The sequence below is a fragment of the Strix aluco genome, chromosome 26, assembly GCF_031877795.1.
Source record: "Strix aluco isolate bStrAlu1 chromosome 26, bStrAlu1.hap1, whole genome shotgun sequence".
In the NCBI taxonomy this organism is placed as follows: domain Eukaryota; kingdom Metazoa; phylum Chordata; class Aves; order Strigiformes; family Strigidae; genus Strix; species Strix aluco.
In genome coordinates, this window is record NC_133956.1 from 700,809 (window position 1) to 761,756 (window position 60,948).

General features: G+C 53.2%; 6 protein-coding genes and 2 long non-coding RNA genes across 14 annotated transcripts; 4 read left to right on the forward strand and 4 right to left on the reverse strand.

Moving 5' to 3' along the window:
* The first annotated feature begins 5,662 nt into the window (after nucleotides 1-5,662).
* On the forward strand, nucleotides 5,663-11,442 carry RSPO1 (R-spondin 1). The gene is made up of 5 exons (XM_074850806.1): nucleotides 5,663-5,826; nucleotides 7,795-7,986; nucleotides 9,093-9,242; nucleotides 9,669-9,857; nucleotides 10,664-11,442. The coding sequence occupies exons 1-5, from the start codon at nucleotides 5,733-5,735 to the stop codon at nucleotides 10,819-10,821; spliced, it is 783 nt and encodes a 260-aa protein (XP_074706907.1). The 5' UTR covers nucleotides 5,663-5,732; the 3' UTR covers nucleotides 10,822-11,442.
* LOC141934960 (uncharacterized) lies at nucleotides 10,860-12,849 on the reverse strand. Its single transcript, XR_012626443.1, has 3 exons — nucleotides 12,704-12,849; nucleotides 11,703-11,855; nucleotides 10,860-11,097 (listed from the first exon to the last, which is right to left on the reverse strand). It is a non-coding gene; the product is annotated as an uncharacterized LOC141934960 (long non-coding RNA).
* A 1,567-nt stretch (nucleotides 12,850-14,416) lies between these two features.
* Nucleotides 14,417-17,469, reverse strand: LOC141934912 (uncharacterized). The gene is made up of 2 exons (XR_012626440.1): nucleotides 16,014-17,469; nucleotides 14,417-15,411 (listed from the first exon to the last, which is right to left on the reverse strand). It is a non-coding gene; the product is annotated as an uncharacterized LOC141934912 (long non-coding RNA).
* Nucleotides 17,470-17,800: 331 nt separating this feature from the next.
* GNL2 (G protein nucleolar 2) lies at nucleotides 17,801-29,369 on the forward strand. The gene is made up of 16 exons (XM_074807423.1): nucleotides 17,801-17,974; nucleotides 18,059-18,143; nucleotides 19,298-19,392; nucleotides 19,884-20,023; nucleotides 20,998-21,182; nucleotides 21,652-21,718; nucleotides 23,035-23,193; nucleotides 23,762-23,875; nucleotides 24,669-24,797; nucleotides 25,505-25,609; nucleotides 25,720-25,878; nucleotides 26,003-26,110; nucleotides 26,459-26,889; nucleotides 27,475-27,554; nucleotides 28,249-28,343; nucleotides 29,189-29,369. The coding sequence occupies exons 1-16, from the start codon at nucleotides 17,911-17,913 to the stop codon at nucleotides 29,336-29,338; spliced, it is 2,166 nt and encodes a 721-aa protein (XP_074663524.1). The 5' UTR covers nucleotides 17,801-17,910; the 3' UTR covers nucleotides 29,339-29,369.
* A 668-nt stretch (nucleotides 29,370-30,037) lies between these two features.
* Nucleotides 30,038-33,794, reverse strand: DNALI1 (dynein axonemal light intermediate chain 1). The gene is made up of 6 exons (XM_074807426.1): nucleotides 33,696-33,794; nucleotides 33,490-33,617; nucleotides 33,221-33,390; nucleotides 32,268-32,446; nucleotides 31,823-31,987; nucleotides 30,038-30,358 (listed from the first exon to the last, which is right to left on the reverse strand). The coding sequence occupies exons 1-6, from the start codon at nucleotides 33,792-33,794 to the stop codon at nucleotides 30,323-30,325; spliced, it is 777 nt and encodes a 258-aa protein (XP_074663527.1). The 3' UTR covers nucleotides 30,038-30,322.
* SNIP1 (Smad nuclear interacting protein 1) lies at nucleotides 30,122-37,583 on the forward strand. Of its 2 annotated transcripts, XM_074807424.1 has the most exons (5): nucleotides 30,122-30,239; nucleotides 32,726-32,827; nucleotides 34,224-34,320; nucleotides 34,855-35,444; nucleotides 36,067-37,583. In XM_074807424.1, the coding sequence occupies exons 1-5, from the start codon at nucleotides 30,142-30,144 to the stop codon at nucleotides 36,329-36,331; spliced, it is 1,152 nt and encodes a 383-aa protein (XP_074663525.1). In that variant the 5' UTR covers nucleotides 30,122-30,141; the 3' UTR covers nucleotides 36,332-37,583. The 2 variants fall into 2 exon arrangements, with proteins under 2 accessions (XP_074663525.1, XP_074663526.1); XM_074807425.1 differs by lacking the exons at nucleotides 30,122-30,239; nucleotides 32,726-32,827 and adding an exon at nucleotides 33,926-34,139.
* A 748-nt stretch (nucleotides 37,584-38,331) lies between these two features.
* MEAF6 (MYST/Esa1 associated factor 6) lies at nucleotides 38,332-45,445 on the forward strand. Of its 6 annotated transcripts, XR_012620983.1 has the most exons (9): nucleotides 38,332-38,482; nucleotides 38,599-38,714; nucleotides 38,792-38,879; nucleotides 39,378-39,423; nucleotides 40,039-40,231; nucleotides 43,329-43,358; nucleotides 43,462-43,519; nucleotides 44,152-44,185; nucleotides 44,669-45,445. XR_012620983.1 is itself a non-coding variant. In XM_074807214.1 (8 exons), the coding sequence occupies exons 1-8, from the start codon at nucleotides 38,387-38,389 to the stop codon at nucleotides 44,675-44,677; spliced, it is 612 nt and encodes a 203-aa protein (XP_074663315.1). In that variant the 5' UTR covers nucleotides 38,332-38,386; the 3' UTR covers nucleotides 44,678-45,445. The 6 variants fall into 6 exon arrangements, 4 of the variants coding, with proteins under 4 accessions (XP_074663315.1, XP_074663317.1, XP_074663318.1 ...); XR_012620984.1 differs by lacking the exon at nucleotides 43,329-43,358; XM_074807214.1 differs by lacking the exon at nucleotides 43,462-43,519.
* A 5,808-nt stretch (nucleotides 45,446-51,253) lies between these two features.
* Nucleotides 51,254-59,962, reverse strand: ZC3H12A (zinc finger CCCH-type containing 12A). The gene is made up of 6 exons (XM_074807213.1): nucleotides 59,906-59,962; nucleotides 59,264-59,749; nucleotides 56,007-56,146; nucleotides 55,001-55,235; nucleotides 54,334-54,440; nucleotides 51,254-54,217 (listed from the first exon to the last, which is right to left on the reverse strand). The coding sequence occupies exons 2-6, from the start codon at nucleotides 59,617-59,619 to the stop codon at nucleotides 53,196-53,198; spliced, it is 1,860 nt and encodes a 619-aa protein (XP_074663314.1). The 5' UTR covers nucleotides 59,620-59,749; nucleotides 59,906-59,962; the 3' UTR covers nucleotides 51,254-53,195.
* Nucleotides 59,963-60,948: the final 986 nt, after the last annotated feature.

A 60,948-nucleotide genomic window follows, 5' to 3' on the forward strand; every position in this document is an offset into this window, starting at 1 on the left:
TTCCTTCTCCTCCAGACCATGCCGCCTCTCTGTGCGAGCAAGAGGATAATGGAAATCCCCCAGTAAAAAATTTCCTGATGTTTTACAATGCTGAAGCACAAGCGCTCCTGGAGAGAGGCCTGTGGCACTGTTAGTCGCAGCATTACTTGGAGCAGCTACTGTGCCGGGCACTGCACGGGCGGGCGAGGAGCAGGCGCGAGCGGAGCCGGGGGCTGGAGCTGGCGGGGAGGTTGGGGGGCTGCTGCGGCCAAGCCCCGGAGCAACCCCTCCGCCCGGCCGGGGCGAGGGGCGGCCGCGGGCAGGAGCCTCTCCTCGGCGTATTCCCCATTAGCGGGTCACAGCACGGCTCCGCAGATCCGGGGAATGCAGTGCAGAAGCTGGTGGAAGGAGTCAGACCTCAACAATGCTGTGGAGAACTCTGCTGCCAGATTGGTTTTTATTATTTTATTTTTTCAGTGAAGTTTATGGGTTAGGGATTTTACAGAACTTGGCACTCGGATATAATATCAAATGAAGACCTTCTGGTTCGGAAATTTGACTTAATGCAGCCTTCTTTTATTGCTTCAAGGATTAAGCAGAACAAAGTGGCTCTGCATGTGCATGTGCAGGGATGTTTGCTGGCTGGAGGCGCGTGAGACACCCTGTGGCAGTGGCGATGGCCAAGCCTGCGTGCGTGGGACCTTCCTCCATGGAGGGTTTCACCATGCTGCCCACGCGGCGTTAGCACGGCTCTGCCTTGCTGGCAGGAAAACACCCCTCGGGAGGACGGAGAGAGACTTTCCCAAAGAGAACAGGGGTCCCCAACCCCGCTGCCTGCAGCACCGCGCTGCCTCTCTTCTGCTGCGGGGCTGGCAGAGCAGGCAGGGAGCTCCGGCCGTGGGGGTCACCCAGCGCAGGCAGGACGGTGTGGGCAGAGCAGAGACATCGGGTTTGGGGAGCCCCAGCACCGTGGACACATCTCTGTGTGCCTGGAAAAATGCTGCCGCAGGGCCAAACGAGCTGCCTGGAGTGCCCGGGCAGACGGGGTGTCTGGTCTTGCTGGTCCTGCAGCACCCCAGCTTGTGGGTGCTCTGCGGGTGCTCCTTGCAGCCCTCACCCACTGCCTCCTGCCCAGAGGGTGCCTGTGCAGAGGCAGCTGGCACGGGGCAGGCGGCCGGCACCGAGCCGCTCTCCAGTGCTCCCCTCTTGGCCCCTTTCCTTGCTGCTGCCCGCCAAGGCCGGTGCTGGTGCTGGTCTGTGACCGTGTCTGGATGAGGCACTCGCCTCCCCGGGGCTGGTTCCTGCCACCCGCGTCTCTTGGCAGGCGCTGGGGCAGCGAGGGAAGATTTGCACCTCAGAGCCCGCTGGCTCGGCCGCCTCGCCAGGCCGGGGAACTGCACAGCCACAGTGGGGACCCAGGGAAGGAGCCTTTGGCCAAGGGAGGATCAACGCGCCCGTGCGCTTCTTGTTTGAACGATGCCTCCTCCCCAGCTGGCGACACCCACCAGCCGTGCCCAGGAGCAGTTCGGCCGCTCTCCAGGGCAGGGCTGGACCGGGGAGGGGGTGGCGGGCTCATGGTGGTGTCAGTGTCTCTGGGTGCAGGGTGCTGCGCCAGCATCGCCCCATCCTACCGCTGCTTGACGCTGGCCCCGGGGCTTGGGTGGGTGCCAGGGAGCGGTGCCACCCCCGGACGGGACGGCTGGTCCTGCTGCTGGTCTGCAGGAGCATGTCCCCTCACCCCGGCGTAGCCTCCTCTGTCTCCCCTCCGGTACCCGCGGGGGTTTGTCACCCTGCAGCCTGGCTCTGGCTGGCTCCGATGCCAGGCAGCAGCTCATCGTGCCAGGAGCGACCACCGCACGCCCCACAGGCCCCACCTCGCGTGTGGCCCTGCTCTCCTTAGCAGCCCGCTCTCATCTCCTCCTCCTCTTCCTCCTCCCGCTCCCCTCCTGGTGCCTCCAATATCCGGGTGCCATTATCATTATTTGATGGGCTTGTTGAACCTTTACACAAAGGCAGGTTGGGGAATCTGCCAGCACTGTGGGGCTGGCTGCTGCCATAAACATCCCCCGCCCCGAGCTGACCTTTGCCTGCCCGGGGGCTGGGGAGAGCTCGGGGCGATTCACCCCCTGCACCTGAGCCTGCTGGGTGCGGGGCCGGGAGAGAAACCCAGGTGAAACCCTGCAAAACCGAGACTCTTCTTCCAGGCAAAGACATTCTGAAACCCAGTCTCCTTGTGTTATCGCCCCCCAGAACAGACTACCGAGGTGAAACGCAAATTCTCTGTCCAGCTGCAGCACCTGGACACCCACGTTCCCCGCGCTCGTAGCTGGTGTCCAGCTGGCGGTTCCCGGGGGTTCGTTACTGTTGCCGCTGGAATCGCGTTTTGTCCTGCCTCCAGCCCTCGCACAAGCATCTGGTCCTTCTCTCCCAGGCTCAGTAAACCTTCGGAGAGCCCGTTTACATTACGGATAGCCTGATTCCTTCAGCAAGAGGCAATATATCAGCAATTTAGTTATTGTGGATTAGGTCTCGAATATCCCAGGGATATAACGTTGGTCTTTCTCACCTTGTGTGTAGGAGGACTAATGGTAAATTATCTGGATGGTTTACATTTTCTGGCTTGTATTGGAGCTCCCAAGGACCAATTTATCCTGACGGAATTGCAAACAAGGCTTACTGTCATCTCAGATGCAGGGGCCAGGTCTCTCCATAAATGAATTCAGAGCAATTCAGGTTACCCCAAATTCTTCCTGTCAATGGGATAATGGCATAAATCCTGCTAATGTTTAGACTGGAAATTGTTTGCAGCAACCTGAGCTTGACTGATGGCTGCAATAGCAGAAAGAATCATAATTTGTGTCCTGAGGTGAGGGTGGGCAGAGCTGGAAGCCCGGCGCTGCCGCTGCAGCCGCTGTGCCTGCGGGGAGGTTTGGAAACACGGGGATCATGCCTGCGACCCACCTCGGCACCGGCCTTTCAGCACCCGGGATCCTGGTGGGTTTTCTGCACCAAGCGGGCAGCTCTAGCTGGAGGCCCAGGCTCTCTTTGGGCTAAAAAGCAAGGAAACAAGGAGGAAAAAGTGTCTGCTAGTCTGGTTTGTGTTGTGGCCTCACGGTTTCCCATGGCACTTCCCTGCCCTTGCACGGAACGAGCCCTGAGAGAAGGGGAGTGTGGCGGCGGCATGAGCTTCACGCTGGCTCTTGGCACGCCGGGGCTGTGTCTGCTCCCTCCCAACATCCCTGCTGCCGTCCCCGCACCGAGGGGACTTTGCCTAAATTGTGAGTGTTGTGTAAACACGGCGGGACGCGGAGCTGGTTCAGCGTGTACTTCCTGCGAACGCGCTTCACCTGCAAAGCCGCCGTAATTAAAAACAAGGGGCAGCCAGGCCGGGGCGGTGGCACTGTGCCCCCTCCGGCGCAGCTGGTGCTCAGCACTAATTTGGGGAGAGTTTGGGCCACGCTGTACCACCACTCACACCAGCTGCCATCCCCAGGGTGCTCCGGCGCGCCGGGCTGGGCCATGCCGACTGTCCGGAGGGTCCCCCCTTGCCCAGCAGCCCGCGCTGCCTCACCCCGCGCAGGGCAGCCCCGTGCCGTGCCCAGGTCCCTGCCCACGAGCGCGGTGTGGAGGGGGGCTGCGGGGCCGGGGTGGGACCCCCGCTCTGCACAGCTCTCTGCTCTGGTAAACACTCCCAACAGCCCAGCTTAAGCACTTGACAGTGTTTATAAAGCAGCTTGCAGCAAACAGACTTGGAAGTGCAGAACAAGTTGGTGTTTACACAAGCGACTAATTATTTATTTGAAAATCCTGTGGATGAGCTGTGGGCTGTAACGACAAGCACATGGGGAGCGCTGTGCTCCTGCCCCAGCAGTGCTCGGCAGAGTTGCAGCAGGGACACGGTGAAAAGTTCAAAGCCATCGGGGTGGGAGGACGACGGCAGCGCTCAGCAGTGCCTGACGGCCCCCAGGCACGCGTGAGCCAAAGCTGCCCACGCCGGGGCACGTCTTGGTGTCGAGGCACGTGCTGCCGCGAGGCCCAGCAGTACCCGGCTCGTGGCCGCTGGCTCAAGATGCTGCCAGGCTGCTGCCGCTGCTGTGGGCAGCCCTCTCCGCTCAGGTATTTTGCTGCCGTAGCCGTAACCACCCTACAGCTGGGCTGGAGTTGGGGGGCTGCTCTGGCTGGGGGCCCCTCGGCAGGTCCCCCACTCCACGGTGGGCATGGGGCCCCCCGGGGCCGTGTCCGTCCCACAGGCAGCGCGTGGGCTGCGGCCGGGCTTCGTTCCAGCACTGTTGCCACTGGCCATTTGGGGCATCGGCGATTGCGCAGTTATTATAAAGGGATTAAAACCATTTTCTGTTTCATTTGACTTCACAGGGTGAATGTTGTCGCCTTTATTCCCACACAATGGCAGCCGTTGGCGGGGCTTCGCTCTGCCAGCTGCGGAGAGAAGAGCGTGGCCCTGGCAGTGCCAGAGCTCTTGGTGCAGCCCGGAGGCCGCCCTTCCTGCACGCAGAAAACCACCTCCTGGGTCCCTTTGCTCTGCACAGCCCTGCCCGCGCCGCCTCTCCCCCAGAGCTGGGCCGGAGCAAGATGCTCCAGGGAGAGGATGGGGCATGTGGCAGCTCCCAGGCTGGTTGTGCCCGGGGCCCTGCACTGGGCTGCCATCCGGCAATTCCCTGCTGCACTGGGCTTCCCTTTGCTCTCCAAGTTCACGTAGAGCAATTGGTTTTGAGCCCAGTCCTGCCGGCATCGCTGTCTCATCGCCCTGTCCTGCCACACACGCTGGGCTTGGGGAGGGCAGCGCGGCCTTTACTGCCGCGCCCGCTGCCCAACGCCGGGCTTCCTCCAGTGATGGGGCCGTGCGGGGACCCATGAGCCCTTCTCGGCACTGCCTCTGCCTGCGCAGGCAGCGCTGACCCTTCCCTGCCACTCTGGGCGAACTGGAGCTGGGAGGTTTGGAAATTCCCTCCGAGCAGAAACGCGGCGTTTTGGGCAGCTCGCGGGATGATCCCGCCCCGTCCCCAGACAGCCCCATCTCCAGCTTGGGACTGCAGGCTCGCTTTCTGCTTGGCTCGACTACCAGCCCCAGAGGTGCCCACTTGATGGGAAACATCTTGTGCGCCTGGCAGACCACAGAGCCCATCTGCTACTCGAGGAGGGGCGGCCGAGGGGGACTGGCACTATTTTAAACAAGTTAGAGCTATAACCGTACGCAGCATCGGCAGATGGCAAAGCTGCATTAGGCGTTTCTCTGTGCTAACTGTTATTAAGCAACGCAGTGACTGGTGGATGAGGTTGGAGGTTGCCCCATGCCACCCCGGCTGCCGCTGGCTGCCTGCACCCCTGCTCAATTCGCCCCACGGCTTCCGCGCTCGCCCGCCGCGGTGCCGAGCCCAGCTGTTACGGGAGCCATGTCAACTGTCGAGTTAATCTGCTCTCCTCTTCCTTTGCAGTTCCTGCGAGTGCACTTGGAAGCTGCAAGCAGCTAACGCTCGCTGCCAGAGCCCCCAGATGGGACTAGAGCCAAGCTCCTGCGCTCCTCACGGGGATGAAGGTAGAGCCATGTTACCTGCTACCTAAGCTCGCTGTGGCTGATGTAGTTTGTGGATATGGTCCCGTACCAGGCTCCGCACACAGACTCTCAGCTCTGATCCCGCCCGAGACGTTTTAGCGGCAGCAGAGAGACCCCCGGCTGTGGAGCGGGCTCCTCCGACCACCCTGCGACAGAGGGGCTGCAGCGCTGGAGAGTTACTATGCAGCTTGGACTGTTTGTGGTGGTGGTTTTTCTAAGCTCGATGGATCTAACAGGCAGCAGCAAAGTGGTGAAGGGCAAGAGGCAAAGACGAAGTATGTATGAAACGCTTTTCTTCTCTACTTCTTCTCGTGATGCTGTACGGTTCGTGCAGATGGTGAATGTGTTTGCCAGCACAGAGAGCGGGGCAGAGCCAGGGGTGCCCTGTGACGAGCACTGCCCTGTCCCTCTGGACCTGCCACAGCCCTGAGCCGCAGGCAGCTGCCCCCAGTAACCCTGCAGACAGCGCCGGGCAGGGACGGGGAGAGGCTGGGTGGGGGAAGATGGGCAGGGACCGGCCAGCCAGGGCTGCAGCCCTCGGGTAACCGGTGCCCACGGCAGCACACGCGGCCGGAGGATTCCGCTGTGCGGAGCAGGACAGGGTCGGCCTCCCCCTGTCCCACAGCGCCTCGATGGCCAAGGCCCCTGCCCGCCTTCCCCCGCAGGCACCCAGCTGGTGTCCTGCCCTGCGCCCCGCAGCCCCCCACCAGCCCCTCCCGGGACAAGGGAGCGGGCGAAGGAGGGGATGGGAGCATGCGGCTCCCGCCCCACCGTCCTTCCCCCCGCAGCCGCCCCATCCCACAGGACCCCTGGCAGGCTCTGCCCCGGGCAGCTGCTGCAGGGGTGCTGGGCCACGGGGCGACCCGAGGTGTGCGGGATTTTAATTATCCCCCCGGCCCCGATGGTCCCCGGCCGCTCCCAGCTCGGGGCACATGCAGGGCAACCGGGCTGAGCTCACACAAGAGCAGCCACATGGGTTTGCCCTCATTTATATAAGCTAGTTTTAGAACTGTTTTACATTAAAACTGTTTTAAATTAAATTATATAAAAATTATTTTGTATTAAAATTGGCACTGCTGAGCTCTGTGAGAACAAGGAAAACTTGATGTCATGGCTAATGCTACAAAGTGCAATTTCCAGCCAGGGCCCAGGTTACACCTTTGCCGTAGAGGCAGAGCTTGGCACCGCGGCCCAGCGCTGCCGGAGAGATGTGGCCGGATCCCCCCAGGCATCCCCAAAATGCCGAGGGGAGGTCCCAGTCCAGACCCAGCAAACCCTCCTGGCAGCTGGGCACTGAGGGTCCGCGGGGCTGGGGACCCCTCTGCTTCTGTTTCATTTTCCATGGCAGCGCCCATGGACCCAGCGATGGGGCTGGGACAGGCAGCCGGGGAGCTGCCGGGGTCTCGGGTCACTGTGGAGGGAGAGGAAAGTTTTCTTACCTCTGGGTCTGGCATGTGAACACTGTGGTGCTCTGTGCTTGCTTTTGAAGTGTAGTAAACACAGTATTTAAAAGAATACATTTTTTAAATACACAGCTTTTCTATAAACAAGGACACTGCTTGCATAATAAACTAATAAAAATAACCTGCATTCTAGCCTGCAAAGAATGCTATTGGTTTCAAAACAAGCAGCATTTTATATGATAATTAAAAGCAGAAAACTCTCAAGACATGGGATTGAGTATTTTTCTTGGACTGAATTTAGGAGCTGAGAACACATCTCTATTTTGGGGGCAGTGAAATCTCCTGCACTGCCAGATATCGTTAACATAAGCGGGGTCAGAGCAAGATCTAGCTTGGGACGCAGCCTGGCTCAAGGCACAGCGCAGAATCAGTCAGGTTTTGCTCCAGCACCACACAGCTCCGGTCCCCGCTTGCCCCGCAGCGTGGCTGTAGCTCGGCGGGGCGGCACCACCAGTGCCAGGAGGGGACACGGAGGGGCTGCCCCGGCCCACCCAGGCCTGTGTCTCTGGTGGGTGTCTGCCCAGTGCCGACGGACGGGGCAGGGGTGCTGGGGGCTGCTGGGGAGACGGGGCTGGGACTGGGTGCAGGGTTGGTGGGGGCTGCGACATCGGGTACGGGGCCACAACGCCTGGCCGGAGCGGTGCTGGGAGCCGCCGCCAGCGCGTCGGCTGGTCCCTGCCCTTCCTGCCGGTGCTGCCGGGGTCTGGGGCCGAAGCTGGTGCAGGCAGAGCCCGGCCATGCACACCAGCACTGACCGCTGCCTCTCTCCTGCTCTTCCAGTTAGCACCGAGCTGAGTCAGGGCTGTGCCAGAGGCTGTGACCTGTGCTCCGAGTTCAACGGGTGCCTGAGATGTTCCCCCAAACTCTTCATCCTTCTGGAGAGGAATGATATCCGGCAAATCGGGATCTGCCTACCATCTTGTCCGCTGGGATACTTCGGCCTTCGCAATACAGACATGAACAAGTGCATCAGTGAGTCCATGGGGAGGGAGCGGGTGACGCGTGGGAGGGCGGCGGCGCTTGGCGGTGCTTGGCAGGCGATGGTGCCGCCTCCAGCCAGGTGAGAGGAGATGCTGTGGTTGCATCGAGGGGAGACGGCAGAGCTGAGCAGAGCAGCGACCTACCCAGGGAATAACCCTGTAATTTATGATGCTGATGGCTAACACACCTCGAGCACCCAGGCCAAGATGCTCCTTCCCTTGGAACAGCCACTAGATACTGCCCCAACAGCACCCTGAGAGGGTGGGTAAGCATCCAGTGCCCCCACACCAGCCCTTCCAGGCTGGTTTTGACTTGAGTTTTGGCCTTCCTGGTCTTTGAGAGCCTCTGCGGGTCTCTCGGTGCTGCGGGCAGGTGGTGATAATGGACCAGTGGTCCCCTGAGGGCTGGGTTACCCCGTCACTGCATGCTCAGTGCCGCGTAACTTTGCTGTGGATGTGGCATCTTGTGGGATGTTTGGGAAGCTGTTACCTGGGCTGCCAGGCTGGGAGGAAGGAGGGGAAGGGAGATCCTTTTGGCTTTTAGGCACTGCTCACACGAGTGCCTTTTCTTCTCTCCTCTGCCGCTCACTGTAGCCAAGCAGGTCTCTGAACGAGATCCTTGGTCTGGGGCTGCCTCTTTCAGCCAGAGCACCAGAAAGAAGCTGGACATGGAAAAATGTGATCACTTCCCTGGCGGTTTCATGCAAACCACCCCCATGGCCAGATTTCTGTCTAACCCCGTTTCTTTGCAGCCCGTGCTGTAGCTGCAGCTGGAGCGGTTGATACGGGACTTTATTCCTTGCACTGTCCCACTTTGGCTGCCTGACACTCAAGCTGAGCACCAGCCCAAACCTTTCGCACCCTGCGTGTGAGAGCTGCAGCACAGCGGCTCTGTCCTGTACCAGGGAACAGTGCAAAGACATCTGACTTCTGTCTAGCTGAGTAGCAGCTCCAGGCCGGGCAGAACATTCAGAGACTTGCCCTGGCTGTTGGCAGAGCCCTTGGAGCCAGGTGTGAACTTCAGTTAGCAGTGAAGCGCTTCCTGAGCCTTCTGCTCACGTCAGACTACATGACGGCTTTGTGGTTTTTTTTCCCCAGAATGCAAAATTGAGAACTGTGAGTCCTGTTTCAGTCGAAACTTTTGCACAAAATGTAAGGAAGGTTTGTATTTGCACAAAGGGAGATGTTACGTCACATGCCCCGAAGGCTACTCTGCTGCCAACGGCACCATGGAGTGCAGCAGTCCTGGTAAGCCACGCGCGGGCACCTTTCACTGAGCTGTTTGTGTGTCTGTCGGGTCCGGGCGCCTGTATTGCTGCAGTTTGGTTTAGAGGATAAAACAAACCCCTCAGATATGATGCCTCATCGTACCCGTGTCGAGTGGGTGACGGTGCAGGCCAGACCCAGCCCTTCAGAGGGCAGAGCCCTCTGGAAACCAGCCCAGACGGGGAGCAGCACCCCAGCGCTGCTGCTGCACGTTTGTGAAGTGTGAGTCAGTGCGCGGCACGGCCAGGAAGGGGGTGCCCTGAAAACTCAGGGAGCTGCTGGGGAAACGCAGGTACCCTTCAAGCCTAAAGTGGGGGAAAGGTGCGATGGGATGCAAGGGCTCCGTGAAGTCCTGAGGCAGCAACAGAGAAACGAGAATTACTGCTGGCCTCTCTCGTTATCTGGCAGCACAATGTGAAATGAGTGAGTGGGGGCCCTGGGGGCCCTGCTCCAAGAAGAGGAAGCTCTGTGGTTTCAAGAAGGGCAACGAAGACCGAACGCGGCGGATTCTGCAGGCTCCCTCCGGAGACGTGTCCCTGTGTCCTGCCACCACAGAGGTGCGGCGATGCACTGTGCAGAAGAGCCAGTGCCCTGAAGGTGAGCAGACCCGCAATGCCTCGCCCCCCAGCACCCTTTATTTGCCAGGCACAAGCATTCAGCCAAGTGTCCGGTACCACAAACACGCCGCACATCTCACCACCCCTCTGCGGTGCAGGGGGCATGACGTGATGGCAGCTACCCTGGGGGGAAGCGGCACAGCCCCCCGGGGGGGTGGTGCTCCCCACAGCTCGCCGAGTGTCCCACGAGTTTCAGGCTTTTTAGCTTCTCTGGCCAGAGAGCAGCCGGGCAGCTGACGGTGCACACCCGTGCGTTGTGGCGGTGGGAGTCACCACCACCTCTACCAGAATGCTTAGGTCTGTGATTTTCCCAGGAATTCGAGTGTGTTCAGGATGAATGGTGGTTTGGTCATCCTCTGATGGGATGGACGAGGATTGCAGCTGGGTTGAGTGTTTTGAGGGAAACCGGTTCTGAGTGGTGACTAAGAGCGCAGGGATTAATCGGCCGGGCAGGGGGAGGCAGACAGGGCTGATCTGTTCCTCTGATGCACACAGCAGCCTGCGTTAGCTAAGGGGCTTGGTATGCAGCCGCCGAGAAATGCAAGTGTTAACACTTCTGCTGGAGACCGACAGCGACAAAGCTAAATCCAGATTTGAGCCTTCTTCTCTGTTTATATTTAGGCAACAGCTCTCAGCGCGAAGCCCGTCCTGGCAGAGAGGGCAGCTCTCGGGCACCCCTGTGCGTGGGGAGGGGCACAGGCCCTTCGGGCCACCCCGGGGAGCAGCGGGCCGCGGGCCAGCTCGCTCTGCCGGAGAGCCTCACGGTGCCCCTTTGCTTTACTGCAGGGAAAAAGAAGAAAAAGGAAGAGCAAGGAAAGCAAGACAATGCGAATGGGAACAGAAATCAGAAAGACACCAAAGACGCTAAGTCTGGCACCAAGAAGAGGAAGAGCAAACAGAGAGGGGCCGCGGTCCCTGCGACGTCTGCTAGCCCTGCCCAGTAGCTGCCCCTTTACGTCACCTGAAGGCAAGACTTCATTGCTGCTATGTATATGAAAGCTTTATTGAACCAGAGCACTGCTACTCAACACGTACACATGTCCAAAAAGACAGACATATACTCCCAGACTGACCCACAGACCCGACAGAAACCACATACACAATATTTAAGGAGGCTGCACACACACGCACCGCCCAGGATCGCAGAAGGACGCTGCCGAGAAGAGGAGCAGGAGCGCACACGGAGGGGAGCCCACCTCCCCAGGGCTCCGCGGGGGACCCTGCGGGGAGGAGAGGGGGAGTACGAGTCAGCAAAGGACCCAGACACGAGACTTCATGACCAAAGGCCTCAACCCGAGACCGGGCGCGTGGCCCCAGCGCAGCACAGCTGCGGCCAGAGGGACGAGACCGGACCCGCACAGCCGCTTGCCCCGACCTGGGACCCGGACTCACACAAAGGCAGTGGCCTCTTTCTCTTCCCCCCACCCTTTATTTTGTGTTTTAAGCTGTATGACTTTATCATTGCGAATACATGTTAAACGTTTGTGGTAAGAGGTCAGTGGTATCTGCCCTGAATCTGCTTCAAAGAGTTATTTCAAATTAAAAAACAAAAAACAAAATGACAACCAGCTTCCTGAGTGTGTGGTTCATGCCTTGGCCCCTATGGAGGCTGGTGTCCCACAGGACAGAGACTCACTTGTGGAAGGGAAACTCACCAAAGCTTTAAGAAAATCCCAGAAAATGTTGCCAGCTGCACTGCAGCCACAAATCAGCTGTCCTGTGCTCGCAGGACCCCAGCTGTGCTCTGCAGAGCCCCCGAGGAATTTCCCACTGAAGGATCCAGTTAACATGCAGCAGACTGAGAAAATGAGAGGTTACAACAAACCGCAGGTTGCCGAAACGTTGTGACTCCGCTCGTACAGTCACAGCTGCGGGACTCCATCCCGGGCCAGGGACACGCTCGTCCGTCCGCCCGGACGCTGCCCAGGCGCATAGCAGGAGGGAAGGCAGGAGGGAGGGGGAAGGCACAGTTCGGGCTCTGCAGAAGAGAAGCAAACTTTTAAGTTTGGTAGAAACTACTAGTCTGCATGGCACCGACTGGAATTCCCCGGATTCAGCACGAGCCGACACCTGGGCGGAGGGACCGGGACAAGGACCGTGTGGGACGAGGACCCGGGGAGACCCACGCGGGGCACACGTGAGCGCTGCCTTCTCTGCACGGAGAGCTCTGCCCTTGGCAGCGTCACGAGGTGGCACACCCTCAGTGTCCCTTATATTTTAAAATGTGCGTCCTTGATATAAGTACGTGCAGACATTTAATTCCTCTAGAGTTCAGCAAAAGCCCCTGGTCCTGAGGGGCCAGGGGAGGTGCCGCGGCTCCCAGAGACGTGCCCGGGGCCGATCAGCAACGTGCTGCTGAAGCCCGTAGCTCCCTGGTAAGGTGATGGGCAGGGAAAGGCTCACCCCAGAGCTAAACCTGGCGAATACGGTCTCCGCTGCGCTCGCTTTCGTTCCACCTCCCGTGCTCGGCGGTTTTGGCGGGCAGAGCGAGCCCGCGAGCGTGCGGGGACACCGCGGCAGAGCCCCCGGCTGCTCTGGCCCTCTCCTGCGAAGAGCCAGCGGCTCGCGGCACCCGCCCAGGACTCGGCTCCGCAGCGGAGACCTAAACCCTCCCCTCGCCCCGTCCGCTGGGGCTGCTGGGCCCAGCGCAGGACGTGGGAGCTGCACGGTTGTTCCAGCTCCGGGGCTGTACCAAGCTCTCCATGACTGCTCTGCTGGCAGCAAAACCTTTCAGCCCATCATCCACTTTGTGTTTAAGTAAACAAGAAGCCGTTACATCTTTTAAAGGGGATTCCATTTCAGCACAATGATAAACGACCAGCATACCAAGCAGAGAGAGAAAGAGGTTCTTAAAAGTCATCCTTCGAGTTGTTTATGGATCATGTTCAGACGATTCCTGAAAGCCTCCCAGCTGAAAGATCCGATCTCACTTTATTTTCTAGCCCCAGCTAGTCTGTGAGATAAGCACGTTGTTTGTGCCATGGCGTTGCATGTAAGCAGAACCGTTTTTCCCTTCCGCTTTTTAGCAGCAATAATCAGTAACCCTTTCGTGAACCTCAGCTTGCTAATTCATAAACGACTCCTTCCTCCCTCCTGCTGCAGTATCTCAGTCCAGTTCTCAACAAGGATTAGAGAAGAGAGAGAGTGCATTAGGAAGGTTTTCTACACGGAGGCTCCGTTAACTGACTGGATTCCCTACAGTAACTCACGGCAATATTAGCACAACTATTTCAAAACTAAACTGCATATAATAAATCAACACAACCTATTTTATAGAGCTCTCTAGAGTTTTTTAGAAAAACTGACAAACTTTTCTGTTGTAGCTTTTTCCCTTCGTTCTTCCTTTTCCATAGCAAAATGGAAGAAAAAGGGAGAAAGGCAAAGGCAAGTTTAAAATGCATGTTAAGAAAATCCAAGATTTTTCAGTATGGGTGATTTTAAAATTAAATTGTTTTAGAAAAATTAGGAGGAAAATATAAAAAAATAAATCCAATTTCTTTTCTTTTTTAAATCAGCTCGAGAACTGTGCTTATTCCCACTTCCAGAGAGCTGGTTCATTTATGAATTTAGAAACATTTTGCCTTTGACCAACGAGATTTGCATGCTGAGCTCAACCGTCCAGGCCGGAGATTTCCTTAGATAGGTTGCTGTCGTCCTCACTCACGTGCAGGTGAACGCTCTCTTTCAGCCCACCCAGTAACACCTGTTGTGGTGTTCGCTCCATGGCATCACTGTAAAATATGCTTCTTTAAACAAATAAATAAACAAATAAATGGGTTTGCTGAACAAGCTCTGTCTGCTTTATTCACGGGAACTGCAGTCAAATCCCAACTGACCCAAACCGTCGGGACCCCCCGAGCCTCTCCCCAGGAACCCGGCCCCCGCCCAGGAGCCCGACGGAGCCGGGTCGGGGCAGGAAACGCTGCGGCTGCGGCCCCTGCGTACATCCAGGTGCTGGGCGGACAGACAGACCGACCGAGCCTTGTCAGAAACTCCGCTGCATAGAGAACAGCTTCATTTTCACTGTTGGACAAACCGGTGGTTATTGTACTCAAAACCTGCAGGATAGTTTCTAGGCAGTTTACTCAGCTTTGGGGCAATTCATTCCACGTAATGGGGAACAAAGGGGAAGGAATAATGTATCAACAGCTTACAGTCGTCGGCTTGGAACTGTTTAATTTCGATCTCATTTGCTGAGATTTAGGAGCTAAAGCAGACAAATTTCACCAAACCCAGGTCGGTTGTATGATGTTCTTACCCCCTCTGTGTAATATAAATCTGTATTTTTCACCAGCCACAGGCAAGTTCAATGTGTGCACGCATACTCCTCAAACAATAATTTACTAGCTTTCTACCCCCGTGGAGATGGAGGCAATGTATATACTTTTTAGTTCATGTTTATGTTAAAATGATTTCTCACTCAGAAGAAATCTTAGCTTTGATTAAAGGAAATAGAGTAGGATGGTGAAACAGGTTATCCCTAATACTATCATTTGGATTACATTGTTTGAGAACACTAATAGGGATATTTTATATATATTTACAGATTTTTATTAAGTCAATAGTCTTTACAGAGAGAGATGTTAGGCATAACATTTTAAAAAAAACCCTCTATTAAAATTACAGAAATACCAGCTGTATTTACCCAGTCCCCATAAATAAATCACGCCGATGGCATTTATATACATGATAATATATTATACCCAAGTGAATGCCAAACCATAGGTTAGATGGAGCTGCTTGCCCGAATCTCCATGATTTTTGAAGAGCAGCAGGATCTTAGCGGAAAAGAGGCAGCCAGTAGATAATACACTGTTATTTACAGCACAGGCTAAAACACCTGGTTAGAGCCTCGTCCGCCGTTCGCCACGGCCACGGCCGGCGACAAGCCCCGGCAGCTCCTGCGCCGCGCGGGATTAATGCACCCGGCAGCACCTGCTGCTTTCCAGAGAAGTCACTTTCCACGACTATTCAAATCAAACCACAAAAGTAAAACGTCTGTACGCGACGCTTTAGCTCCCCGATTGCCAGCGAACACCCGACTCCTGCGAGGGAGCCCGGCGGGCGAAGCAGAGGCTGGCGAGGCCACGAGAGCGGCGCAGGGCCGAGGGCTCGGCGCTCTGGGCATGGCACGGCCCGCGCTCTCCCAGTCCCGTTTCACCTTTTTGCCTTTTTTGCCTGACTTCGATCTTCTCCTCCCTCCAGCTTTCCCCTGTTGCTTTCCGTCGCCATTTTGGGAACTCCAGATCCAAGGCACCGAGATCTGGGATCGCTTTGTTTTCTCCTGTTCAGGAGCCATCAAACCTGGAGCCTTTTGCCAAGGAGCCCTGCCTGCCTCTCTTGAAAGCTGGATCCCTGAGCACCCACCCCTGAGGAACAGAGCTGGGAAAACTACCGGGTGATCAACCATCTACGGTATCTTCTGGCCGTGCCTGGGACGGTTTTGAAGGCCAGCTAAAAACCCACTGCTGTCCCTGTGCTCTGCAGGGAATCGCTGCAACGAGGAGAGTCAGATGGCTGATGTTGCCTTTATCCTGTCAAATAAAACAAAGTAGCTCAATACCGCACCGAAAAAGTGCTCTGAGTACAAGTCCAGTCTTGTTCTGAAGTCTTGGAAATCTATTTTTCCTTCATTTAATTGACAAAATCTGTAGATCATACAAGGAAGACAATCCCTGCCAAAAATCAAACATCACTAGTTTTTAATAATACAATGGGAATAACCCCTCAGAACATATGTAATTATGGCAATGAGTCATTCTGATGGCATCACGTAACCACATTCACTGGGATTTTGACAAGGAAGAGGCCACATAAAATTCAGAATGATTTCATTGCAGCAATGGTCAGGTTAGTCGTGTCGATGAAGCCGGGGCCATCTGGGGACGGGCCTGGCATCTGTCACCAACCCCCCTGTCCCGTCTGGTACACAGTATGGACAGCGGCCCGCTGCAGCCAATTTAAAAAGAAGGAAAAAAGCTAAAAATTGAAACAGGAGGATGCATCAATAGCAGATGAAAAGCTTGTGAGTCATACAGAAACAAAAAATTAGTAGAATAAAAAATCTGAGTCGTATGTTATCAGATACACAAGTAAACAACCACAGCTACAGAGATACTGCAAGTTAAATACCAACCGTTAGCCCCAGTCATGTAATTTTGGTCAGGGAAAACATGAGAGAGAGGAGAGTGCAGCTGCAGGGATGAATCTGTTCCAGTGCGAATGCAATTCCCATATGTTATCAGCATAATCTTTTCTTACACAGGCTTGTAGCCGGCTCCGACTGGGACACCAGGGCTCCCCGTAAGCAAGGCCGGGGAAAGTGGTGCTGAGACCTCCCTGCTAAAGCTTTCGATGTGGGAATTCAACAATTAACTCTGAGGCATTACCAATAAAAGTTCTCCACGACATAACCTCATCTCTAAAGCTAGCTATTTCTATTCTTCCACAGAAAGAGGCAGCAATTTTCTGGACGCACTCCAAGGTATCTTGCTAACAATAAAAAGGGTGTTTTCTTAAGGAAAAGGAAGAAAGAGTGGGGGAGAGCAGAGCAAGTATTACTCAACTATTTAGTCTAAAAACTTGAAAATCAAAAGGATCTTCTGACAGATTGATATCAACCCTAATAGAAAACACACTTGTCCTGGGAAAACTCTTCTCCACAAGCCTCAAGTCTGATAGCTTAAACAATTATCTACAATTTGGATTAATTTTTTATGCCCACATCAATGTGTATTTTTTAAATGCCCAAGGCATAGGTAATTCTATTAAGAGAAAAAACAGAAATCGTAGGCTTAGCCAAAACAGACTGAAAATTCAAGACCGCCTGCCATCTTACAAAACATCTCACCAGTCTTGACTCCTTAGGACATCGTTGTACAACAGGAACTCTGCACCACCTAAAAGCAAAATGCTGAAAATCATTAAAAGAGCAAAATCTCAGAAGCTCTGTTATTGTTCTGGGTTTAGAAGAGCATTAGCAGAACTAGAAGGAAACTGAACCAGCCGTGGAGACTCTGCTGCTAACGAGTCTTTAGAAACGATGGGCCAGACCTTTGTTCCCCAACGTGCTGACCAGTTTGGCCCCAGCCCAATCTCTGGTATCAATTAACACCGTTTCAGTGGAGCTTTGTTAATTCCCCCTAGGTGAGGATCCTTCCAATTTCTGTTAAAATCTGGCAGTAACATGAACATAGGCTTAGTCTTTAGACATGTAATTTGCCTAAATTTGATTTAAGTTACTGCACTGTCCATGCAATTCTTTACATGCATATAAAAAAGCCAGTGATGTTATTTCTAATTTTAAAAAGCCATTGCCAGTAACCCAGAAAAAACAACCCTGTGTGCCCGTGAAGGTCCCCCCAGCCCTGCCCCGCCGCACGGAGGACGCTCGGCAGCGCCGGTCCCCCGCCAGCAGCCCCGCGCCACCGGACCCGTGTGCTGAGCGCCCGCGTCCCTCTGCGGGTGGGACCCAGCGCCGCTGCCCAGCGCCCAGGGACTCCCATGATGTTCCTGTGAACAAACACCATTGCACAAACAATGCGGGCCCCTGTGCCAGCGCCCGCCCCGTGACAGCCTTCTCCTCCTTTGAACCGGGCTGCGGGCCCCGCGCGGCCCCGGGCGGCGGCCCCGTCCAGACACCGCCGGCTCGGGGCGGAGCGGGCGGCAGCGCGGTGGCCCGGGGGCAGGGGCCTGGCGGGGCCGGGCGCGCCCCGCGGCACAGGCCGCCCCGGCGGCGGCTCAGGGCGAGGCCCCGGGAGGCCCCGCGGGCGGGGGGGGCGGACCGGGGCGGCGGGGCCGGGCCAGCCCCGCGCGTTGCCATGGCGACTGGGGACGCGCGCGGGTGTCGAGGCAACCTGCTGCGCCTGCGCGGCCGGAAGCTGCTCAGAGGAAGTGCGTCACGCGCTGACCTCGCGCGCCGGAAGTACTTGTGCCGTCGCTTCCGGCCCGGCGTGTGGCGTGTGGTGGAGAGGCCTGTCGGCTCCTCCCGGTTCTTCCCGGCTCGCCCCGCGCAGGGGCCTCCGTTCGGCACGATGGTGAAGCCGCGCTACAAGGGCCGCAGCACCATCAACCCCTCCCGCGCCAGCACCAACCCCGGTACGTGCGGAGGCCGCGGGCCGGGCCGGGCCGGGCCGTAACGTGTCGGACCGGGCCGGGCCTGACGCTCTCTTGTCTCCGCAGATCGCGTGGGGGGCGCGGGAGGAAACAACATGCGGGACCGGGCCACCATCCGGCGCCTCAACATGTACCGGCAGAAGGAGCGGAGGTGAGCGCGGCTCGGCCCGCGGGAGGCGGCGGGGTCCCGGCCTGGCCGCGCCGTTACCGGTGCCGGGGGTGGCTCCGTGCGCCCGCCCGGGCGGAGGCGCTGGGTGGTTTCCCGCTGGCCAGGCCGGGATCGCGCCGGGCCGTGCCTGGGGAGACCCCGGAACCCCGCGGCGCGGGGAGCCCGTTGGTCGGTGCAGGCCGGCAGCGTGGCCTCCGGTGCCAGTGCGTTCAGCCTGCGGCAGGTGGCACCGCGCCGAGGGCAGCGGCCCTCGCTCTGGTGACGAAACGCCCGTTTATCGGCACGGAGCCGCGCTGTGCCTGTCCCCGGTACCACCGGGAGCTGGGCACCTTCCCCCGAGCTCCCAGCAGCCCAGCGCGGTGTAGCGGGGAGGGCAGCTGGAACACATGTGATGCAGAACAGCTCACGTGAGCTCCCTGGAATGCCATGAACCCCAAAATGCCCAGAATTCCTTCATGTCCTACAACAGCATAACTCAAAAGCTCACCTCAATGTCTGAAGAACCTGACCTCCATGCAGCTCCTTCGCTGAGGGCCACCCCTTCGCTCGCTCAAGGATCGCTGTGGAGCAGCTCCCACCTTGTAGACATCTGTCTCTGCCATGTTGTGGATGCCGCAGGGGTTTCTGAGAGTTCTGGTTCAGATTAGCAGTTTGGTTTTGTTTTGCCAGATTTCCCTTTGTTTTGAGAGCAGACTGGAGAATATGTATTTTGAAAAATTACTAAATTTAAGCCAGGTCTCAACTTGGAAATTACCTTCTGATGAGTGTTCTGCACCAACTGATGGGTAGAGCTGATTAAAAAGTTCCACGTGAACCCATGAGAGAGGAAGATGTTTGCAATGAATTTGTACTTTGGTGCTTTTTGCACCCTGATAAGCCGTTCCTGGTCTGACATAGGCAGTCTTCGTCAGGGGCCTGGACAGGCTGGAATGAGATTGAGGAGTGTGTGCTGCCTGACAGCACTTCTGTTCCCGTGTTTCATTAATTAGTCGTTACAGGCAGTACTGTCGCTGGTAGCAATCTCAGGACACCAGTTCTAGGCGAAGGGTCTTTCTGGATTTTGTGTAGTGATCAAAAGTGCTAGAGGGGTGTGCGCTGCCCTTCTGTATTTACACGTGTCCTCATTTTCCACTTAGAAACAAGCATGGTAAAGTGATTAAGCCTCTACAGTATCAGTCAACGGTGGCACCAGGCACAGTTGCAAGAGTGGAACCAAATATTAAATGGTTTGGTGAGTTTTTCTTCAACTTTCAGTCTCAGCAAGCTTAGAAACTGTTGAACTTTGTGTATCTCTGGAGGGTGTTTATTTCAGAATTGTGGTCTCAGATGCTGAAAATGAGGGTGAAGGACCCCAACCGTAGGCTCTGGGCTCGCCCTTCACACCTGCCTGTACTTTGGGTGTTTGCTTTCCGCACACTCCTCTAAGTGTGGTTATTCTGTCTCCTTTGGCCATTGCCTGGGGTTTGCCCATGTGCGGGTATGTTGTAGCCTATGTATGTTAAGTATCCTAGGGATACTTTTAAACTTTTCCTTAAGTGATGGGAAAGAAAGGGATTGGCTTGTTTATGCTAATTGGAGGTTTATCTCTAGTAAAATCCACTATTCTCTGTTACTGGTATTTTTGATTCTGGATGGAGTATTAATATTTTATTGGGGTACCCGGGGTGTTTGAAGCAGTTGAGATGAGGAATGGTTGGGCGCAGCATTTATTTTTACGTACAGGAAATACTCGTGTGATCAAGCAATCATCCCTACAGAAGTTTCAAGAAGAGATGGAAACTGTCATGAAAGATCCTTACAGAGTGGTCATGAAGCAAAGAAAGTTGCCGATGTCCCTTTTCTACGACCGGATTAAACCACACGTGGGTACCGCTGGCCCGTGCCGGGTGCAGGCCGGGTGCTGTGGATGTCGTTGACCCGCGGGCGGTCGCGCCGTCGCTGTCAGTCTGGTGAAATGTGTTCTAGAAGCATTGGGAGGGGCAGAAATTCTCATTTTCCCATAGGAAACTTACCCTAAAACGTCCCAGGTTAGCGTGCTGGCCTGGGATGACTGCAGCAGCTTGCCACCGTGTGTTCTAATGCTTCTGAGAGCTCGGGTGACAGAGGGACCTTTCTTGAGGACACCTCACACTGCAGACACTCGTGTGATGAATTTGAACTCAAATCTGTGCTTTTTATCTTGAATAATTAGTTCTTGTGCGTGCAGCCTGCATTTCTAGTACATCAAATTTTAGTTATTACCAGGTTTCTTTCATGATGTCTGAACTATTATTTTGGACTCTTGGTAGCTATTTCTTCATATGGAAACTTCCCAGGTTTATGTCATAAAAATGTTACCTAAATTAAGGAAAAAGTTATAAGAAACATAAATGTGCACTACAAAAACAAATTACTTCTTTCAGCAATGAATTGTGTGTCGTTCCAAGAAAAGTTGGCATTCATTACAGGCTTTAAAATCTACAATTTTGATTATAATTACCCCTGACAAAAATCTGTGAATTTGGCGAGATTTGTTCACTTGTTAGAAAAATAAGAAATGATCAAAGATAGAAGCTAAATTTTCATCATTGTAGCTTTAATTACATTTGACATAATTTATGGTGAAGGAACTGAAGCATAGTTCTTTGGCAAGTGCAATGTGTTCTGTTGCTTATTAAATATCCACTCTCATGTTTCTCAAAGATTAAGCTGGAAAACTCAAACATCGTTAGGAAAGTGCCTGTAACTCTTGTCACAGGTTGCAGGGTTGTGTTGAGCTGAGCTCCTGCTCACTGCGTGTCATGAGAAATGGAAAAAACAGTGCTTGTGGGTTTTTTTACCATCCTGTTTTCCTTAGACCTCCAGAGTTCACATTCTTGACACAGAAACATTTGAAACAACATTTGGCCCCAAAGCACAGAGGAAGAGACCAAATCTTTCTGCAAGTGATGTGCAGGCTCTGGTGGAGAATGCTGAAGCCTCGTCAGAGTCGTATGATCAGGGCAAGGACCGAGACCTGGTGACAGAAGACACCGGTGTAAGGTAAATTATTCATTGTTTACATTTCTGAAAAGCCAGCTTTATTCTTAAAGAAGTATCTAGTACATCCATCAATGCTGTTACTGCATGAGGAGTAAGGAAAGTGAAATTAGCTGAATTTGGGATTTTTTAATCCTGTTTTGTCCCTATATATTTAACCAAGCTGCTGCTTCCATGAGACTCTTCTGTCTTTATTCATAATTTTGTTTTCTGTTGCACGTCAGAATATCTCCAAACTCGGGTTTTGGGTCAGATAAGGAACTGGCCAGAGGGCAGATGGGAATCTTTGAAAGACCACATGTTTGTAGGATCTTTCTGCAAATGGGTAGATTGAGGCAGAGGATGGGGCGGGGGCTAAATCCAAGCTCTCTGCTACTTGGGCCTCATCTCTCTTGTCTGTGAAGGGCTTAGAGATGACAGCACTGTAACCCTCTTGTGGTGGTTGCTGATGTCTCTGGTAATCCACTTCCAGGGATGAAGCACAAGAGGAAATATATAAAAAAGGACAGTCCAGAAGAATCTGGGGTGAGCTCTACAAGGTGAGCAACGTTTATAATTTACAGCAGAGTCGTGTCTGTCTGTCAGCCTTTACAGAGTGAGGTGCTTCAGCACAGCATTGCAAATCCTATGCAGCAACAATCAGAAAAGCACTGAGAACCATTTATCGCTCTGTTAGGGAAGCTTTGATACAACTGAATTTGCTGTAGAGTTTCTAAGAAAATGTTAAGACAGTGACTTTCTTCTGCAGAGATGTCCCGAGTTTGTCACTCCGTTGCCTGCTCTCCTGTCAGCCTAATTGCACTGGCTGGCTTGAAACCACCCACTCTGTTTGTGGTACTGATACAGTACATAAACACAAGCAGAAAAAGCCAGCTGGAGGAGAGAGCAGAGATTCATTATCAAATCTCTGCCTGACTGAGCTCAATTCTTGAGCTCTTGTCCCAGCGGAGCAAACATTAAAATACATGATCTGGAGATGGACTGGCAGAGCAAAGGTATTTGCTTCTCTTAGAGTCCTGGGCTTCACCACAAATAAACTAGTCACATGCCCTTAAGTTTCTTCAGGCTGAAAACATCTGGCGTGTTGATAGAATCGTCTTTGGAGGGCTCTGACCCTCAGTTCCCTGTGAGCCACCTTGACTGCCAGAGAAATGGAGACTGCAAGTGAGTTAGGGTTGTAAGAGCAGTCTGTCTGCTTCCAGTGACACTTAGGTGTGAAATTGCTTGACTTTCTGCTCTGAATTTCTGAATGTAGCTTAAAACCTCTTCATTTAGATCTAAAAGCACTGGGAACGATGGAGCAAAACAGATTTCAGTAAGACGCTGCCAAAAATGCAGGAAATAGCTGTGAAACAAATTCACTTGGCTTGAAACAAGTCACAAAATGACAGCTCCCTGCTGTAGATGCTTAGTGGACTAACAGCAGGTTCCTACTTGGTTGTGTGTTTCATATTGATCCAGAAAACATACTTTATATCCTGATCCTTTATGAAATGGCAGAACTGAATTGCTGCAGAATGGATGGCAAACATTGGTTTTGTCTACCAAAGCAATTAATTTTCCCGTTTGGGTGCAGAGTTTTTCTTTCCCAAGTGCTACAAGCATCTTCCTGGTGCATAAGAGCAGATGAAAGCTGTTCAGCTGTCCCGCCTGAGTTTGGAGGGGAGCTAGGGGAAGAGAGAGTGGGGGATCGATTAGTCTGAGCTTCACTAGTCTGTGGGCAGGTAACAGTTGTTTGTGAAGGATACAAGGTTTTTAAATTAATGACGTAGTTTAGAAAATCACCAGTTCTCATTTTTCTGTAAAATCTTTTCCTTCTGTGTGATTTTTTTTTTTTTTTTTTTTTTTTTTTCAGGTGATAGACTCATCAGATGTTGTTGTTCAAGTTCTTGATGCCAGGGATCCCATGGGTACTCGCTCCCCTCATGTGGAATCTTACCTTAAAAAGGAGAAACACTGGAAACATCTCATTTTTGTCCTGAACAAATGTGATCTTGTTCCTACCTGGGCTACTGTAAGCACAGTCCTGCCTGTTACTCCTTGGACCTTCTTTGTTCCTTTTGCAGCCTCTGCTTTAATTCTGTGGCCAGTCCTCATGCTGGTCTCAAAGGGCATAATGTAACTGGGTCAATGGGAACTCTCTGCTTGCCTGCTATAAAAGTAACAATTACAATGTAAATCTGTCCAAGTTCGGCTGAGTTGAGCAACACTCACCAGCCACAAATTCTCTACTTCCTCTGTCTGGATTTAACAGTTCAGCTGATGTCTCCAGAGTATGCTAAATGTTAGTCCGCTTAAGATCCATATCCACTACAGCTGGTTTGCTTTATATTGTTAAACTAATTAGTTTTAGCTAGCAGTGAAGGCGTTTTTGGGAAATTGTTTGTCTTTTATAAAAACAATACTCGGTCCTTTTAGCTGTTGGGTTGGTGAAATGCTTCAAAGGTTCTTACACAGCCATTTTTCATAGACAGTTTCATTTATGACCCCAGTGAAGAAGCCGTGTGCTTCTGCTCATAAGCAGATTGTTCCACCACCTCCGCGGCGCGGGATCCCTAACCCAGTGTCCTTTTCCTCCTCAGAAGCGCTGGGTTGCTGTCCTTTCCCAGGAGTATCCAACGCTTGCTTTTCATGCCAGCCTCACAAACCCTTTTGGCAAAGGTGCCTTCATACAGCTTTTGAGGCAGTTTGGGAAGGTACAGAACAATTTGGGGGATTTGTATTGTTGTTCGGGGGGGTGGGGGTGTTTAATGTGGAGTCTTCTGTTTTATTAGCACTTGGGGTTCAATACACTTTCCTGTGGCCATTCTGTCAGCAAATGGCTCCATCAGTAAAGCTCCCTTTGGAGAGAAGATGGAAAATATTCCTTCAGATATGTTCAAAATGTTTGTCAGACTGAGGAGATCCAGAAAGAGTAGGTTTGACCATCAGTCTCTGGACCGGGTTTCTGGTAGGCAGAGTATCCCATTGACACTCCTAGGTCTCATTTGAATGTGTAGAGCCTATTTCACACCTGTTTATGCCCCGCCTGTATGAATGTTCTATTAAGGTATTCTCCTTTTAAGTGTCTTCATCTTTCCAAGAAAGGCACCTTCTGTTGCCTTTAGATTAGTTACCATCACTTCAAGCCACGTCTCTATTCTGTCCCCAGCTACTGTTTGTATTTGCTTGGTTTCTCAGCCTAAATGGTTTCTAAATAAGATGTTCAAAAGTAATTTTAATGCCACAAGGAATGCAAGGGGTTCACATCTTCCTTTTGAAGTAGCAGATATTTTCTTCAGGGCTTGGAGTTCCTGGATGGCAAGTTGGTTGTGCCCTTACATGTTTCTCCTGACAGCAAAGAGCTGATCTCATTTTTTGATCTGGTACTTGGGAGTCCCCTTTGCTTTCCAATACAGTGAGAACAGTAGCTGCTCAGATGTTCAGAACTGTAGCAGTAATTGTGGCTTTCCCTGTGAGGTGTTAAAGAGGTGTGTTATTTCTTAACAGTTACACTCTGACAAGAAACAGATCAGCGTGGGTTTCATTGGATACCCGAACGTTGGCAAAAGCTCGGTGATCAATACGTTACGGTCTAAGAAAGTCTGCAACGTGGCCCCTATTGCAGGTGAAACAAAGGTAGGAAGAGATCTCTACATTATAAGTAAAAATTAATTATGTAAGTGCATTGTCAAAGGCAGAATTCATGTAAAGTCAGCTCAGTGACATTTTCAAGTCTAGCGCTTGAGCTGTACAGGCTCCGTGACCCCGAGAGTGAGGAGCGGCGGGTCGAGGGCCGTTGTGCTGAAGCCCCACTGCTGGGGGCACGCGGGGGCTCCCGCCTGCGCTGCAGCGCCGTGACCCGAGCGCCCGGCTGCCCTCACTCATGTCTGTGCTCTCCTCCGTGAGGTGCCTGGGTGTGTTTGTGCTGCCAGGCTTTGCTAGGGCTGCGTTTGTAATTCTGTTCTTCAAGAGCGTGACAATGAACAAGAAGACAAAGTTACAGGAATCTTCTTTGCTAGCCTGTTCCTTTTGCTCCTAAATATCACTAAAGTCAAGGTTCGTGGAAGAGGAGAACCACAGAATGTTGGAGTTTGTTGTGATTGTAGTTTCCTTACCTTGTCCTGTTTAGTTTGATGCTAAACTGTAGGGCTGGCATGGGCTGATACGGGGGGAGCGAGGGGCAGCACATCCTGGGAGCTGACAAAAATGCCAAGGGATGCTCTGTTCCTGCGTGTTCATACCAAGTTCCTAAGATGACTCCTGTGTATTAAAACAGTGCATTTACAAAGCAGGAGAGAGGGCTGTGTGGAAGGAGGTAACGTGGGGAACTACTGGTCTTCCAGGTGTGGCAATACATTACCTTGATGCGGCGGATTTTTCTCATCGACTGCCCAGGTGTGGTTTATCCATCTGGAGACACAGAAACGGACGTTGTGCTGAAGGGGGTGGTACGTATCTGCACAAAGTGCTGCAGAGTCTTTGCTGTTGTCAGTGTGGTGGGTTCCAGGAAATGAATGCACACTGTCCACAGGGTTGATGTTCTACCACTCGTTTTCAGGTTCAAGTTGAAAAGATTAAGAGCCCTGAAGATCATATTAGTGCCGTGCTGGAAAGAGCCAAACCAGAGTACATCAGAAAGACGTACAAAATCGATTCCTGGAAGGATACAGAAGAATTCCTTGAGAAGCTTGCTGCTAGGACTGGGAAACTGCTAAAGGTGTGACAGCTTTCTGCATTTGCAGGCCAGAAGAGCGTGTGGCCTGTTAGTGAACATGTGAAGTACGACTGTTCCTGTGCTGTGCCCTGCAAACGTGGACATAACCGTTACCCGGTTCTTTCAGGGTGGGGAGCCTGACATGCAGACTGTGAGCAAGATGGTTCTCAACGACTGGCAGAGGGGCAGAATTCCATTCTTTGTGAAGCCACCGAATGCAGAAACACATCCCCAGGTGAGAATGTGATGCTTGTGCCTCTTCTCACACATGACTCAGTTTTCTAATGATATTTTCACTGTTGTTTTTCCCACAGTGCCATGTCACTTAGGCAGTGCGTGTCTCGGGCTCTGCCCCAGTCTCATGATCCAGGTGACACTCACTTGAGCTTGTTGAGGAGCAGGTAGCGATGCTCTTTAGAGAGGTCTGAGCCAATTTACAATCATCTGACTACCAGAAACGTCAGTAACTAACACACCGTTAGCCTGTCATCTTAGGCTTTTTCCGAAGAGATAAAATAGACATTCCTCTCAGAGATGGTGGGATGGACTTTGTTGTTAATATATCCATTACACTTTCTTGTAGCCTCCTGCGTTGAAAGTAGCTGTGACGTCAAGCCAAGATAATAATGAGGAGAAAACGCCTGAGTCAGTAGCATCGAGTGCGGAGCCAGCAGAAGAGAAGAATAATGCAGACACTGAAATTAAGCAACTCATGTCCCATGTTCGGCAGAACTTTGGGAGGATTAATGTGGCACCTCAGTTCTCAGAAGAAGACCTGGTTCCCGTAGATGTGCCAGGCTTTGAGGAAACAGACAGTGATGCTTCTGGAGAGGAGGAGGAAGAGGAGAAAGAGAAAGATGAGCAACATCAAGATTTGGTAGAGGAGGAATCGCAGCTGGCTGTACCAGGTGCCAGGGAGAGCTCAAAGGCAGTTCTTAAGGCTTTGGATGAGAAGATTGCAAAATACAAAAAGTTTCTGGATAAAGCCAAAGCCAAGAGATTCTCCGCAATAAGGTACTAAATCTGTTCAGTGACTCGAATATTTCATGGAGGGGGAAAAGGGTTAATGGGATTCTGCTGTAGTTTCACTCCATTCCTGACTTGCTTGACTGGTTCCTCTGTTGCCACACACAAGTTGCCAGAGCTTATCTAGTTTAGCCATATTTAAACTTTTGCTAAGCAGCAGTTTGGTTTTGAAAGATTATTCCAAGAAGTCCTATTTACCAGCATGACTAAAAATGTTCTCACTTTTGGAAAGCTACCTCTTAAGCTTTGGATTAGAGATCTGTTGGTACGCTGGCTGGCAGTCTCTCCTTGACGTTGGGCTCTTTCTTGAGCAGTACCAAGGCTAATGTCCTACCCGGATAGGCCAGCTGGGTCTCCATGCATGTACAAAAGTATCATAGCTCATACAGCAGGCCCAGCTTTAGCAAAGCTCATCCACCAGCTTTGTGAGGACTGAGATTTCAAGGTTAAGTGTTATATTTTGTGGCTTTGCTGCCAAGAGGCTACTGGGATCTAGTGGAGACTGATCACTTGTTGGAGGTGATTACATTTGGTGTTACGACATTCTTTTATTGCTTATTTTATCTTTTGTAGAATACCTAAGCAGCTGAGTGAAAAAGTGTTTGCAAAATCCATGCAGAAGTCTGAGGAACCCAAAGAAACTGAAGGCACAGGTAAAACAAGATTAGATGTTCTTAATCTACGTTTGGAAATCCTGTAAGCAAGAGAAGAGAGGGAGTTAAGGGGGGAAGCGTTCATTAGCTCCTGATGGCAAGTTCTTTTTCCCCTGAAGCTATTTAAACCTTTCCATAGCTAACTCAAGGGCTGCCTGATGACCTTGCTGTAGCCTTTCTGTAGAACACCTCTCTGTATCGTAAGATACGTCCCTCTAGTAGTGGATGAGGCTGAAGAGAAACGTTGCATTTCCAGAGGAGGGTCTGAGCATCGTCCGTTCCCGGGGTGTGATGTTACGCAGAAGGGAGCAGAGGGGGTTTATGGCACTGTGAGAGCACAGAGGTACTACAGGCTGTAGGTTTTACTGTGGTGACTCCAAGAGTCTGTGGCTTCAGTTTCCATATAAGTTTGATTAAAGGCAAAATCATGTGGGAGAACCCTCTTCTGACAAGACTATGGAATTCTTCTGGGTGTGCATGGGGCTTTGAGCAATCTGCTTCTCACGAGCAGTTTTCTTAGTAATAGCGAGTGATTCTCTGGTAAGGAACACACACGTTGTTCTGGTAGAAGCTATTAAAATACAACCAGAGGAATGCTTTGAGAAGTACAGGGGATGGTGACCCCGGTCTTAGGTTCTGCAAACAGATGGGTGTTTTGGAAGATGCCCGAGCGTGTGATCTCTGCTGTTCACAGGCAGCACAGAGAAGAAAAGAAAAAGGAAAGCAGAAGAGGAAGATGACGATGACCACTTGGGTGAACAGCCTTGCAAAAAACTTACATCCAAAGAAGTAAGTGTGATTTCTTGCAGTACAGCAAATGAGCGGGGTAAGAGGTGGCTTTTTCGTACGTAGAGTGTCCGTTACCACTTAAGAGCGTTGAGACGGGGCGTGCGTAGGAGGGAGCGAGCGCAGGGACTGCAGCTGAGGGGGTGTGACTCGCTGCTGGCGTCAGATGGGATGGTGGCGTGTTCCGGCCGCACACGGACCGTGAAAGGCTCCGGCAGGTAACAGAGTGTGGAAGGGGGGATCCCCGGGGATCACTGCTCCGCTCCCTGCGTTAGCCGGCCGGGAGAGTGGGCTCCGTGCTGGAGATGGGAGGGTTTGGGACTAGACGGGCAGTGCTGTTCTGTCTTCAGAGAGAGCTGCTGCTGCTATTTTCTGTTCATGTTAGTCAAGTCTAAACAATTCTTCTAGAATAACTTAAATACCAAGGGAAATCGTCTGCCTGTAGGACTCTGAAAGTGATTTGTAAGCAAACTGGTACAGCAGGGGCTGTTTGGGGCGTTGCTGTGGGCTCTCGGGCTGTCAGAGGGGAGCAGACAGTTCTGTTTGTGAATGTTCTGCCACGTCTTCTGTGAAAGAGCTCCTGGGTGACTGTGCACATCAGGTTGCTGCTTGTATCTCATTTACTGCTTTTGTAAAGATTAAAGTGTATCTTCCTTTAACATTCTAAGGGCGTGGGTGGGTGGATTCCATATAGACATCCATATATTCGCATCAGTAATGGGGATTTTGTTTGACATTATTTGACATAAGGCATGTGGAATGCAAAGTGAACAACACTTGAAAGAATGCAAACAAATTCAGGCTATGGATACTGGGGGTTTGCTAATGTGTTTTGTGTGTATTTGCAGAGAAGACGAGCTGAGAGGCAGCAGCGCTCCAAGAAAGTTGGAGTCCGGTATTATGAAACTCACAACGTGAAAAATAAGAATAAGAACAAGAAAAAAACTGGCTTGGAGGGACAAAGATCAAAGCACAAAAAACACAAACATAAGCAATAACTGCTTATTCTATTAAATTTTACATAAAACAGCTCTAGTATGCAGTGGCTTTTTTTAATATGAAACTTGCAGTTCCCATTCAAAGCCCAGTTTGACTTGTCTCTCTCGTTCCCAGGAGTAGCCTCTCGCTCTTTGTTTCTGCATCGTCTGAAAGTTCTCTGTGCAGTTGGGGATGGTGGTATTTCCACATCACCATCGCAGGCCAGTAAACACTGCATTGGCAAAACATATCCTGAAGTGTTATTCAGTGGCGGTGGTTTGGGTTTTGGTTTGGTTTGTTGGGATTTTTTTTCTGGAAACCAGCTTTATGGAGGTTTTCATACAACTAAGGTGAATCGTCTTTCCCCCGTCTCTTGCTGTGTGTAACCAGGTAGTTGCACGGGTACCTCAAAGGTTGTGTTTGCTTCCACTGAGGAGCGATGCTTGGAATGGTGCTGTACCCCTCTGCTCGTTAGAAATGACCCCGTAGAGAGTCTGGTATCGCTCTTCCTGGGTCACTACTAACGGTTCTGACAAGGGATTTTGATGTACAATTGACACCAACTCGCACGTACTCGAGGAAACACCCTCCAAGCACCTGTCCGAGAGTTCCCTGCCGTTTGATTCTTAGTGAATGGGACTTAGAGTTATTGTAGACACTTCATGAAATGTTTCTGAATTTTCTACAACGTTTTGAAAGTAATAATGTTACAGAGATGCTTGCATACAAGACTGTTGATCAGTTTATTGCTTTGAAGGTCATCTAGCGTATTACCAACGGCGATTCCTAGACAGGTTCACTCTTCAAGGAGCTGAGTGCTGAGATGGCATTGAAAGAGGGTGCAGTAATTAATGAAGCTCTTAAATTTCAACTCTTCAAGAGAAAAAGACAAAAATACAATTACGCTGCCTTCAGTTACCGGTAAGTGAAAACTCAGACAAATCTTTGTCAGTAATTGCAGACTGCTTGCTCTCTGAGCACTGCCTGGCGGACAACAAAAACATCTACTTGTTTGGTGCAGTGATGCTTTCAAGTTGGGCCTGAAAAACAGATGAGACAGTAAGTCAAATTAGATTCAACCTAAAAAATAAACCCACATGGCTGTAAAGTGATAAATTGTTAGATATTCAAAGTGAGGAGCTGAGGGATGCTGCAATACTGCGAGAGAAGCACGCCAGGGTTTTTTCCTAGTTATTCCATTCCTTACTACATGTTTTATAAATTAGCTTTTCATTCTTGGCATACACACTTGTTGCGTTCTGAGAAGAAAAGAGCTGGCCTTGGTTCCATACAATGAAAGACTCATAATGTAAAGCATTGAAGAGGAAATTAAATAAAAGCTGTTGAAACAGTGGTCTGAATTCTCTGATTTCAGGCTGGGCTACGTTAGCTGAATTAAATATTTGGCTCTCTAGTATTTGGAACACAAACTGTCTCTGGGACAAAAGTAGCTGGGAACAGCAAGTTTTTCAGTTACTGAGACAACTTGACGCCCAATTAGCAGATTGATGGGAGAGCTCCCCGTGCCTGGGCGCGTGCAGCGCGAGGCTTCCAGGGCTCCGGCCGTGCTCTTCGGAGCTGCAGCAGCCGTACGCACGCAGCCCTTGGGATCCGGGGACTTCGGGCAAGGAACAGGGATTCAGTGGCAACGCACGTTTGATCTAACGGTGATTCCATTTTGTGCCCTAAAACACGTGGGGATGGCCTGAAGGTGTTAATGAGAAAGGAGGAGCTGTAGGACCAGCGAAGGTGAGGAGAGCAGCTCAGCGTAAAGGAAGTGTCTCGCCAGAAACATTTAACGTTGCTTATGGCAACATTTTTTCGTTACTCAAAAGATGTGAGATTTCTTTCATTTCAAAAGCAACGTAATGAGCAGAAGCTCTTTTCACAAAGCAGCATGCACAAAATCCCTCCTGTAATCATGCAGTCCCTTCGGGGTTTCTTACTTCTGCGGCTCTCGCTGGGTAATCTTTAATGTTAAGTGGTGTGTCTTGTTACCAGGGAGTCAGCTTCAGTGGCCAACAGCAGAGAAACAAAACATCTTCATTTGCCTTCACCAGAGAAGAGGTGCTATTACAGCCTTGCAGCCGAGTTATGCAGAAATAGATTCCTGGGTACTGGTCAGCTTTGAGGCCTCTGCATTCGGGGTTCAGCTGCATGTGTCTGCTCTTCTCCAGCTGACTGTAACAATTTATCATTTTCTGAACAAATTCTGATCCTTCCCTGGCAAATGTGTGTATGACTGGAATCCAGTAAATCTGACCTGCTGTTTGCATCATCAGGTTTACTGGTAACGACCAGCTGCTGACTGAGCAAGGAAGTAAAGAATGCAAAAGCACTATTTTCCCATTTCTTTGAGAATTTAAAGAAAGTGGAACATGAATACAAATGCATCATAAATGCAACACTTCTCAAACTATAAGGAGAAAGTTATTTTTATATCTTCTCAATTACAGAATGAGAAGTTTTACCATTACTATTTGGAATTGCAGTTTTTTACTAACCTTCAGCTGTTGATTCATTCGTTTCAGGAACTGAACCTCTTCAGCATGTTTCTTTTCTTGTATCTGTTGCCTTTCATTTTCACGTTTTTCAATAGCTTCACATTTAGCTTTCTGTTCGCTCACTTGTCTTTCCAGCTCCCGCTTTTCCTCTTCCAGCTCTGCAATCTTGGAAAAGAGCACAGATGTCTCAAGTTTTGTTTGTTAATAATCAGTTTTCAGTTAAGATGGGGCAAAGTTGTATGTTGTACCATCTTTAAAGTGTTCCAGATAAAATAGCACACAATCATGAAGTGCTGTTAAGCCCTAGGAAAACAGTATTTTGATGATCTTTACTGCCATCCAGTGGAAATAGAAATAACTGATTTTGAGTAAAATTCTACACGCAGTATCCTTACACTGTATCACGTGCAGAAAACAACATTACGGGGTTAACAGCCCAACTTACTCTTTTTTCCATGTTGGATTTGCCTTCCTCAGCTTGCAGTGCCTTCCGCATGCCAAACGCGACGCTGCTCTCGTACAAGGTCTGATACGCAGCGATTGTCATTTGGATTTCATCCCTGACTCGAAGCAGCAACAGCCCTCGCTCCGCACAGTTAATTGTAACTTCACGGATCAATTCATCTTTAAAGAGAGGGCACAACAACCAAGTTAAAGTAGCTACTGCACCTTTATCAGGGAACGCTGCATACACGCAGGGTGCAGAGTCTCTTACCTGTTCTCTGCACCGCAAAAGTGACATGGATTTACTAGTCTCTTTTTTTCTGTTATGTTACAGCTCTAGCATCAAGTGCTAGCAAATAAAAGCAGAGTGGTGGTACAGGACCTATAGTGACAACAGCGATACAGATCTACTAACACTACAACAGCAAACATCTAAAAACTTGTAATGGTTTTTTGCAGTTATGGGGAAGCCTCCAGAAGAGTCAAGAGCTACCAGAAGAATCCTGCTCCAAGCACTGGCCCTCTCCTGCATTGGGAAGACCAGCAGCAGGTCATCAGTGTGTGAGTGCACTCAACAGTTACACAGTGCTTTAAGTTATTTTAAATTAGGTGTTGGGTTAAGAGCCAAATTTTAAGCTTCTTTGCATCTTTTACTGTAATGTAAGTGTAGGCATTCCTTTACAACATGGGATTTGAGTGTCAGCTTTGTGAATAAGGGAGTCGCTGTTGAAATGCTCTCTGTAAATGTCAGCTCTGGTGGGTGTTACTGGTCCCAGCCCTCCGCCCCGCAGCGGGTGTTACTGGTCCCAGCCCTCCGCCCCGCAGGGCGCCGAGGCTGGGGGGAAGGCAAGGGCAGGGCAGCTGCTGGCAGAGCACCCCTTGCCCTGCCCTGGGGGGCCCGAGGCTCTGTTAAACCTCCTGCAAGGGGAAGGCTCCGTGGCTGTGGGCGCTGACCGAAGCACTGGCCGTAGAGCTCCCTGCGGACAGGGCACACGCCGGTCTCCCGCGCCTGCCGCTGCAGCAGCCGCAGGTCCAGCTGCTCCTGGAGGTGGACGACGTCCAGGCGGGTGCTGGGCGCGCTGGACACCTCCTGCACCCACCGCTGGTTCTCCTCCTCCCATTCCCTGTCACGAAAAGCACCGGGCGTCACAGGGCGCCCCGCAGGACCCCCCCCCTCCCCGCCCCGGGGCGCTGCCAGGCGCGGGTGGGCCCGGCCCCCTCACCGCGGCGGCAGGATGGCGTTGAGGAGCTCCTGCGGCTGCTGGGCGGAGGCGGCGGCCGCCGAGCGGGGCGGCGGCGGGACGGGCCCTGTGGCGGCGCGTGGCGGCGGGGTCCCCTTCGGCGGCCGGGCCTGCGGAGAGAGAGCGGAGCGCGGTAGCGGCGGGCGGCGCCGGTCCGCGGGCGCCCTGGTCCGCCCGGCGCCGCTCACCCCCGGGGGGCGCTTCTCGGGGCGGCGGGCGACGAGCACCGGCGGGTTGTACCGCAGCAGCGAGTCCGGCGGCGGGATCATGGCGGCGCTTGTCGCCATGGCGACGGCCGCCGCGCGGGGCAGGGCGCGGGCGGGGGCGGGGCCGCGCAGGCGCGGGAGCGCGCGGGGGGCGGGGCCGGGCGCGTCCCCGGCGGAAGCGCTTCCGGGTGGCGGCGCGCGAGGCCGGAAGCGGCGCGCGCGTCCCTTTGTGGCGGCCGGCGGCGCCATGGAGGCGGCGGGCGAGCGGCGGCGGGAGCGGCGGCGGCGGGAGGTGACGGTGAAGGCCGAGAAGCGCAGCCCCCGGCGCTCCGCCTCCCGCTCGGCGCGGGGCAGCCAGTCGCCGCCGGCCGAGGAGCGGCGGGGCCCGGCCGGGCCGCGCCAGGGCAGCCGCGGCAGGAGCAGCAGGTAGGGCCGCCGGCGGCCGCGGGCCCCGCGCTGCGCCCGGCCCGGCCCGGCCCCGCCGCTCACCCTCCTCTCGTTGTTTTCAAGATCGCCCAAGAGGAAGAGCAAGTCCGGGCGCAGGAGCCGGTCCCCGCGCGGCAGGAGGAGCCGCAGCCCGCACCACGCCGCCGTGAAGGTGAAGCAGGTAAATCGCGCCGTCGGTGGCAGCGAGGCCCGGTCCTGCCCGCGGAGGCATTAGCGGGGCCTTGCGCGCTTCCCGGCTCCGCAGCGACGGCTCTTCCCGTGAGACTCGGCCGTGCGAGGTACCACAGTCGGCTTCTGACCTGTCAGTTATTTTCTTTTAGTCCTTGGAGCGGGTCGCGTCAGGAAAAGGCGGGTCTTGGCGGCTTAACAGCTCGTGCTGCTGACCGCGGGCTCTGCCGGGAGTGCCGGGGGTGTGAGCCCAGCCCTGCCACCGCCCGGGCTGTCCCTGCCCGCTGCTCCCTGCGCCCAGAGCAGGTGACACATCGCACCATCTCTTGATTCGGTGCAAATTGCGGGAATCTGAATGGTTTGGCAAAGAAATGACTTTCTCTTGCTTTGTTTAGATCTGTGCACAGCACGTCCGAGTGTGCGTTTTCCACGTGTGGGAGTGTGATTTTCCTGAAAAGCTCCGGTAGATTCGCTGCTCTTCCATTCTAATTCTGAATGCATCACTATGAGCGATTCTTCGTTACAGGAGCGAGATGACCATTGTCGTAGAGGAAATGAGGAGCGAAAGCAGAGGTACCCATCAGAACAGGAACACAGGAGAGAGAGAAGTGGTGACAGAGATAGACACAGGGACCACTCGGACAGAAGGAAGAATCCAAATGAAAGGCCCGGAGTTCGAGGCCACGAGCGAGAGAGGGATGTTCAGAACATCCGTGAGCAGCAAGCAGAGAGGGAGTTTTATAACGAGAGAAGACGAGAGCATCGGCAAAATAACGAAGGTGGTGGTGTTGACCAGAATCCAGAACTTGGGCAGTCTGATAACAAACCTAAAGAAAAAGCTGCTGTGAACAAAGAGAAGCCGAGCTTTGAACTGTCGGGCGCGCTCCTAGAGGATACCAACACTTTCCGAGGTGTTGTGATTAAGTACAGCGAGCCCCCCGAAGCTCGGATTCCCAAGAAGCGGTGGCGCCTCTATCCTTTCAAAAACGACGAGTTCCTCCCTGTCATGTACATTCACAGGCAGAGTGCTTACCTCCTGGGCAGGCACCGCAGGATCGCAGACATTCCCATCGACCACCCCTCCTGCTCCAAGCAGCACGCCGTGTTCCAGTACCGGTAAGTGTTCCTCTGCCTGCGGGTGAGACGGGATTATTCAGGAGCTTCTGAAGAAAACAAAACAAACCAAAATCCCCCTGGGTCTGCACAGTTGAGAGGTATGAGTTTGCTGTAAGTATGTTAGAGAGAGATGGAATTTACGTTTGACTGCGGCGTATCATCCTAGCAGTAATCAAAAATATCTGTAATTCCTCTTGCTTAACCACAAGCAGCGTTTTAGTGAGACAAATAACACAGCAGGTGTAAACACAGAACTGTGCGTGTGTCTGCACTGGAATAAACTGTAGGTGTCATTGGCAGGGAGAGTATTTCAGAGAGAGGTTTTATTCATTTGGTCTTTCACAACAAAGTCTGCTCGGAAGCAGCAGGGGTTGCTGCTGCTGGAGACAGAGACGCTCGCTCAGGGAACAGCCATCTGTTCCCTTGTGGGAATTGCTGTGTTCTGTCACCAGAAGTTTTAGAAGGGGACGCAGCCTGTCAGGATCTGCTGGGTCTCGCACAGTTTCTCGTTGCTCAGATAACCATTAACCGCGCTGGGGCTCGTGTCTTGGAAACCCATCTGCTCTTGGAGGACGTTTTCCGCCTGGCTGTTGTGGTTGAGTCGCTGTTTTTGTTTTGCTAGGCTCGTGGAGTACACGCGCGCCGATGGCACCGTGGGCCGCAGGGTGAGGCCCTACATCATCGACCTGGGCTCTGGGAACGGCACGTTTCTGAATAACCAGCGGATCGAACCTCAGCGCTATTACGAACTAAAGGAAAAGGATGTACTGAAGTTTGGGTTCAGTAGCAGGGAATACGTTCTTCTCCACGAGTCTTCAGACAAATCTGAGGCCAACACAAAGGACGATGATGAGGAGGAGGAGAAGGAGGAAGAGTCTGACAGTTAACAGATGAGGAGGAAATGGGGGGCAGGGGAGAGAAGTTCTTTGCAGTTGAACGTGCATTGGGATGTAATTGGAGCATCGCAGCACTGATGCCTCTTACTGCCTTAAAGTCCTTTTTCTGTTGCTGATCTCATAGTTTATTTTGGGGGACTTCACTGATTGTTCATCTTTGATAGTTCTGCATATCAGGAAATACAGCTTTTTTTTTTTTTTTCTGCTTTTTTTCCCTGCAACAAGCAAAAGAGCACCTGGATGTGAAAGCTCTGATGCTGGAAATATTCAGCAGATGTGGAAAGACTGTCCTCTTCTAGGAAACCATGTAAACCACAGCTGGCATATTTAAAATTGTTTTTATTAACTGTTTTGTCATAGCCCTTTGAAAATGCTACTTAATTGAAGTATTAGTTAGAAAGTAACCCTATGCACTTTGTAACACGTCTTGTTTGGTAGAGTTTGCCAAATTCCTCTGCCTGTCAGGATTTCTAGACAGCAGGATTTACCAGGCTTGCTACTAAAAAGGCAGAAATGTTGCAAAGCCCCCCTTGTATTTCTGTTTTGGGTAGTTAGTTTGCCCTGGGATAACTTTCCGGGAGGGGCATTTCACTGGAAAACACTGCCTGAAAATTACAGGGGAATCTGAACCAGAAGTTAAAGGCTTCCTGGGATTCCAGGTGACGATGGGGTGAGGTGGGGGCTGAGGTCAGTGTTGGGACAAACGATGCTGAAACTGTCCCTGGCGGCGAGTGTCCGGGTCCAAAGCTGGGGCCTTTCTTTCCGACACCACCCCGGCCCCATGAGTAACCCCTCCTTGGTTTTGTTTGTATTACGCATAAACCTTGTAGGTGGTGACATGTTTAACCAGAGTTTGCACTATTTAAGTTTTATAAAAAGTTATACAAGTCACTTGTTTAAAGTAGTCTTCTCCCCTGTAAAAGAAAACAGTGCTTTAGCAAGAGAAACACCAGTCCCCCTCACTGAACGTACTTGCCTCTTGTGTATTTTTGGGTGTCTCCCCACTGCTCCATGGTGTAAGAAGTGTCGATTTTCCACACTGTTCATTAACTTGCCGCGTGTTTGTTCTGTGGTCACGAGCCCCTCGGCCCTGCCGCTGCGTGCGCGGGCTGGGGCGTTGGGGGTGTAAATACGGGGACTGACGGAGGTTTTCAAACTGCACAGAATGAGTTTTGGCTGGGAGGATCTCCTTTATATATACTCTAGGGGTTTTTAAATAAAGAATTTGTAAATTTAGCCCTAATTACTTTTAAGTTGTAATATTTTTCTAGTGTCCCTATTTTTTTCCCTTTATGTTCCTTGAAATAGATGAACTCATTTCAGTATTAAGGACACCAAATACGTTTAAAAATAAAAAAGCACGCTTGGTACACCTGAGAGGCTGTGACCCTCCCCTCGGACCCCTCTTCCCCGGGGGGGCCCGTTCCCGGCTGCCGCAGGTTCGGTTTCAGCCGGAGGGACCGGGACCGGGAAGGGCCGACCCGCCCCTGCGGCCACTGACGTCACTTGGGAGGAGCCTGGACCCAGCTGAAAAATTTTGATGGAATTGGACAAACGTGTGTGGAGCCGAGCCCGGGCTGGGGGGGGGGGTGGGAGCTGGGGCACTGCCAGCGCGGTGGGAAAGGGAGGCTGAGTGACGTCACCCAGGGCCGGGAGTGACGTCACCCCGCAGCCGACGGGCCGTGCCCGGTGAGCGCCTCCCCCCGCCCGGAGCCGCGGCCTCCAGTCGCGCCCCGTTTGCCCGTTACCGGCCGGGACCCGCGGGCCGAGGCCGCCGCCGAACCGGGGCCTCGAGATTTGTGGGTTCGGGGTCGCGGGGCCGGGGCCGCCGTCCCCGCCGCGGGGTGCCCGAGCGGTGCTGCGGGGCGGCGGGGGGGAGGGAGGAGGAGGAGGAGGAGGAGACGGCGGCCCCGCGGGGCCGGGCGGGGCGGAGCGGAGCGGAGCGGAGCGGCGGGGCCGGGCCGGGCTCGGCGCTGCCCCCGGCGGCCCCTCCCGGCAGCGCAGCCGCCGCCCCGCCCCGCCCGGCCCGCGCAGGCCGCAGCCGCCATGGCCGCGCTGCACGCCAAGGCCGGCGGCCCCCCGCAGATCCCCGACACCCGCCGGGAACTGGCCGAGCTGGTGAAGCGCAAACAGGAGCTGGCGGTGAGCGCGGGGCCGGGGCGGCGGGGCCGGGGCCGGGCCGGGGCCGGGCGGCGGGGTCTGGGCCGCGGGGCGGGCGCGGGGCCGGGCCCGCTCCATGCGCTGGCTGTGCCCGGCAGGAGACGCTGGCCAACCTGGAGCGGCAGATCTACGCCTTCGAGGGCAGCTACCTGGAGGACACGCAGATGTACGGGAACATCATCCGCGGCTGGGACCGCTACCTCACCAACCAGAAGTGCGTGAGTCCCCGGCCGGCCCCGCCCCGCGCGCCCGCCCGCCGGGCCCCCGCCATGTTCTTTCTGCCTCTTTCAGGAACTCCAACAGCAAAAACGACCGGAGGAACCGCAAGTTCAAGGAGGCCGAGCGGCTCTTCAGCAAGTCCTCGGTCACCTCGGCAGCGGTGAGTGCCGGGCCGGGCCCCCGCGGGGCGAGCGGACATCCCTGTTCCGCGTCCCCTGTGCGCCATCCCCTGTCCCTGTGCCCCATCCCTGTCCCCCATCCCCTGTCCCTGTGCCCTGTCCCTGTCCCCATCTCTCAGTTCTCGGGGCAGCTGGTCTCATGGTGGTCGCCCGGGCTGTGGCAGGACCAATTTTCCATTTCAGCTCCTGTACCTGCCCTATTCCCCCCGTCACAGCATCTTTCAGAAACCCTTTTCCTAGTGCCCAGAGAGGCCACAGGGAACCACAGTCAAGAACCACTCGTGCCCCACGCTGGTCGCTGCCATCCATATCTTTATTTTTGTGCCTAACCCCGCTCTGCCGTGCTGCTGTTAGGTCGTGAGCTCTTGCAGGCGAAGGCCTGATGGGTGTTTCTCAGCGAGGTGATCTCTGTGTCTCCGAGCATTTGAAAAGTGGTAAGTGAATCCCTGCTTTCATTAACCTCCCTTTCGGTTTTCTAGGCGGTCAGTGCATTGGCTGGAGTTCAGGACCAGCTCATTGAGAAGCGTAAGTCAGTTTTTCATTTCTCACGGAATTTGGGAAGAATTGTCCATCTCCGCACGTTCCGCTCTGCCTCCGCTTGCCTGGACCCCGCAGCGCTCCTGCCCGGGGACCCGCAGCTGCTCTTGGGCCGGCTCCTGGGTGCTCCCAGCGCAGCCTCTGGCCACGCAGCAGCAAAGTGGCACTGGGAGAAACACAAGTAAAGTTGAGCTTTCTTTCTTGAGTAAGCTTTTATGCTCAGTAAGAGTTTATCGTGCATAAAACTTGTTTAAATGGGTTTGGTGCTCTCTGGAGGAGGTTAGACGAGCTGAAGCTGAAGCAAGGCTTTTCTGTTCGTGTGTCTGTGGGTCAGTTGCAGGTAACATGGAGAGGAGCCACTTATGTTCATGACTTTTAAAAATGGTTTTGTAATCAATACCAAATCTGATGCAATTCTAGCCTGCTCCAGTTGCGGAAGAGGTAACTTGCTGTCCTTCAGAAATATTTTTCAGGTTCTTCTATCAGCCTCCTGGCCGTAAGCGTGTCTCTCTTGCTGGGGGTCGTTTCCTCCCCGCAGGGCTTTGCCAGGGCCGTGGGCTGCGGGGGGGTGACCCTTGTGCTCGTCTCTTTGTCACGGTCCAGGGGAGCCGGGCAGTGGCACGGAAAGTGACACCTCTCCAGACTTCCACAACCAAGAGAATGAGCCCAGCCAGGAGGATGCTGAAGAGCTGGATGGGTCTGTGCAGGGGGTGAAACCCCAGAAAGCTGCTTCCTCCACTTCTTCTGGGAGCCACCACAGCAGCCACAAAAAACGGAAGAACAAAAATCGGCACAGGTTAGTGGTACCAGCAGCCTTCTTGTCGTGCCTCGGAATTGGCTGTTGGTGAATTTGCTTTATGACGTGAAAGGAACTAGTCACTTGTTACAATAATGGGCAGCTCAGGTCGTTTGTTCTGGTAATTCTTCTGGTTTTTATTTGTACGCACCCTGTAGCGTTCACCAGGACCCCATTGCCCCCGTTGTGTCAGGGAGGGGAAATGATGCTGAAGGAGTTACCCAGGTAGCACAGGGTGCTGAGTCCAGGGCAGCTGTGCTTGTGACCGGGCTGGTCAGTGCTCCTGTCCGTCCGGGAGAACCGAGCTGTCTTCCTGCCGTCCTGGCCTCCGGAGCTTGCTTCTTGGCTTCTGCAGAGCCAAGTAAGAAGGAAAGTCAGTACGTGCTTTGGAGATGGGGTGAAAAAGAAAACTGGAATGTTCTGGGGCTTGTGAACACTCCCAGTCTCTTCACTAAGATTTCCACTCCAAGCCCTTCCAGCCGTCGTGTCCCAAACCGAGTTGATCGTGGCATAGAAGAGTTGCTTTGCCACGTTAACCTCAAAGCGCTTGTTATTAAACTGACCTGAAATTCCTGTGAAACAAAGCTTTCCCCAACTCCTTAGGGCTGAGTTCAGGTGAGCAGTTCTGCCCCTCCAGGTGTGCCCGAGGCCTGGTGCAGCGTGGCGGGCTGACGGCTCAGAAATCTGAAATAAACTCCCTGCCTTGCAGCGCCGCTCGCCACGGGCCAGCGTGACCTGCTGCTTGCCCAGGTCTCGGGGCCCCTCAGCTGAGCTCGCCCAAGGCTTTCTGCAGAGCCTGGCAGTGCACTGTGGAGTCAGGCCCTGAGGGGCAAACCCCGGAAATCCGAGCTCTTGGAAAGAGGAGACATTTACTGCAGAACCGCACCTCTCTGGAGGTGGTTGCTGGAACCGGTACCCAGAGATTATTAGAAGTAAAGGACCTTTTAAAAATCGTGTTCATGCTGGATTTGTGTATGGATGGGCTTTCCCCCTTAAGGGACCTTCCCATACAATTGCAAAAGAGAAACGTTTTAAAGAAAAGTGGTAAAAATTTCCAAAGATTGCTGGGGAAGGTTGGTTTGGGAGATACGGAGGTAGGTATAGCGCTTGAAGAATGCTTAACTGCCTTTTCTCCTTCATTAGGTTTTGAGTCGTTAGCATGCCTTTAATTCTTAGGTCAGAATTTTCTTCCTACAGCAGTCTTAATTGGGCAGATCCTAAAGCACTGGATGTCCCTTTGGTTCCTCATCAGCTGGGAATCCAGAGCAGTTCAAAACTTTTTTTGCCTGTAGACAATTGGAAGGAAGCTCAGGTATAACACAAGAAACTACATCTGTAAACAAGTTCAGAGAGAGTCTGTAAAACTGAAGTACAGCTTAAGAAAATTGCTATTTCAAACAAATTATGAGGTATTCTACTTAGCACTTAGACAGTGAGCCAAGCCACTGCAGACGCAGCGGGGTGCAATACAAATGCTGTAATTAATATAAATCCTTTTGCTCCGTTACGTAACCCGAACTTTAGCGACAGGAGTTAGGAAGAAACTGCCCTACTGACAGGTTGTGTTGCTTTGGGGTTTCTTCTACTTCCCTTCCACGGAAGCAGCTGGTGCTGGCTACTGTTGGGGACAGAGTGTTGGACATGAGGAGCCCTGTCTGATCTGGTACGGCAATTCTCATCCTCCTAAGAGATACGGGACACACCTGCAGTATGGAAAGCCTTAGTAAGTTAGTCCTTGACTACTTTGTAATGCTTAGACTGGCCAGATAGGTAATTAAAAGAAGAAAACTTAGTTTGTCTGTAATAAAAACTCTGTTAAAATTGCTATTGTCATTATTGACTATGCCCTAAATTTTGGCAGAAAAGACCAAACAATTTTCAAATATACCTAGGTGTAAAAAAACCCAACAACAAAACAGCCCTGGTCTGTTGAAAGTGCAGTGAAGGGCTTTAAAACGCAGGGCAGCCCAGAGTGCGTTTCGGAAGGGACCCACGTGTCTGTTTCTTGAGTGTCACGGAATGAAAAACAGGAAAATAAAAAGAATATTGGCGTTTCTTTTTGCTCAGAAGCTCTTCCACGTGCCAGCGTACGTCTGAGTTCTGCTCACGTGTTCCTGATGAGCTGGGAGCCGTTGGGAACAGGCACCTGAAGGTGCACTGACTCCCCGGGTTTTCTGCCGCCCAGAGCAGCGTGGGAAGTTGGATTCGGACTGGGCAGAACTGGTGGGAATAGGTGGTTTGACTTCGAACAGTCAAAAATGGGGAATCAGGTGGAAGTTACAGTGTCTTTACTGAAGTCCTCTGTTCCCTCTGAGACCACAGGAAGGCCAAGATGATTGTTTTCTGAGCGCTCAGCAATCTCCATGGCTAACGGGTCTTTCGGGAGAAAGCAGCACTCTTTGCTCTTAGCCCTGCAGTGCTGGAACTGCTGGGACGGAGCTGGTTTGGTGATCAGCCCTTTCCACACGCAGAGTCGTCGGCTGTGGGGCAGAACCGCTGCTGGAGGCGGCGTCGGTGCGAGCGCCGAGGCGGGGGGGGGGCACCAAACTGCCGTTAGCTTTGGCCAGCTGACCCTGTTCTCTTGTAGCTCCCTGACGGACGCGGGTGCACGAGGACGTGTGTGTGCGTTGTGGGAGCGCTCGAGGGCAGAGCTGGCCACTAGTTGTGTGTCTGCGCCTCTGCCTGAACACGCTTTGCTTTGCCGTAAGAATCTAGACAAGGCCCCCGCTGCTGACCACCCGCTCCTGTGGGCTCGCCAGCAAATCCCTTCTGCTCTGCCCGCTCACGGATCTGAGAGCTCCCTTCAGCACCTAAAATCCCCTCGGTGAAACCACTCTGCTTCTGTTCTAACACCTCTTTTTCCCAGAAATCCGATTGGGGAGGGGGACTCTGGATTGCCAAATCTGGAGTGCTTTTTGTGCCCAATTCTGGTTAAGATATCTTAAGAACTTTATGGCATTTGAACACTGGATTTATAATTTATTTTATTTTATTTTATTTTTTAGTAATCTCACTAGGGTGGCTAATCAACTAATTTATTTAATTCATTAGTATATTAATTTCTATTGCTTTCTTCCTTTCAAATGCTGCCCCTCAGCCCGTCTGGCATGTTTGATTATGACTTTGAGTAAGTTTGACTTGAATTAGTACTTGTGCTGTGTTGTTAGTGTGTAGACACCAATGTGCCTTTTGAGACCTTTCTAACCCATAGTTTATCTGTTTAATTGTAGGTATGTATATTAGGTTAGGCTGGGAAGTTTTTTTTAAAAACAGAAAAGCGTGATGGAGGTAACATTTTATTTAATAACTTCAGCAAAATTAAATTAACTTCACTCTTCTTTACCTTTCTATTTCATTTTAAAATAGATAAACTGTTTAACTTAAAAACTTAGTTTAAAAACTGATTCTTCTGGCTTTGCTTCTTAAGGAGATTAGTGTAGACTTGGATATTTCCTTCTGGAAAAATGTAATAAACTCAGTACCTTTGACTCATATCATCCCTGTCATCTTAAACTCCTATCTCTATTCCAAGTAAATAACCATTACCACTATGTCTGAATAATGACTTGTGGCATAGTTACACATCTAACAAATTAACATAGAGCATGCATATTTAACCTTATTTCTTTATGCTGCATAACTTCCCTGTGATTTTTATTATGAGTCTTTATTAATTCTTTTTCTGAATGGACGGAATTTACCTTTTGGCAAATAATAAAGAATCCACTCTCCGTCTCTTTGCTGCTCTCTTGTCCAGTAACACTGGGACACTGATTTGGCTCAGCCGAATTGAGAATGTGGATTGAATTAACCAAATAGTCTTTGTTGTAGCCTGTGCCATATGCAGTAGCTGGTTCTTTGAACTCTAGTGTTGGTTTAATGTATTGAAATGGACGTTTCTCTTATCTTTCCAACCACAGGATTGATCTCAAGTTAAACAAAAAGCCAAGAGCCGTAAGTATCAGTGCTCTGTCATTGTTTTCATTGCTCATCTGTAGACTTGAGTGGCTGACTGACTCCTAAGCTTAAAAAGCCTCCCTCTGCTGTGACTTAAGACCTTATTTTCATGGTTGAGGAGTATCGTGGTATGAAATAAGGATTGTCTTGTGGATTTAACAGTAAATAAGCGCAGGCAGGCTCGTTATGAGGCTAGGTCACAGTTAAGTCCTGTGCACTTTTTATGAAAAAAGCTGGTTTGCATCCTGTTGTCACGATCTGGAACGTTAGAAGCATCCGATTTTGGTTGTTGTGTTCTTGACCTAAGGTTTTGAAGGGTCCTTTCTTTTCAATGTTTAGCTACAAGAAAAAAAAATCTCTTTTCTGTTTTGCCTGCAACTAATGGTATGTAGAAATGAGAGAAGGCTGAGAGTCCCAGCTCTGCAAGCAGAATTGAAGGCAGAAAGGTCTTAATGTGCCTGTCCTTTGCTTTCTCTGCAGGACTACTAGACTCATCAGTGCTGATGCTCCTGGGATTTAGGTCTCCATGAATCCCCACTGAGAAAAATGCCAGTCGACGAACGAGCACGATGGCAGCTCTGGCCAAGTGTCTGCAGATGCGAGTGGCTCACTCTAAAGAACTTAGATGGGGGCAGAAAATCTTGGACCATGTACTTTGCATCATTTTTAAATCACCTGAGTTGCAGGAAGACTAAGGTGTAGTCGTAGTGGTAGTCCTGAATTCCTGACTGCTCCGTGCTTCCACCTCAGTCGGGAACTTCCCAAAATCAGCTGATCTTGCTGCTGCCACCCCTGTCATCTGCAAACCCACGGAGAGGGGTTTCTTTTTCCACTGGAACTGGGGTAGGATTCGGTATGTCCCATCCATGTTGTAAGACTTAGATTACTTCTGTTGCTGATACTTAGCTTTGTAGTTTTATTTTTGTTTTGAGGGGTTTTTTGTTGGTTTTTTAAACCAAAGTGTATAGTTAACAAATCAACTTTTGGTTTCTTTTAATCCATGTAGAGTGGAAGGTTCTTCATTTTGTGGAACAGCTCGTTTTGATTCTTACTCAGAGAAGAAGGGGGTTAACCCTTTTCTCTAACATTAATTGTAAACACCATCCCCTAAAATCTACGCAGTGCTTTTAGATGCAGGGAAGGCTGGAGCTCGAAGCCATCTTGCTCTTTGCTGTCTTTGAGGTGGGGTGGATTCTCTTTTTAATACACATTTCTGTCATTTGTACATAAACAATAAAGTTACATGTTTGTCTCTCTTCTCATGTTTTGTTCAGTCCAAAATTTGACTCCTGGTGCTTTTTATTCTCCTCCTGCTTTATGAGGACTGTGCTGGAATTCTTCCACTTTGGCACAGTGGCTGTTCTTGTCTTGTAACCCTTAGGAGGTTCCTTGGTGCCTTCTTTCCTCTGGCAGAGGTAACGCTGGGTGCTGGAGAGGATCACCAGGCACTGATCTCCAGCTGTGATCTCTCACCCTGGCAGCCACCCCTGTGCCCAGGCAGCCTCCTGGGGCCAGCAGCTCTGTGACAGGCAGAAAATGTAAGTGAGGGTGTCAGCGGGGTGTCGGCAAGACGGGACGGAGCCATGTGTCCTGCCTTGCCCAGGCACCGCAGGACACAGGCCAGGATGGCGCAGTCCTGCTTGTGTTCCATGTCCCTGTGCGTGATTCCATCCCTCGGTGCCAGCCAGGCCCTGCCCCTGCAGCTCAGGGGTCACCCCCGGGGCTGACTGTGCCCTGGGCACGTTGTCTCCGGTGGAGCCCAGCAAGGAGCATCTTCCTGATCTGCAGCAACTTGTTGGGAGCTTCCAGGAATGAGGGGTAAGGTCTCCTGGTCACCTTGCACGAGTTGGAGATACTGGAGCCACGGCCGGATTGCAAAACCCAAGTGCTGCCCCATTTACTTCCTTGTTGGCCAGATGAGGCCCCTCCGTCAGCCGCTCCGCACACGTGTCGCAACACTCAGCCGACTCCTTGCGACAGCCCTCGGGGGGGACCGGCTCCTCCTGGGGTGGCCAAGGGGTCCCTGGCCCCAGAGATGGGCTCAGCCGGGGATGCTGTGCCACTGTGGCACCGACTGCTCGGGGCACACCTGAGGAAATCCACCTCTGCCCCCTCTGAAGGGCCAGGTGGGGTCAGTCAGCCCCAGCCAAGGGTGAGGAAGTGGCTGGGGGAGGGTGCTGAGCCTCCCACCCACCCCTGGGAGGGCAGATCTGGCTCAGCCCCAGCCCCCACATGCAGCAGGATCAGCCTTGGGCTCCCCAGCAAGGTGTGGGGGCAAAAGGCTGCCCTGTGCCCAAGCCCTGGTCCAGCCTCAGGACCCTGATCCAGCTCCCACCCTGCCACAGGCTCTCCCTGCGGCTGCAGCTGTGAAGCACAGGCGGCTGGTTCCCTTGTCGGTGTGTGCTTGGTCCTTCCACCACAGGGGCTGGGCCACCACCCTGCTGCAAAGGGCTGGGCCCCGCAGCTCCTCAGGGACGGGGTGCCAAGACGAGAGGGGCCGGGTGCCCACCCCCGGTGACACCGCGCTGATGGGAGCGTGTGGCAGTGGCACCTCCCTCCCGGGAGCTAATCCTGCCCTGCGCGAAGGCTCAAACCAGCCGCTCCTCACCCAGAGATGGGCAAACGCTTTTCCTGGCCGTTCCCACCACTCCCAGCGAGTCTCGCCAGCCCCATGTGCACGGCCCTCGCCCGCGGGCCTGGCACCGCGCTGTGCCACCGTCAGCTGCCTCCACCCTTGGCAGCAGCGACCCTGCAAGTGTCTGGCACAGCCCAAGAGCACCAGGTAAGGGGGGGGTGAAGCTGCTCACTGGCAAGGGGCCTGTTCCAGAGGCTGTGGCTGCCCCCAGGAGGAGGCAGCCACTAATCCAGGGGCATCCGCCCCCCGGCACGGGCAGCACCAGGGTCCCGCTGTCCCTGCCTGCGGGCACTGCTCACGTACACCCGGCCTGGGCGTTAGGCAGGGACCAACGTGCTGCACAAGTCTGGGCCTAGAACTGGCTCCCAGGCAGGGGGGCTGTGCTGAGCCACCATGCAGGCATCGTCCTCTGGGGCAGACCAGAGCGAACTCCCACTTCTTCCCCCTTCTCCGCAGCTGGTGCTGGCTCTGGGCTGGGGGTGAGCGGGGAGAGCCCGTGGCACACGGCTGAGCCCACGTCCCAGCTCCTCCTGGCCCTGCAGCTCTGAGCACTGGCCTCCAGCACAGAGGCTTTTCTGGGAATATTTTCAGTCTGGTTCTGTTGCCAGCACCAGGCAGACTCGTCCGATGGTGCCTGGGCACTAACCCCGCAGTGCTGCGGAACAGCCGCCCTCACCAGGGAACGGCCCCGCAGCCCCGAGCGCAGCCTCGGCCCCGCTGCAGGGATGGGGCCAGGGGCAGGGCCAAGGGCCACAGGAATCGCAGCAGCACCGGCCACACCAGGCAGCCACTCTGCAACGAGGTCCGGCCCCGCTGCGGCTGTGGGTCAGCGCTCCTGAGGCAAAGCCCCCGCCAGCCCCGCTCCGAGAGCGACTGCTGGGGACGGGGTTTAGGAGGTGGAGGGGGAGATGAAGCAGCATCAGCCACACTCACCAGCTCAGCCACCACTGCAGCTCCCAGGGAGTGAGGCAACAGCTGCCTCCAGCCTGCGGAAACCTTTCCCCAGGGCCAACGTGCCATGCGAATCCTCCTGACCTATTGCTCAACCAGACGCTGTATTTACTGCAAAACACTTGTGCAAGGCAGGGGGAGGCCTGGGGGAGCTCAGCGCTGCTGCTCAGCCCTGGTTTTGCCAGGAGGCCCAGCTGGCTGCTGCACCCCCAACTGCTGCACCCCGGGGCTGAGCTTTGCTCGGGGCAGTCTGCTTAAGGAGAAACTGGGGCAGCGAGAGGGCGCTTGTGCTGCCCTCCTGCAGCTCCTTAAGGGAAAACTTCCCAGCCAGCAAAGCCTGGCCTTAGGGCTATTACAGGCCCAAACCCAAGGCACCCACAGAGGCTGGTGAGAGGCAAGCTGAAAAATGGGTGGCTGGAGGGTGAGCCCTGGCAGTACTGGCACAGGCAGCACGGCCATCCCAGCACAGCACCAGCCTTCCAGCCCCTGCCCACTTTCCTGTCCCCCAGCACAACCCAGACCCTCCCCAGCTCCTGCACTTCTCTGTTCGCTTTGGTGCAACATTTGATCTGCAGTTACTCGCTTCCTGCATCTCTGTCTTACAGCAGGACTGTGCCCCACACTGCCTCAAACGCCCAGGGCAGAGCCGCTGCTGTGCTCGGGACCCCTCGTCCCATTCGCAGGGAGGAACAGCCCCACAGCCTCGGGGTCAGGTAAAACCAGCAGTTTGATGCTGAACCTGCTTCCCTGGCGAGTGGCCTGCCCCAGACGGGGTATCGCTGCGGCCCCCACACACACGCGCTTCCATTGCATCACAGCCCCTTTCCCACGGCCCCTTCAGGAGCCTTGGGTCAGATTTCTGCCTCTGGAAATGCCTTAAAATGTTCGAGCCGAGCTAGCCACATCCTGGAAATCCCCCGATGGGAGGGACCCAGCTGGGTTCAAACCAGAGTTCAGCAAGGAAGAGGGGCACGAGGCTGGTGCAGGGGAGAGGCGAGCAAATGCTGGGGAGGGGCTGGGGCCCCGCAGACCCCCACAGCCTGATCCCCCTGTGCTGGGGGGCTGCGTCCACCCCCCAGGGTCCTTCCTGGGTCACCGCCCGGCCCAGGGGAAGAGAGATGAGAATCCAGCAACCCCAGCCTGACCTCTGCCACAGCACAGCTGCCCATTTCTTCCTTCCCTCTTCTGAGTATTGATTTTAAAAGAAACGAAGTCAAGATATCCTGCAGCACTGACTTCTGGAGGAGGCCCTTCCCCTGCCCGTTCATCCTTTCATTGTGCAGTGGGAGCAAAGCCTTTCCTTTGATGATATTTAATTACCTTTTCCATCTATTTCTAGCACAAATGGAGACTCTTCTTCTTACCCCAAAACACACTAGTGGACCCCCCACTCCTCTTTACAAGCCCCCTCACTCCCTCTCCTCACCTTCACACCTAAGTTTTTCCTGCCCCAACCCCTCCCTCCTGGGTTCCCTTTACACCGCCGTGCGCTTTGGGGAGGACGCGGCCACAGCAACGGCCTCACGCTGAGAGCGGGCACCTGCCTCGAGCAGGAAGGAACACAACAAGGGAGAAGGAGGGTGAGGGTGGGCACGCTTGATTCAGAAGGAAGCGCTGGTGAAGGACGGGCTCACGGGTCCCGCTGGCCCCACTGTCCCACGGGAACAGCCCTGGGTCACCTCAGCCATTCCCCTGCTCTTGCCCATGGTTGTGCCCCGACACTTTTCAGGAGCCTCCTGCACCCCCTTCTCCAGCTCAGCCCCGGGGCTCCCCCTTTCAAAGGGAACAGCAGCAATTCCTCACCCTGACGGGGTAATGAAAAGCTGCTGGGGGGGATCCAGCCCCTGCAGGGCTCAGCACAACAGGACAGAGGCAGGGCAGCCCCGCTCAGGTGCAGGAAGCCTTCATCAGGGTGCCTGCGTGTGACCTCCCTCACGTTAACAGATCTCTAAGCTAACAAGGTCGAACCATTTCAGATGGGTAAGGAGCACAAGGCAAGCGCCCAGCAGTCACCACAGGTCCTCCCCATCGATGTGCCCCGAGGAAGCGGTGAGCCACAGGAAGCGTCTTGAAAGTTCTACAACAGCAGCAGAGCGAGCGGCCCCGGCGGCGTGGGGGCAGGCAGCTGCTCCGGCTCTGCGCCGACAACTGGGACAACTGCACAGCGGGAACAACAGGCTGGAGCCACAGTTCTGAGCAGCATCCCCCACGATTCCCGAGGGGAACGGGCCCACGAGAAGGTGGCAGGTACACGGGAACAGGCTGCACTGGGAGGTGCAGGATCACTCACGCAGAATCCTTGTGTGAGAGAATGGGAGTTCAGAGGGACAGTGGCGGGATCGCGGCTGCGCTTCCTGGGTGGCACTTGGTGGGAATCATTTTAAGCAGATTTGTGTCTGACTCTCCCAAATTGCTCCATGGGGCACCAGCACTGTCACTGCAATAGAAAAGGGCCCTTAACATCATAACTGAAGTGGCCACCAGCTCTCTCTGTCCTGGTTACGGTAACAAACCTCCATCCTCCTGCACTGGTTCCTTAGTTGTACCAGTCCAGCTGTAAGAAGTAAAAATAAACATTCCCCCTCACACCTACAAAACTAAAACGATCTATTAAGGTATCCTACAGGAAGACCAGCCTTAAAATCCTGCAGCATTTTTCAACCACAGACCCCACTACAAACAGCAGAAAACTCTTCACCTGGTTAACAGGTCTGAGCCACCCGTCCCCACGCAGGGAGCCACAGGAGCTTTCGCCGTCCCTTCGGACGGCCCCTCGGGAGGGCTCCTCTCCCCCAGCCAGGAAGCGACCTTCCAGACTGTGAGGTTTCAGATTGGTTTTTGAAACACAGCACTGTTTCCAGGAGCACCCAATTTCCTTGTTTTTCATTAACTAGAAACAGTCATTGCCCTGTATTAATCTGAATAAAGACTATAAAGTTATTTAACAAGTCAGATAAGAACATGCTGTGCTGCAGCACGGGTCGGAGGGGAGACTCACACAGAAACACGAGCACTGGCATTCCTGCTGCACTCCCTTCCCAGTTATAACAAAACTTTAGAGCAAAGTCTTGACATGTTACAGTTAATTATTGTATCATCATCTGACACAGATGTGCTACACAAACTGGATAAAGCACGTATTTATTTTCAGACTGCCCATAAAACCGAAGCACAGCCCGCGCTGTTTACCCCGCAGCAGCTCCGAGTGTGCTGTCCTGCACCCGCCCATCCACCACAGGCTGCTGCAATGCTGAACACTGGACACGCTATTATCTGCTACAGCAGTTCGGAGCAATTTGATTTTTTTGACCTGTCACACCGCACCAATTAACAAGCCCATCGATATCCAGCCATCAGACTGCGTACGGAGATCGAAGGTTGTCAGGGAACCCCAGGGAGGAAGGATCATTTCTGACCTTCCTGGAAAGCCAGCCAAAAATGTGGAATGGTCTTCCAAAATGCCACCAGTGACCAAATAATTCAACTCAGTAGTTTTTATTTATGTAACACAAGTTCTTACTTTGCCATGGCTTTCACACGGCTGCCTCCATTCAGTACATAAACTATACACTGCATAATAATACAGAAAGTTCAGTAAAATGTCAGCTTGTGAGTATAAAATGTTAATCTTCTGATTGCAAGAGAAGCAGCATATATCAGCCTTCCACCAGAAAAACAAAACACACCACGCCAAGTAACACAATGGCTGAGTCAAGAATAGTACTAATTAAAAACAGCATCAAGCAGCAAGTTGCTGGACAATAACATTAAAAACCATTTTTCCTGTAATTTACAAATATGCAAAGTATCAGGTTACTTAAAATTAAGAAGCATTTTGCTTACTAACATGAAACATTACTAATTTGTAATGTATCATAATTAACCAGGATACAGGTTTCTGTGTCCCTGTGGTTTTCATGGCACATGGTGCCAGTCTGGGCAAGTCACTCCTTGGACAGTCAGAGGGAAGAACAGCAACAGACAAAACCCTTCCTGAGGAGGGTTCTCCGACAGCTGTGTTCCACGCTCCCCTTCATAAGTTGCCACTCAACAACCTTGGTTTAACCACAAGATGGACATATTTAAAAAACATAACGAAAAACACAGATACAATGTGTATCAACAAATCAACTGCTTCTGGCCTGCAAGTGCAAGAAACACCTTTGTGTCCTGAGCACAATGAAATTCCAGGACCAGAACCAATTACTACAGCAATTGGTTTTGCATATTTAAAATCTGTTACAGTATCTACAGTAAAAAACATCTTACTGAGTAAGAGGGAAAAGGGGAACAGTCTTACCAAGTAAGTCTTACTCTACATTTTTGGATGCTGCTATAGTCTGAGGAAGCTGAAGGGGACAGGGAAACATTAGTAAAGAAGATGAAGCAACAGCTTTACAGAGAAAAATATTAAGGATTCCTCAGGAACAGTACTGGCAGCAGTCCAGACAGGACTGCAGCTGTTTTACTGAATGCTCAGAGCTATTGCTGTTGGAAAACAAAAGGCACAAACAACATCCTAAGTCCTCCTGGGCAGCGCTGTGCAGAGACACCCAAGACAGTCACCAGGCAGGGGCAGTGCTTTGGAGCCCATCGAGAGCGGCACCCACACGCTCCAACAACAGCATTTTCCAAACACAACTCGCACGTAGCTTGGGAGCAGCGTCAGGCCTCATCCCAGGACAGGACTGCACCCCTAGCTCCTCTTATCTCTGGGAGCTGAGCAGCTGGCTAAGCACTTGTGGTACGGACTGGAGAATGACCATCTCAGGAGGGGGAGCTTAAGCGGGAGGGGTCTGGCAAGCATCGTTACAGAAGTGCACCAATAAAACCAAACTGAAGTCAGCTAACCCTAGCTTTGTACTAGATCTATAATCTGACGTTTTCCACAGATCTGCATGGCAGGGTTTAGCAAAGAGGCCTAGTTAAGAGCTAGGAACAGCCCTGACAATGCACTTCAGTCTTCACAAACAAGCCTCACGCCACTGCAGAGGCAGCTCCCCCTGCTCTTCCCCAAGCCCCCAGAGTCCCCCCGCCACACGCCTGGTAACACACTAAGCCATCTCAAAACAGTCGAATGAGGGGAGTAAGGTCACGTTTGGTTCTCAACAACTGCAGGAGTTTAGGGTGTGCCTGACTCACCACACAACCCCAAAGGAAAAATCCTGCTCCGAAGCTGCAGCCTCTTCTGTTCAACACCCGGAACCTCTTCAACAGCCTCTGGGGCAGAGGGGACCCCAGGGTGCTCTCACCTCTCCGAGGGACACATGTCTAGACCAGAATTTGCTGCGAGCCCACCATATCTGGTATCCAGCCTCCAGCCGGAGCCTGGTATTTCCAAGGAATAAGGAGGAGCCCTCAGAAGGCATCTATGGTGCAAACACCGCGCCTCTCCCACACCCGGCCGCCCTTGCACCCGCCTCAGACCCCAGGGTTCTGAGACTTGTACGTCAGAATCTCTGCAGCTAGCCTCTGGGGGTCCAGAAGCCGAGGGAAACGGCTCATCACAGCATCGACTAAATGGGGGTGGAATATGCCACACAGCTTGACGTGCACGCTGGCCCGCTCCTCCGCAAACTGGTCGGAGAGAGCCCACTGGCAGGAGTCGGCGTAGGCAGGCCCCGGGGCTCTGGGCACCGAACGCGGGTCCCGTGCGCTGGCAGATCGCACCTGGGGCGGCACCGGGTACGGCTCTGACCAGTAGTCGCGGGAATGGGGCGCAGGGGCACCGTAGTCACTGGGCAGACTGTACTGCCCGGCGCTAGCGGGGTGCACAGGCACTCCGTAGCCTGAGAAAGAGTGAGGTGGTCCTGAGTGAGACATCTCGGGGCTATACTGCAAGAAGCTAGCACCGGAGGAAGAAGATTTGTGGGAACCATGCTTGTAAGAGACCAGACCATTTTGCTCTAAGCTGGGAGAATGTGGGTAGACGGGTCTCTGCCTGCCACAGGTGCAGACGGCCACCGGGTCAGCATGGGAATGGTCACAGTGAGCGGCAGATCTGTAAGGCCACATGTCAGACAGCTGGTTCTCCAGAGACCCGATGCCCGAGTCGAGGTGCTCCTGAGAGATATAAGACAGAGAGTCCATGTGAGGCTGCTGGTACCTGTCCGAGGGCCTGTGGCTCCCGCTGTTGGGCAGGACAGCGCCTGACACACAGCCTTTGACCTGAAGCGCAACATCGCTGGGCTTTGCTTTGTGTGTCAAGCTTTTCCTCTCCGCAGAGACCTTCTGCAAAGAGCTTTTATCACTCTCTGTGGGCACAGAGCACAAGAGCTCTGCCTGGGAACCTCTTTTGCCCTTTTTCTCCTCCTTGGCACTGGTACTTCTGGTAGGAGACAACCTTGCATTGGCTCGGAGTTCATCAGCTAACGAGCGCTGGGGCTGATTGATCCTTTCGGGGTGGTAGAATTTACACTTAATTCCATAAGTGCATTTCTTCCCTGCAAGGAAAAGCAGAGCATGGGATGAGCCTGGAACGACCAGCTGAATTTTACTAAATATATGAATTACACTTGCACAGACACCTCGGTCTTCACGTTCAGAAGGCAGGTCTTACCATAAGGGCACTGCTGTTTCTTGTGTTCTGGCACCACAGGCTTCTTTCTGAGAAAGTTATCCAGGCTGGGGCCATGCCGCCCTAAGGGATCATCTGGAGGCATAAACCTAAAGAAAAATAAGCCTCCATCAGGAGCAGTTCACTTTGAGTCAGGGTTTCATTTCTTCTTGCAGTCTCCCATTTCACTGAAGATTAAAAGCTACCCGAGCCCCAAAAAGTGCAGAGATCCCCCTTGAGCACAGAGATAACCCTCCCGCCACCTGGTAAAGGCCGCCACAAAACGCTTCACTTCGGGCACAGGAGAGGTTTTGTGCTCTGCTGCTGACCAGAACTAGTACTTGCTGCTGGGCCTGCTAATGATTGTCCTGTGAGGAAATCAAGCCCTGGAGCTCTCCTAGGAACTCCACTACAGCAGAGCTCCTCGCTCCAAGCCATGAACAGCTACTGAGGAGACTCCAATTCCTTATGCCTTCGTACCTCACCACAGCTGGGCAGTTCTTCCCACCACACTTTCTTCTACAAAAAAAAAAATCTCTACAGGTTTTTCTTTTTTCATTCCATACCAGCATTTTGCTCTTTTCACACATCACTTGCTATTGCTTCATCAAAACAAGACAGCATGCTCACACTGATCTTTTTTAAAAGCAATGGAAGAATGGGAACATACTTGTCGTTAACAAAGGAATACATCAGCAGGCGCTCCTCGATGAATTTCTTCCACTCAGGACGCTCATTCTGCAGGTCCCGATAAGTATCGTTAGAAACCACAATGCCATCCGACTCATGTGCCAGTTTCACAATGAATCGATCATCATAACAGACAACACGCTTGCCTCCAACCCGCCTGGAAGGAGTGAAGACCAGAATTTTCTTCTTTTCAAGGTCACGGAGAATGTACTGGTCTAGAACAAACACAACTGTGAACACACTCACACAGCCCAAAGGCCTTTTTGCACAAATAAAGTAACATTATAAATAAACGACAGAGTTCACATAAAGTGGTTTCATCTCTCCACAGCCCAGGCTGTATTCTCATCTCTTACACCATCCTCCAGGCTGTCAGAGGTGGATCCCCAGCCCCAGTGCCCGCGGGGCACCCGAGAGCACTCAGCACCCCACAGAGCCTGCAGTAACACAGCAAGTCCCATCCACATCATCCTCTGCATCAAAAGCACAACTTGCATTTAAGACTGGCAGGGAGTATCTTTCATAGTGCCATGCTCCATGCATAGATTTCTGGGTTGAGTTACTTAGAAATCTCAGCTGTTTGCAAGTTCAGAGCAAACTCCCCTCAATTTGAATAATTCTGACTAAATTCCCATCAAGCTTTAACTTTTAGCACGTAGAAATTCTGTACAGTCTACAGTGTCAAATACTTAGCACGAAGGTGTGTCCCTGAAAGAGGAAAAATTCAAGTACTAAAAGACAGCAAGTTAGGAAGCACAGCAGTATTACATTCTGTGTTTTCTGGCTTATTCCAACTGATCCAGGCAAGAACTTGCTTAGGGGAAACGTTAATGACTAATTCTCACTGGTCAGCTCAGCTTACTGGATCTCCTACTGCTCAGATCTTCCATTCATAAGTTAATTACTGACTAGCCAGACTTTGCAAGCTCATTAAGTGACAAAGCAGTAAGCCTGAAAAGCTACTTTTGGTTTTCATATTTCCACACCTGTTATAAGTACATCTGGTCGTGGCTGCTCCTTCCTCCAAGATGGCACAAAGACTGTAATGTCCTTGTGTCCCCTGTCCCAAAACCACTGGACAGCCAGAAGGATACCCCGGCAGGAGAACACTTCTTTATTTCCATGGCTGCATCGAAGAAAATTAAGGATTTCAATATTCAGGTTATGCACAGACTAGTCAGGCAATACACTAAGCAAATGGATCCAGCAATGCAGGCAACCTTCAGGGGAGAAGTGTTAAGAGCAGCACAGTCAGTATTGGTCGCTGGGCACCAAGATCTTCACAGAATGACTGTTGCTTTTAGCACCTCCACATACCAGTGAACACCCAAATCCTCCCCGCAAGGGAGAAAGCAGCTGTAACTGTTGCAGCTGCTCCCAACAAAGCCTTTGCTTCAACTCTGGACTCCAGGTCTTTATTTTTAGCCCTGAGTACAATGTGATCTTGAACACCCTTCGTCCTATTCTGCCAGCTAGTGCCAGCGGCCAACCTCTGCCAGCGTAAACTGTGCCCTCACGAGGTGTTCTGCTTGTGAAGTTATTCTGATAGCTTAAGAAAAACAAGACATTTTATGCACTCTTACCTCAAGGACATCAGCACTGAGGAAAACGCTTCTTTGTGGTATTATGGCCCAAAAAGTCAGTTACAAATGCACTATTTGCACAAAACAGCCCCATCTCCTGTTAACAGGGTCAGTGCCAAACCTCTGAACAGCATTTGGCAGTTTGAGAGCAAAGCTTGACAACAGCAGCAGAAGCTGCGTACCCGCACAAAAAGCTGCTTCTTAATTCTTTATTAGGTCATATCAGTAAGTTTCCAGAACTTCTAAGAGGAAACTACCACTCCTGTTTTACAAGTGCCAGTATTTACAGTGTAATCAGCTCTTCTGTTGATAATTGTTCTGGCAGGATTTCAACATTTCTGCATCACAGCCCGACTTGCCATTCTGAGGATCTCAGCAGCCTGCGCTTCATGACAACACTCCGGTAACAGGTACTATACTGGAGATAACTGGTCTCATAATTCAGTGAGATTTTCCCCACCTGGGCACTACCCCTGCCCCAAGTCTTACTCTTCCCATCTGCACTTGAATGACACTTCAGCTCTGACCACCACTTAGCCTGCCAGCCAACTCCTCCATGAAGTAATTAGTGAAGAGCTTACATCCCAGCAGAGGTTTTAAGCAGCACTATTTCTGTAGCACCACTAGAAAGAAGCTTTACTTCTCCTCCCATCCTCGCCCTTCTCTGAAGCTATTAAGAAAACTGAAGAGTTGTACCAAAATATTTATTCTAAAACTATACATTTAGCAACAAAACTAACACCTAGAGAGACACCCAGCGTACCTGCGTTAAGAATCCTAAATTACAGAAAGGCTGATATTAGCAATCAGAAGAAAGATGCTCTAAAATTCTTCCCCAGTGTCAGACTGGTTTTGCTATAGACAGCCAGACACAGCTTACTATAATCTTTTAGAGATAAATGAGAAAAGCAGAGATTTTTTTGTTTTGTTTTTGAGTCCCTGCTACCAATCTCAAATCTACAGAGGGTAGCTATTTGGGCTGATCTGATTTGGCAGCAGCCAAGAAAAAATTCCCTTAGAAGGAAGTAAAAGCTAATTTCCACTATGATTTGCATATGTTTGTCAAGAGCTGCTCAGGGAGGCCGCTGTACACACTGCAAATGAATCAGCAGGGAACATCACACCATCAATACAGGAAGTTTCAGAATGGAATTCCCCTTCTAGCAAATTGCTTAAAAAAGCCAAACTGCTTTTCTCATGTCAAACTCTGTCCTATTGGCAGCGCTATTACCGCCTGGCCTGCCCTGAGTCACATTTGCTGTGATCCCTCCTGCACTTTTTGGGATCACTTCCATGGGTAAGAGGCTCCTCATTCAAAAGCCCCAACCAATTCTGCTGTTTAAGCCTGAGCACTTATCTAAGGTAAACTTCACTGCAAGAGTCACACTTATCAGCTCAGGGCTCACAATGGGCCATTTTCCTCAAGTGACTGCACAGCCGCTGAAGAGCCCCGGACCGGGGCTGTGCCCCCCTGCAGACACCGAGGTCACTGGCCCCGCTCGATCACCATCAGAATTCCCTGGTTGCCCCGGGACTCGCAGGCTGCTCGCAGGCCGCCCAGCAGACTGTACCCCATCTTTTCTCAGAACTGCCCTGTTCTCAGAACTGTCAGCCACAGCTTAGAAAACTCTACACCTGGAAACAAATCTCCACGCAGTGCTCTCCCCTCAGACAAAGCCTGCAGGAGCGCAGGCAGCAGCTCTGGCTGCAGCCAGGTTTAGTTTTTGTAATAAAGTCTGTGTATACAAACAGACCCTCCGAGCCCCCTTAAGCTGAAGGGCAGTGAAGGAAGCTTGCTTTCGGACTGCCACGACTGAGCCCGATCCAGAAACCTGGTGCATTAACCTCACAGAGCCCAGACCCCGCTGCGGAGGGGTGGGGAGGGCAGCAGCGGGGCGGGGGGGGCGGGCAGGCCACGCTCGCCATCGTGGGGCCACAAGCCGAGGTGAAAGCAGGGACATCAAGGCAATAAATACCCAGCCCAGAGCTCCTGGGTGCTCCATGGGTACGAGGGCTCCTGCACCCCCAGGTCACTGCTGCCACCCAAGCGGCTTCGGCAGCGCCTGCGCCACCAGCACCCGGTGCGAGGGCGAGGGGCAGCCCCGCCTCGGTGACACGCGGGGCCCGAGCGCCCCTTCGACGCCTCATCCGCTCTCTACGCTGGATGGAAATTTAACCAGAATACAAGTCACAATTTGGAGACCGGTCTCCAGTGCAGGAGATGGCTCCGTATTACAGAGTGTTCTCTAATTAAACCTGTAATTATTTATTGAGCAACTTCCTGCTGCAGAGACTCACATGAAGCCATTAGGTAAGAGGACAGTGTACCTTCAGTTAGCCGCCTCCGAGCTCAGGAGGGGGGGAAGCGTCTGGATTTCACAGGAAGGGTGCCCGCTCCTGGCAGAGCCCCGCGCCCGCTGGCGAGGGCTGGCAGAGAGCAGGGGCGGGAGAGGCCCGACCGTGCGTGCGAACGCGACACTCGCCCTCGTGAGAGCGGCACAGGCTGGTGAGGTGCCTCGGAAAATATTACCAGCCACTACCCGGGCACCCAGCGGTAGCTGCTGGCGGAGAGAACCCCCCCGGGTTTGTGGGGCTCCGAGCTCCCGGCCAGAGCTCCCGCGGGGCCCCCACGGCCAACCCGCCCCGAGCCCCCCGCGCACCTCATGGCCACGTTGCTGCCATCGATGACGATGGGCTTCAGGTTCTCGCTCTCCGGCTCCTCCGGGGCTGGCGTGGGCGCGGGGGGCTTGTTCGCCGCCCCCCCCCGCGGGACCAGCGGGGCCTCCTTGGCCTCCGGCGGGGCCTCGGCGCCCTCCCGCTCGGCCGGGCCGTGCTTCACCAGCTCCCCCAGCACCGTGTTGGTGTCGGCGTTCAGGCCGAGCTTCTGCAGCACGACGTGGATCTCCTCCGAGGAGTAGCCCAGCTTGCGGAAGAAATCCACCTTCAGCTGCATCTCGGCGCCGCCGCAGGGCTCCCGCCCGGGGCCGGCCGCCTCCCGGGGCGGCTCCGCGTTCATCCTCCCCGCGGGCCGGGACGCGGCCGCCAGCGCCTCCAGCAGCGCCTCAGGCCCGCCCGGCGCGGCGGGGCCGCTGCCCGCGCTCACGGCTCCCCGCGGGGGTCTCCGGGCCTCCGCTCGCGCCCCGGACCTGCGGGCCGAGACGGGCGTTAGCAGCGGGCCCGGCCGCCGCCCCCCCCCGCCCCGGGCCCGGCCTCTACGGGGCCCCGCCAGGGCCAGGCCGCGGCGGGCCGGGTCAGGTCAGGCCGGGCCCCCCGCCCCCAAGCCGCCCCCCGCCCGCGCTTACCGGGCTGTCGCCGAGGGGCCGCCGCCGCGTCGCCATGGGGCCGGGCCGGGCCGGGCGGCGGCCGCCGCTTTATACCGGGGCCCGGGCAGCGCCGCGCCAACGCGGAAGGACAGAGCGGGCGGGGGCGGAGCGGCGGCCGCTTCCCGGTCCGCCCCGCGCCCCGCCCGGCCGCGGCCCCGGGGCTGGGGAGGCGGCGCGGCCCGGCCCGGCCCGGCCCCGGCGAGCGGCCTCGCCTCGGGCTCTGCCGCCGGGCCTGCGGCTCCCCGGGGCTCGGCCGCGCCGTCGGTTCCCGCCGGTGCCTCGTCGCGGGGTGACCCCGGCAGAGGCAGCCGGGCCCCGCTGCAGCCGCCTGGGCTCTGTGCAGCTCTGCCCCGAGCAGCGGCCCCGGTACCGGAACGGGCCTTTGTGCTCCCCGGGGCCGGCCCCTGCTCCCCGCCGCGGCCCCTCGGCCCGGCGAGCCCCGCGCTGGGGCAGGTGGCCCAAGCTGGGGCTGACGCCGCACAGAAGCTGGTTCCTCACAGGGTTTTCCCGCTTGTCCTTGGCTGCTGTTTCGCTGAGGTTAAAAACATGAAAACTCTGGCCGTTCTGGCCGTTTTTTACTCCCCTCCCACCATCAGAGCTGGATGTCAAATGGCAATTGGGTCCCAGAGCTCCACATCGGGCGCCCGGTGCTCCCCAGGGGACAAGGCCTCTGCTGAGCCGTACGGGCGTAAGGCGGTGCCAGCCTGCTGCCCCTCACCGCGGTAAGACCAGGCTTTGGCCTAAGAGGCGTCAGGAAAACATCGCTCCAGCCCCAGCACCCGGTTGGAAAGCAGAGGCCACCCATGAGCTGAAACTGGAAAAGGAGGGAAACAGGACAGAGAACAGGGCTGTGTCAGGTGCAAGGACAGTTCTGCAGTCCCCGAGGAGTCGCTGAGGAGGCACCGCTGCCGTTTAAGCCAAGCCTAAGCTGTAGGCAGCTTCAGGCAGAAGGTGAATGCACAGCCACAAGCTCCGGGTGCATCGGCAGAGGTGCTCTGGGTATTTTTACGTTCTGGATGAGC

Bases quoted from the DNA above. Each gene is read 5' to 3' on its own strand.
- RSPO1 (XM_074850806.1), top strand. From the start codon at position 5,733: ATGCAGCTTGGACTGTTTGTGGTGGTGGTTTTTCTAAGCTCGATGGAT. The intron at 7,987-9,092 runs GTGAGTCCATGG...TTTTTTCCCCAG, and splicing joins AGACATGAACAAGTGCATCA to AATGCAAAATTGAGAACTGT. The intron at 9,243-9,668 runs GTAAGCCACGCG...GTTATCTGGCAG, and splicing joins CATGGAGTGCAGCAGTCCTG to CACAATGTGAAATGAGTGAG.
- GNL2 (XM_074807423.1), top strand. From the start codon at position 17,911: ATGGTGAAGCCGCGCTACAAGGGCCGCAGCACCATCAACCCCTCCCGC. The intron at 21,183-21,651 runs GTAAATTATTCA...ATCCACTTCCAG, and splicing joins ACAGAAGACACCGGTGTAAG to GGATGAAGCACAAGAGGAAA. The intron at 23,194-23,761 runs GTAAGCACAGTC...TTTCCTCCTCAG, and splicing joins TTGTTCCTACCTGGGCTACT to AAGCGCTGGGTTGCTGTCCT.
- SNIP1 (XM_074807424.1), top strand. From the start codon at position 30,142: ATGGCATTGAAAGAGGGTGCAGTAATTAATGAAGCTCTTAAATTTCAA. The intron at 32,828-34,223 runs GTGAGTGCACTC...GTTGTTTTCAAG, and splicing joins CAGCAGCAGGTCATCAGTGT to ATCGCCCAAGAGGAAGAGCA. The intron at 34,321-34,854 runs GTAAATCGCGCC...TCTTCGTTACAG, and splicing joins CCGCCGTGAAGGTGAAGCAG to GAGCGAGATGACCATTGTCG.
- DNALI1 (XM_074807426.1), bottom strand. From the start codon at position 33,794: ATGGCGACAAGCGCCGCCATGATCCCGCCGCCGGACTCGCTGCTGCGG. The intron at 33,618-33,695 runs GTGAGCGGCGCC...CTCTCTCCGCAG, and splicing joins CCGAGAAGCGCCCCCCGGGG to GCCCGGCCGCCGAAGGGGAC. The intron at 30,359-31,822 runs GTTAGTAAAAAA...TCTGTTTTTCAG, and splicing joins GAATGAATCAACAGCTGAAG to GCCCAACTTGAAAGCATCAC.
- MEAF6 (XM_074807214.1), top strand. From the start codon at position 38,387: ATGGCCGCGCTGCACGCCAAGGCCGGCGGCCCCCCGCAGATCCCCGAC. The intron at 38,483-38,598 runs GTGAGCGCGGGG...TGTGCCCGGCAG, and splicing joins AGCGCAAACAGGAGCTGGCG to GAGACGCTGGCCAACCTGGA. The intron at 39,424-40,038 runs GTAAGTCAGTTT...GTCACGGTCCAG, and splicing joins GGACCAGCTCATTGAGAAGC to GGGAGCCGGGCAGTGGCACG.
- ZC3H12A (XM_074807213.1), bottom strand. From the start codon at position 59,619: ATGAACGCGGAGCCGCCCCGGGAGGCGGCCGGCCCCGGGCGGGAGCCC. The intron at 56,147-59,263 runs GTGCGCGGGGGG...TCTTCGATGCAG, and splicing joins GGCAGCAACGTGGCCATGAG to CCATGGAAATAAAGAAGTGT. The intron at 55,236-56,006 runs GTGTGGAAATAT...TGTTTGTTCTAG, and splicing joins ACCAGATGTACTTATAACAG to ACCAGTACATTCTCCGTGAC.